General features: G+C 41.1%; 4 protein-coding genes and 2 long non-coding RNA genes across 7 annotated transcripts; 2 read left to right on the top strand and 4 right to left on the bottom strand.

Annotated features, from left to right (window-relative positions):
* Positions 1 to 2,130: 2,130 nt before the first annotated feature.
* LOC122002025 (hydroxyphenylpyruvate reductase-like) lies at positions 2,131 to 3,971 on the top strand. Its single transcript, XM_042557051.1, has 3 exons — positions 2,131 to 2,589; positions 3,162 to 3,671; positions 3,810 to 3,971. Exons 1-3 carry the CDS (start codon positions 2,158 to 2,160, stop codon positions 3,864 to 3,866), a joined length of 999 nt encoding a protein of 332 aa, XP_042412985.1. The 5' UTR covers positions 2,131 to 2,157; the 3' UTR covers positions 3,867 to 3,971.
* A 43-nt stretch (positions 3,972 to 4,014) lies between these two features.
* LOC122002024 (shaggy-related protein kinase eta-like) lies at positions 4,015 to 8,649 on the bottom strand. The gene is made up of 12 exons (XM_042557050.1): positions 8,433 to 8,649; positions 7,658 to 7,747; positions 7,439 to 7,498; positions 7,084 to 7,356; positions 6,934 to 7,008; positions 6,793 to 6,849; positions 5,988 to 6,128; positions 5,824 to 5,874; positions 5,640 to 5,735; positions 4,932 to 5,015; positions 4,632 to 4,733; positions 4,015 to 4,449 (listed from the first exon to the last, which is right to left on the bottom strand). Exons 1-12 carry the CDS (start codon positions 8,529 to 8,531, stop codon positions 4,354 to 4,356), a joined length of 1,224 nt encoding a protein of 407 aa, XP_042412984.1. The 5' UTR covers positions 8,532 to 8,649; the 3' UTR covers positions 4,015 to 4,353.
* A 1,424-nt stretch (positions 8,650 to 10,073) lies between these two features.
* LOC122002026 lies at positions 10,074 to 12,575 on the top strand. Its single transcript, XR_006117558.1, has 4 exons — positions 10,074 to 10,512; positions 10,627 to 10,776; positions 10,943 to 10,986; positions 11,751 to 12,575. It is a non-coding gene; the product is annotated as an uncharacterized LOC122002026 (long non-coding RNA).
* Positions 12,576 to 12,741: 166 nt separating this feature from the next.
* On the bottom strand, positions 12,742 to 13,846 carry LOC122000381 (transmembrane protein 53-A-like). Of its 2 annotated transcripts, none has more exons than XR_006117115.1 (2): positions 13,357 to 13,846; positions 12,742 to 13,275 (listed from the first exon to the last, which is right to left on the bottom strand). XR_006117115.1 is itself a non-coding variant. In XM_042554791.1 (2 exons), the coding sequence occupies exons 1-2, from the start codon at positions 13,531 to 13,533 to the stop codon at positions 12,954 to 12,956; spliced, it is 471 nt and encodes a 156-aa protein (XP_042410725.1). In that variant the 5' UTR covers positions 13,534 to 13,846; the 3' UTR covers positions 12,742 to 12,953. The 2 variants fall into 2 exon arrangements, 1 of the variants encoding a protein (XP_042410725.1); XM_042554791.1 differs by having other exon boundaries at positions 13,385 to 13,846.
* A 14,132-nt stretch (positions 13,847 to 27,978) lies between these two features.
* On the bottom strand, positions 27,979 to 32,430 carry LOC122002027 (nucleobase-ascorbate transporter 2-like). The gene is made up of 14 exons (XM_042557052.1): positions 31,208 to 32,430; positions 31,049 to 31,146; positions 30,673 to 30,849; positions 30,476 to 30,576; positions 30,250 to 30,325; positions 29,879 to 29,938; positions 29,591 to 29,775; positions 29,422 to 29,518; positions 29,255 to 29,341; positions 29,122 to 29,180; positions 28,941 to 29,032; positions 28,773 to 28,850; positions 28,526 to 28,686; positions 27,979 to 28,347 (listed from the first exon to the last, which is right to left on the bottom strand). The coding sequence occupies exons 1-14, from the start codon at positions 31,299 to 31,301 to the stop codon at positions 28,135 to 28,137; spliced, it is 1,578 nt and encodes a 525-aa protein (XP_042412986.1). The 5' UTR covers positions 31,302 to 32,430; the 3' UTR covers positions 27,979 to 28,134.
* Positions 32,431 to 35,684: 3,254 nt separating this feature from the next.
* Positions 35,685 to 37,124, bottom strand: LOC122002028. The gene is made up of 3 exons (XR_006117559.1): positions 37,032 to 37,124; positions 36,864 to 36,924; positions 35,685 to 35,737 (listed from the first exon to the last, which is right to left on the bottom strand). It is a non-coding gene; the product is annotated as an uncharacterized LOC122002028 (long non-coding RNA).
* Between the last annotated feature and the right edge of the window lie 33,800 nt (positions 37,125 to 70,924).

Consider the following 70,924-nt stretch of genomic DNA (forward strand, 5'->3'; position numbering starts at 1 on the left):
CATGTATATGCATGCATTATAATTGAAAGATAGAGATTTCTAGCTGTTCAGATTCTGGTCAACAAGATTTACTGAAATTATGGGTAATGCTAAATGGCCAGAATTTGGCCAGCCAGAATACATGCATGCATGCATGTACAAAGGTATTTTATTAATATCATATTTGTATATTAATTACATGCATGTATTATAATTGGAAGATAGAGATTTATAGCTGGTCAGATTCTGGCCAATAAGATTTACTAAAATTATGGGTAATGCTAAATGGCCAAAATCTGACCAGCCAAAATACATGCATGCATGTACAAAGGTATTTTAGTAATATCACATTTGTATATTAATTACATGCATGTACATGTACGCATTATAATTGGAAGATAAAAATTTCTAGCTAGGCAGATTCTGACCAACAAGATTTATTGAAATGATGGGTAATGCTAAATGGCAAGAATATGGCCAGCCAGAATACATGCATACATGCATGTACAAGGGTATTTTAGTAATATCATATTTGTATATTAATTACATGCATGTATATACATGCATTATAATTGGAAGATAGAGATTTCTAGCTGGCCAGATTCTGAACAACAAGATTTACTTAAATTATGAGTAATGCTAAATGGTCAGAATTTGGTCAGCCAGAATACATACATGCATGCATGTACAAAGGTATTTTAGTAATATCATATTTGTATATTAATTATATGCATGTACATTCATGTATTATAATTGGAAAATAGAGATTTATAGCTGGCCATATTCTAGCCAATAAGATTTACTAAAATTATGGATAATGCTAAATGGTTAGAATCTGACCAATCAAAATATATGCATGAATGCATGTACAAAGGTATTTTAGTAATATCATATTTGTATATTAATTATATGCATGTACATGCATGCATTATAATTGAAAAATAGAGATTTATAGCTGGTCATATTTTGGCCAACAAGATTTATTAAAATTATGAGTAATGCTAAATGGTCAGAATTTGACCAGCCAGAATACATGCATGTATGCATGTACAAAGTCCCCTCGGAGCGGTGCAATGGTTAAGACATGGGGTATTGCCACATGAGGTATTGAGGTCGAAACTCGGCGTGACCGAGCATAACCTCCCCCATGTCTTGGGCATTTGCACTAATGGCTAGTAGCCACTCGTGATTTACCTCCTCCGTGTTGGCCTAGGGACGGGTTGGCGGGGGCACTGAGGGCGAGCGAATCGCCTTTTGCCACATGTATGCATGTACAAAGGTATTTTAGTAATATCATATTTATATATTAATTACATGTATGTATATGCTTACATTATAATTAGAAGATAGAGATTTCTAACTGGCTAGATTCTAATCCACGACATTATCTCAATTCATCACATCCATCCACGTGGCATATAATAAAAATTCATGAGGAAATAATAATCTCTATTTTTCAAATGAAATGTCAAATGTCAATGACCTAAACTCACTTCATCCCAATTCGAAAAAAAAATGATTAATCAGGCTGGGTAATGTCGAACCTGAGGCGATCGACCCGGCTTCACAGAAGTTTCCCACCGCCCACCAGGGTAAATCGGGAAGCGCTCGCAGCGGACAGCTCAGGTGCCCAGCATCCTTTAGTTGCATACCCCATTTAGAGGAAAAATTCCTACAAATTCACCATAGTTGGGGCTCGAATCACGAATATCTGAATGATAATCCAGATGCCCTACCGTTACACCATAGTCCGGGGGGCCACTTCATCCGAATTCGAAAAAAAAAATGATAATCCCAGTTAGTCTCATTGACTATCTCTGGGGGTGACCGGTCCGGTCCCACGGAAGTTTCCCACCGGCCACCAGGGTAAATCGGGAAGCGCACGCAGTGGCCAACCCAGAAGCCCAATATCCTTTGATTACGCCCCCCATTTGAAAGAAAAATTCTTGTAAATACGTCGTAGTTGGTGTTCGAACCGTAAGTACCTGGGAGACAAACTGAATATCCTATCGTGGCACTATGACCCTGGGACATTTGACATTTGACATTTCATTTGAAAAATAGAGATTATTATTTCCTCATGAATTTTTATTGTATGCCACGTGGATGGATGTTATGCCACTACGAACCAACATCAATATAACCCAAAACCTCATCGGTAAGCAGGCGGCGGCGGCGATGGCATCCCTCGGCGTTCTCCTAGTCGTCTCTGTAGACTCCTACCTCGAGGCGGAGCTCGACCGCCGCTTTAATCTCTTCCGCCTGTGGGAATCACCGCCCTCCCGGCGGAGGGAGTTCCTCCAGGCCAACGCGCCGTGGATCCGGGCGGTGGTGGGAAGCCCCAACGGGTGCGCGGACGCGGAGCTCATCGACCAACTTCCAAATCTCGAGATCGTCGCGAACTGCGGCGTCGGCATCGACAAGGTCGACCTTCCGCTGTGCCGCGAGCGGGGTATTCGGGTCGTGTACACCCCCGACGTCGTCACGGACGACACCGCCGACCTAGGAATCGGCCTCACCATCGCTGCCCTGCGGAGGATCTGCGACGCCGACCGCTACACGAGGGACGGTTCATGGAAGGATAAAGGGAATTACAAGCTCACTTCTAAGGTTCACAATGAGCACACTTCCTTGCATCTGGTTTCTCAATTGCAGCTTTATTTTTCTATAGCGGAGTTCATGAAATCTGCATTATATTACTGCTGCTGCATCTTGTTCTCTGTTCATAATGAGCACACTTCCATGCATCTTGTTTATATTATGGATAGAAAAAAATTGCAATTTTGGTTTTCTACTATGGAGCTTATGAAATCTGCATTAAACTACTGCCGATGCATCTTGTTCTTCATAAATTTGGTAGAGAATTCTACGATGTTGGATATGAAAGTTTTTTGTTCTTCAGCGTTCTTCAAGTGTCGCTGTTTGTTGCCTTTATCCACTGGCTGATCTCATTACTTCGCTTCTGTGCGTGTTTATATTTCACTAAAACTTCTTTTTCACGAATACATTTTTTAATGCCATTGCATCTATTTTTTAGAATTTTTTCTCGACAGGTTTATGCAATGTGCATTATATTACTACTGACGCATCTTGTTTGATTACATGAAGCAACAAAATCTGAAAGAGCTTTATAGATTTCATTTGGATGCTAACGTACTATGATAGATCTTCCTCCCTTGCAGTTCAGTGGAAAAGCCGTTGGTATCTTGGGTCTTGGCAGGATTGGACTTGCAGTTGCCAAAAGAGCACAAGGATTTGGCTGCCCTATCTGCTACTGCTCGAGATCTGAGAAGCCAAACACAAACTATAAGTACTATCCCAGTGTTCTTGACTTGGCTTACAATTGCCACGTGCTCGTCGCCGCATGCCCGCTTACAGACGAAACACACCACATCATCAATCGAGAGGTGATCGAGGCATTGGGTCCGAAGGGTGTGCTCGTCAACATTGGACGCGGTTCCCTTGTCGATGAGAAAGAACTTGTTTCGGCACTGCTTGATGGTCGGCTAGGAGCAGCTGGGCTTGATGTGTTCGAACATGAACCTCATGTGCCAGAGCAGTTGTTTGGTCTGGAGAATGTAGTTCTGGTACCTCATATTGGAACCGACACGGTAGAGACTACCAAAGCGATGTCAGATCTAATTCTCGATAACTTGGCGGCCTACATGCTGAATAAGCCTCTACTAACACCGGTATTCTGATCTGCCCTTTTCTCTACTAGAATCTGTGCACTATTTTGAATATTTATTCAACGCTGACTCTTTTTAAACGAATCATTTGTTTGGTAGAAAACATCATATGATCTTCAGTTATGATTATTCCTGTTCTAGGATATCGACAAAGAGTATCGAAGGGCTAGATTACTAGCAGGCTGGCTATCTTGTTAAAATTGACACCATCAGGAGTGCAAATGAAGCGAGCTGCCAAAAAAAATCAATGACCAGTCAACTACTGTCACATTCATATAATTCAAATCAAAGGGAATTTTACAACTATATTCAACATCTCATAGGCTTTCCTTTGTCAGTTCAAACATTCAAAAACCTGGATTGCATGCATTTACAGGAGAAAAACAAAAGATACATGAGTAACATACATGAGTTAGATGAACCCAACTGAGCAAGGACATTACCCAGTAAAATTGAAGAGGCACAACCAAAATGCACACTTAGCGACCGGTTATCCTATTTTATAATGTACAAATATCGAGGTAGGAGATGTGGACGGACCCGTAAAACCAACAACAGTTTGAGTCCCATCTTTTGTCGTCCACCAAACAAACACTGTTACCCGTCAGTCTTTCTCAATGACAATAGAACTTCAGTTCCTTGCTCGCTTTTGATCAGAACATGCGTGTAACAAGTGTTAACGATGTCATACACTGGGTGTTTGCATGGAACACAGACTAGATTGCCGCTTCACATGTTCTGGAATCAGCTTGTCAATGAGCTCAGGCAACACACCTACCAGCTGCAAAAATGGTAGCCGAGATTAATCCATGTTCCATAACATTTTTAAACTTTCAAGCTTCGATGTCCTTCAAAGAATCCAAACTGGCTGGTTCTATATCTAGTAGTTGCCTATGTTCTAATTCAAAGAGGAAATCAAACGATGAAGGAAAATAAGAGTCTTTTTCAGCTTATTTTGCTTACTTCTTGCTTGAAGTTAAGTAGAGACGGCAGTGGACGACCATTTGGCAACCTTGCATTTGGAACTCTTAGTTCATCGAAAAAGGAATGAGCGCATGCTTCCAACTGAATTAAGAAGTATAGAGTCAACCAAAATGGAACTATTGCATATGACTGATTGACTTAATGCACAAACAACAGAACCTTGACAACTCAATTAAAAACCGTACTCTACAATCAATTCCATAAAATTTTTCAAACCTGATATATGAAAATAAGCCATCACAAATTTACTGTATGATCTTGTGAAATGGGACGACTTACAGCACTGCACCGAAAACTTGGAGAGTATTGGAGAAGCCGTGAAGTAAGATCTATTGCTTCTGGAGGCATTCTTTTATGGAATATCTGAATCGTCATAGCAAAGTATAAGACATCTCATTTTCAACTAGAAAAAAATCCTCAATACTATTTATATCATTCACATTAAGAATATGAATGAACACTGACAGTTCTGACCCTCAAATACTCAATTTTTGTTACATATCGATGGACGGCTAGTGTAATTATTATTCTTTCACAAGTTATGGTCTTCACAGATCAAGTCATATAAGTGATTTTTATGGTAGGTTCTGCAAATCTGGCACCAAAGATGACTATCTGAAAACAAAAAAGAATCGTGGAGCAAAATATGAAACTGTAAGTTGCCAACGGCAAGATACATGAGGAAGTAAAACATAAACACAATCAGGTAACAATTGAATGCTAGGAATCTCTCTCCAAAATGTAACACCTAAATAAAGTTTCTTTGATGTTACAATATAGATAACCTCAACTGTTTGCTTATGTCAGATAATAAAACTACACTAGAACACAACAGGAGCTGGGCATCAAACTATAAATGAGGTAAATAATGAACACTGCAATGTAGCTTTTAGGTTCACAAAAACTTTTTGGTCTAACATAACGAAAAGAAAGAGAAAAAAGACCAGGATAAACAAAGTACAGACAACTAGAATTCACTCAACAAACCTTGTGCCATGGATGTGCTTTTATCTGTGGAAACCTGAACTCTGTGTAGTTAGGATTCATGCACCGAATTTCCTCACGTGTCGGAGTTCCAAGGACCTAAAGGGAAAAAAAAAGAAAAAGAGTATCATTACCTTCCGACATCATATTATCACCACAATATGAACAGTGGGTAGCAGAATCATACTTTTATTATCTCAACAAGCTGATCAACAGCACTTTCTCCCGGAAATAATGGCTGAAAATATTGTAAAAGGAATGATAAGTGTTTAATTCATATGATGATACAACTTGTGGCGCCACTGTAGGAGGTTATGAAGGCCAAGGATGAATAGTTGAAATTGAGTAAACCTGGCCAAGTAGTAACTCAGCAAGTACACAACCTGCTGACCATATATCAATTGATGTGGTATACTCTGTTGCACCAAAAATAAGCTCCGGAGCACGGTAATAACGAGAGCAAATGTAAGAAATGTTTGGTTCACCCTTAACCTGATGATGACAAATAATTACCAGACTATGAGACTCACTGACAAACCAAGAAGATAAATGATATAACAACAACTAAACATTATCCCACAAGGTAGTAAGAATGATAAAGAAAACATAATTCTTGTTTCCAATACCCTTTCAGAAAATCAACTTTGCATTAAATATTATGATTTCCTAGAAAATGGTAACCATTTTCGTCAAAGCATGTAAATGAAATGCAAGTAACTTAAGCAAGATAGTACGTCAATTATAACAACTTTGCAAATAGTAGGTTCTCATCTCACTAGATTCCCCCTTTGTCCTAGGTACTAGTCCATTAGTACTTGAGTATGCACTTCTTCTCATTCAAGAATAAATTTTTCTTAATGCCTACTGACTGGGAATAACATATCTTGGTCCATGTTTGAAGACAGAACTCTCCGCATGTCAAAACTCTCAAACTCACTAATTATCATTCATCTAATGATTCATTCTAGCTAACCAGTTTAACAACATTGCATCGACAGACATTGTTGTGTGACAATATTATTGACAGAAAAAAACATATCCTGTCTTGTCACAGACAAATAACCAATTGCAACAGGAGCAGTATATTACTTCTCTGTCTAAATTGTAAATCGTAGTTAAACTATCAAATCTTCAAAATATTTTTTTGCAAGCATACCAACACTTTCGCACTTCCAAAATCACATAGCTTGACTTGGTGAGTGAGAGGGTCTACCTACAAGAGAGTGATTCATTGTAATTAATAGATTTTAGCTGATAAACCTAGACAAAAAATGGCAACTGCAGCCAGGAAAATTACCAAAACATTCTGTGGCTTAACATCTCTATGGCAAACACCAGGAACTGTATGAATATAAGCCAAACCTCTGAACAACTGAAGAAAATCCAAGTAAACTCTCATGTTGCACGGTTGCCTAAAATACCCACAGAAGAGATAAAATAAACTTACCTGGTAGGTATAAAGCTTCACATAGATCAGTGGCATTCGCTGATTCACACTACTGTAATGACTTAGAACACGATATAGCGTTTCAGGCACATACTCCATGACCAGGTTAAGAAAAAGCTCATCTCTGCTAGTGGTGGAGAAGAAGCAATGCTTTAGAGAAATCACATTTGGATGATCCATTGAGCGCATCAACTGTAGCTCACGGTTTTTGTACTTCCGATCCTGCAAAACCTTCTTTATAGCAACAGTCTCCCCTGTTTCCAAACATTTTGCCTGCCAGAACAGGAATGCCTATAAAACACAAATAATAAATGGAATGACGATTTTACAGAGATCCATAGAGCTTGAAAATAACCTGGAATACAATACCAAAGGAACCAGTTCCAACAACACGCTCGGCCATGTAGCTAATGGTCTGTAAAACAAGCAAAAGGATTCACTAAATTAAATAATTGTGATACAATAGAAGTCTGCAAAACAAAATAAAAGGAGCCAGTAACACCCCATAAAGTGACACCCCAACAACTATTTTGCTTCATTACAAACACTAGTTTTGGTGCTCCTCAGTCCTAACCTGTTTGGGTTCACCATTCTTGCCTCCTATTGTGGTAGAGATGATATGACCATTTACTGCATCGCTCCCCACCATAAAAGATGCTTGCTGCTATAGTTAGATGATAAAAAATAAATAAATAAAAAAGAGGGAGGTTTAGATTGACTAAAAAAGAGAGAAAAAAGCAGAACAAATTGAAGTTAAACAGACAGAAACATTATTAGAAAAATGCAAGTAAACCAAAAGAAAAAAAAATATGGAAACAACAAAATTAAGCTATGCCAAAGTTTAATCCGAAAGAACTCCCTTAAAAACATCAAATTTTTTTTTTTTTTTGATAATTCCTGAATACGCCCAACGATGTCAATTAATATCAACTAGGAACAGACTTCAAGAGGGACGAACATAACAACTTCACACTCTAAAAGGAAACTAATAAACGGCTAGACAAACAAAGATGACTGATCAGAATATCAAACAGGTGAATCCATCCTTATGCCTCTAGGTTTTTTGGCGTATGCAGCAAAAAGTACTCAGATCCACCAGCCCAACTCAAGAAAAAAATGATTCAACGCCATTTATCGACCTCAACGAGCAGCCGCAAAAAGTAGGTGACATTTTCTAGAGAAATTGGTGGTGGTAACAAGTAAATCTCTCCGAAACAAGATAAATCCAGCCATTATCACCCTGAAAATGCCTCTTTTATCCACCCACGAAGGTAGAATGGGACAATGAACGCAGTGAAACAGACAGTGGAAAAGGAGGACCAAACAAAGTCAGCCAAGGAGGAACTGACTACCACGTCTCCAGACGTCCGGCAAGCAGGGGCAGTGGAGTCAAGGAGGTCTTGCTCCGGCGGAGGCGGGCGATGCGGTCCCTGCGACAGCGAAGCCATGACGATGTAGTGGAGGGATGAGGACGACGGCACTTGAGACGGTGACGATGATATAAAGTAATACCGCCCGTTATCTTGAACCGGACATCTGATACTGGCGCCGCCGTTACGATACGAAAATAACAGAAGTGTCTTAATCTGGTTGAGATTGATTCGAGCCGTCTCAATGATGCTATCGTTATTCTGAATAAAATATTTTAAAATATTTTCTTTATTTTACATTATAAAATTCATGATTAAGAAAAACTAATAATTAATTGGGGTACAAAATATATTATTTTTTAAAAAAATAATACTTGCTGAACCATGAAGTCATTTTTTCCATGTGCATAGGAAAGTCATTCGCCATCAACACCATGTGAGCTTGTCCTTTCTTTGTCCCTTCTCTTTTTGGGTTAATCAATATCTATCGTCACCTTTCATTCTCCTTAGTTAGGGCATATATTTTTTTATATAATATTTAAAATGTCATATTAAAAATATAAAAATTTATTATACTTTCCCAATAAAAAAAAAACTCTCTACTATATTAATTAATTACTAACCTCACTCACATAATTAATTTTGAGAGAAAAAGCATATACTACTATTTTTTTTTTCAATTTTTTGATTTTATAAACCTTTTAAAAAATTTTACATCACTTAATTTATGTAATTGCATTTTTTTTCTACCACTTCCCTCCTCATCCTTTCTAACTTTTGGTAGAGTTTTAAATGAAGGTTAGATATAAGTTGATCCTATTATTTATCTTCTTTCATATATCCTAAGGATGAGTCATGAGAAATAATTAAAATGACTGTAATCATTTTTTACTATAATAATAAAATTTCACAAAAACAAAAGTGATGAAGTAACTATAAAAATACTTTCTGCGGGTGGAAAGGAAGATAAAATATTTTCAATATATATTAAGCGAAATGACTTAAGATAACCTATATTTATTATAAAAAATATAATAGTTTTATTTGGCCCATTTAACACATATATATCCAGTTCATTTAACTCCTTCGTTTGTTAAATTTGTTTGTGGTGTTTAAATCATCCAACTAGTATAGTTCTATACCTACCTTGTCCAGCTAGTAGTATGGTTACCTTCCCATCTACAATTAATCTAATCTTAATAATCTTGCCTATTTTAACACTTTTAGTGAGAATACTCACCTGTTAAAGAATTACATAAAGTATAGATTAATTAACCAAGAAAACAACAGGCATCCCTGCCTACCTATCTCCTCTTCTTCTTTTTCATCAACAGTTACTCCATTAATGTCCTCTGACGAGCTTCCCCAAACCCTTCAATGGCCTCTTTATTCCGCGTCAAAGTTTCAACGCATTTTAATCTGCCCACCCTTCAATTTTTTTTTTGTCTATCACATCGCATAGCCACGATTAGGCCTTGAACACCTATCTTCTTTCTCACTGCATCGCCATTTTTTTAACTCTCTTCAGTGCAACGAAGACTGACTGGCTCGACGGGGGGCGGATCTTCTGGTCCCAAAATCCCTGGTCCGCCCCTGGTCCGCATAATTGGTATAAAACTCCCTCACGTGTCAAACACGTGCCACATTCCAACGCCCAAAGCCAAACGTCCTAGTCTCGCGATTTCCTTCTCCAGCGTCGAAGCGTCGAAGCCCTAGCCTCCTCCGCAGCCAAAGCCCTCGTCGCCTGCGGCCTCCCTCCGAAGCCGTCTCCCTCCCGCTACCTCCCTCCAGCGCCGCCTCCCTTCCTCCGACCTCTAGCGCCGCCTCCCTCCCTCCCACCTCCAGCGCCGCCTCCTCCCAGCGTCGGGGACCTCCAGCGCCGCCCTCGCGATTTCTTGCGGCCTCCCGTCCTCCACCTCCTGCCGACCTCCAGCGCCGCCTCCTGTTTTGTTTCCAGCAAACCTATTTTGGTATTCTCCAGCGACCTCCATCCTTGCCTCTCTCAACGTGAAAAAGCCCTAGCCTCCCTCCAGCTACCTCCACCGTCTCCACTCTGAAGGTTTTGTATTTTTTTTTCTCGGGCTGCTTTCGCTACTTTTTTTTTTGTTTCCTTCTTGGATTTCATCTTCTATCTTCGCTTACTGACCCTTGTTCTTGTTATTGAATCGAGAAGGCGCGGGCTCTCGCGCCCTATCAGCCGCTGAAATCAATGTTCGTTTGCAACCTGTGGATCCTTCTTTGAATTGTTCTGCAGCAGATGTCGAAGAAGAGGAGTGGGCTAGGATTTACCTTTGTTTTCTTTGCTAAAGATTTGTTTTTGACGGTAGATTAATTACTCTTTCTTGGTAAAGTCTTTAGAAGTCTTATGAGATTCGATATCCTTGTAAAATATTAAAAATATTGTTATTTAGTTTGTTTGTACGAGTAGATGTTTCCGATTTAATTACTACAAATTACGACATTTCCATAATACTTGTATCGATTTGCAGGTGATTAGAGGTTGAAGGAGACACACTCTGTACTATGTCATGCGGTATTGCATTTGTTGTGCTTTTTAGTTAAATGTCTGAAAGAGTCAGTTCTTTCCTTCAATAATTTCAGTGGCATAATAATTTAGACTATATTTACTCTTGTATCAGTGCTGAATTCAATGAGGCTATGCCATAGAATAAGGATTTGAAACATGCCTTTGATGAAGTTCAAATAAAAGATTTCTTTTTTTAGTACTAACTGTTGTTAACTTGTCATCTAGATTATTCGTAGATGCATATTTTCATGAAATGTCTGATCTAAGCATCATAAGTTTGACAAAAACATCCAGTTTGGGAAGTAGTATTAGTAATTTTCATGAACATGAATTTCTACTACATTTTGTCTAATAATAACCGTAGCTTTCTTGGTACTAAATTTACATGAATAACCATCGGCTAAATCATAGTTTGATTGTTCCATCCTATTTCTTTTGGTTGTCCTGAACAGTACAGTGCATATATTGTCTGGAACATCCTCTGATCAACTTTTATAAGCATTATTATCGCAAATTGTCCTTTATATGTGTTTGTATTTTATACCTTATCTTATACATTTGGTTTACATACGGTAACTTCCTGATCATCTGTAATTCATGTTTTAATGGCATCCTGCTAGTTCAATGAAATTTCTAAAAAAAACTAGTTAGACTCTCGAGCAAATCATATTATATGAAAAGTTTTATGCGTTCTAAATTGTCATTAAAAAACCCCTGTAATTTGTATCTTACGTGATCATGCACTGGTCAATGTTTTTGGTCCCTTGCAGATTATTACATACACATGAGAAGGCAATACAATTGAAGGACATTGTTCCTGCAGCAACCAACACTGTCAACACAATTTATATGGCTGGAGAAAGGAATCATTGCTCAGGATGGGAAAGATATGACTTGCTGCACTAGTAGCCGACGCGAGTGCATCAGTTCACTTCTAGATGTGGGGAAGTGAGTGCGAAACCTTCGAGCCCGGCAACATCATTCACCTCGCTGATAGAATATTCTCTTACCACAAGAACAATCTGGTGCTTAGGGCTGGCAAGAGAGGCAAAGCTGAGAAGGTTGGTGAATTCACCATGCTGTTTGTGGAGACCCCTAACATAAGCGAGATCTGATGGGCACGTGATCCTAACAATCCGAAGAAGTTTGTGAAGGAAGCTACTGTGTTGCCACACTCCAGGATCTTTACTCCCTCAAGATAATACCCCTGTAGATGTTCTTGCTCAAGAATTCGGATTGGATATTTTGTGCGTTCTTCCAAAGTAGTGTTAAGAATGGTGGTGGATTAGGGCAAACAAGAAATCTATAGGCCTCAAAATATTATTTAACTTGTGGTGGCTTTGTTACACAATGAAAAAAAAAACTTTAGCAACTAGTGGAGAAGTTCCCTTCAAAACGATAATTCTTGCTAACAGTATTGAAAAGACTGCTAGGCCATTTGGAAAGTGTCAGCTTCTCATATATTTCTCACATTATGCTTTCTTATTTTTATTTTATTTTTTGAAAAAAAAATATATGAATTCCGGTCGCAAAAACAAGTTTATCCAAAATGTAAACTAAGACATTGCTCATAATTTAATATATCTTATTGCTTATTGCAACATTTTTGTAATTAAACTAACCAAGACATTGACATTCCACCTTTTATCTGATTTGAACGTTTGCAAATGATATGTGTAGCATTAATTTTCTTACTTCATGAGCTCTGTAAATCTAGAATGTCTTTCAAGTATCAATTCCAAAGATATATCATAAGACAGAATTTATGGATTGCTAGAGAATTTAGTAGCTTAAAAATACAGAAGTGATACAAACTATCAGTTATTTGTTTTCTGGTGAAATTGAACGAATTGTCCAACCAAACAGCTAAAAAAAAAAACCAGCCACAGGGAATTTGCCAGCTGAGTACAAATTCAGAATTGGACAAATCCAGTATTCCAAATGATATATGTAGCATTAATTTTCTTACTTCATTAGCTCTGTAAAGCAAAGTGTGGCAGGTCTCGAAGCAAATTCATGAAGTGTCTTTGCAACATGAGTTTTTGTTGCAAAGAACAGTCATCCAGAAAGCTAGCAAGTTGAGTATCGTAAAGAGCTCGGTGGTTTCTGAAGTGATCCACGTGAGGTGATGACAAGAAATCACATGCTCTGACCTCATGACCAGCTCTCCTTTGTCTTTCTATGAACGACTCGACTGACTTAGCCGGAATAACTTGGTCAGCCGAGCTGTATATGTACAGTTGAGGGCACTTCGGTTGCTCTGAAGTCAGTAGCTCCAAGACATCAGCCAGCCTCCTACAAGAGGTTTTCACAAGATAGATTTCAGTTATAACTGTCTGGGGAAAAACAGTCGATGAATGAGGTTTTCAAGACGACTTTGAAGAACTTCTCCAAGACAACTAACAAGGCGCCCTCGGTGACTGCCGGTTTGGGACCGGCACATAGATTTTCAGAGTCCACCAAGTTTAGCCCCGGTCTTGCATTGCCCTTTGTTGCTTTTTGAGAAGAGCAGCAGAAAAACCTGAAGCCCAAACCTGCAACATACGAAATCATAGGAATCGGCAGGAGGTGGAGGACGGGAGGCCACAGGAAATCGCGAGGGCGGCGCTGGAGGTCCCCGACGCTAGGAGGAGGCGGCGCTGGAGGTCGGAGGAAGGGAGGCGGCGCTGGAGGTGGGAGGGAGGGAGGCGGCGCTAGAGGTCGGAGGAAGGGAGGCGGCGCTGGAGGGAGGTAGCGGGAGGGAGACGGCTTCGGAGGGAGGCCGCAGGCGACGAGGGCTTTGGCTGCGGAGGAGGCTAGGGCTTCGACACTTCGACGCTGGAGAAGGAAATCGCGAGACTAGGACGTTTGGCTTTGGGCGTTGGAATGTGGCACGTGTTTGACACGTGAGGGAGTTTTATACCAATTATGCGGACCAGGGGCGGACCAGGGATTTTGGGACCAGAAGATCCGCCCCCGGCTCGACGTGAACTAGTTTGCCTGCATGGCTACAGCCTACGATCCACAGCCACTGTAAAAGCTGTCAAAATATAATAGAGAACATTAATATCAACTATATATGAATACATAAACAGGGACAAAAAAATATCTGGTCAAAACTGGCTGCTGCATTGGAATCTGAATCTGAATCTGTTTCCCAAACAGTAGCAGTATGCCAATGCAGAGCCCATCGGGATGGATGACAAGAGACAAGTTTGAAGTTTTACCCCGTAAAGGAAGGCGATGGACGATGTGGGCAAGTGCGGTAGGTTGAGCAGAGCTCGAAGGACCAATTACGATCGACAAGTGTGCCTGTACCGAAACGGCTGTGTCTTGTACGTATATATTATTAGCATGTACATTTATTCCAGTCAAACACATGACTCGAGGAGCCGATTCCCGGCAGCAGCAGCAGAAGCTTTGTTTTTTTTTCCCCTTAACTTTATCCTGATTCGTCCTTTGAGAGTGTAATTTTTCACGGCAAAATTTTATGAGGACGCGTGTAATTTATGAAGATCCAAGGCGACGATCAAAGTTACAGTGGAAGAACGACACTCTGAACTTTGACTCTCACTCTGCTTTACTTCTGACTGTTAAGCTTCGCTTGAATACTGATAGTCAAAATCGGCTTCATCCTCTCACTCGGAATGAACTTCTCGTTCGTTATATTGACTGAACTAATTATCGGTTATATCTATCATATTAAAATTATCCTGAAATACTTATAATTTCTTCCTTTTAAACGTCTATCAATCTAACTTAAAATTAGAATAAACTAAACAAATAAATAATAAAAGTAATTATTATATCAAATATTGTATTCAGGTACACTTATAAAACAATCAAAACATATTGCAATTGAATAAAAAAATATTAAAACAATCAAAACATATTGTAATTGAACGTAAAAAAGTATTTTAAATTGTAATTAAATGCTCCCCTAAATTTAACACCTAATTACTCTATCCTTTTAATTACATTAAAAATATGAGAAAAATGAAAAATTACAGTAAAATATTTGAGAAATTTATCTAGGGGTGGTTCATAGATTATCTAATATTTTATATTTTTACCAATATTTATTTTTAAAATTAAATAAATTTAAAATTTTGAACAACAGAATAGAAAAAAAATAATTTAAAAATTATTTTTAGTTTTTGAAAAATGCTGAAGCTTTTTTCAATGTCACACGGAATAATTTGGATCATATTTTAAATTTTCACATAAAAACTATATTTCTTAGAAACACAAATAAATATTTTGTACAGAATTAGTTCTTTTAAGTTTTAAATGCTTGAAAATATATTTTGACTTCTAAAAATCTTATCAATTTTTTTAACATAGAAAACATAATGATTGTTTATAAAAAAATAAAGTTTTTCAAGAATTAATCTTCAAAATATTTTTAATTTTAAAACTTTGAATTTCGTTAATGAATTCATAAAAAATTGATAACAGTCAAAAATTTTTGACAATTTTTGTATTAATAGATAATAATTTTTATCTACTAGAGGAAACAAATTTAAACACAAAATTTAAGAACATTTAATTTATCTAATGCCAAAAAACATTAACTAAAATAAATTCAAGCATACAAATAAAATTAAATCAATAGACTAGAACAAATCTTGAGATCCAAATAAATTTCTATCTACTTAATTAATTATATATTTTATAAGGATATTATTTTGTGATATTTTTATAATTTGACCCCTATAATTTTTAAATATCAATTTAATCCTCTATTATTTCTAAAATTTGAAACTCATAAAAGATTTGAATTTGTGCATCCAAAATTATTTTCTAATAATTTTATTTTATCTTTTAATTTTATATTTTCAGTTTGGATTTTATCAAATTGTTCTAATAAGTATGTATTTTGTTTCTTTGAATCAATATATTTATTTCTCATTTTGCATAAAGTTCTACTTAACATTTTTATAGCATCGTAAAGTTGATCGGTAGATAAGAGACGTACCTCGCTTACCATGTCGGACTCGTAGGTAGATGATTCCCCCTTCATCGTTGCTCTCTTCTGAAGTGACTTCGTCATCTTATTTTTGGTGACTAGCCATTAATGTTAGTCTGATGTATTATTTTGTCTTAAAGTCTTCTGATGATAACTCATCTCATGATGCTTTTGGGTTATTATGTTTGAACCTTCTTGTTACTTTATCTTTTTCTTTTTTTCTTTACTCTTTAATCCAGGACAATTGTCCTTGATATGCCATTCTTCTTGGCCCATTGTACCATCTTACTTTCCTTCTACATCATAAAAGCTTTTTGGTCTGTATCTCATTAAATTTGTTAGCTTTAAAAAAATTATTGAATTTTCTTACCATGAATGCTTCTTCTTTTTTATTGAGCGATGATTATGAATCCGGCTCAATCTTCTTGGTTTGCAGTGCTAAACCCTGATTCGACTCCTTTCTTTATTTTTAGGTCTTTTGAGATGTAGTAGGCTATTGATGTCCACTCTTGGGTTCTCGAAAAAGCATTGAGGTCGTATCTGCGTGAGTCTCGATTCATTATTGTTTCTTCATGGTTGTCAAGTCCAATTATCAGCTCTTTTAGTTTTGTGTGTAGTTGAGTCATCTTCTCACTCTTTTCCATCCGAAGATTCATTAGTTGATTTGGAGAATGTCCAGTCTTGTTAGCTTGGCTTCTCATGTTCTTTCATGAAGCTCTAGGAACTTCTCCCAAAGTTCTTTGGCAGAGTCACATGCCCCAATCCGATTGATTTCTTGGGGCAGTAGTGTTGGTGTAATTGATCTCTAGGGTTTAAATGTTTGATAATATATCAATGTCGGATTAGGTTGACTAAGGGTTAATCCAAGCATGACTTGATGTTTGAAAGAGAGAATTATAGTTAAGACAAGATAACTAACAAGGGGAAGTCCTAACTTAAGGTTAAGCATGTGAGAAGTCTACTGAGTGAGTAGTCCTGATGAGTGAAGTCATGCCTGTTGGTGCAATATCCCTCAGGCCAAGGCTGACCTGGTTGACCAAGCTTGAGTCTTGGTTTGAGTTTCGATGTTTGACAATGCAGTTGTGCATTTGGGGAGATTGTCTGGTGCAATTCCCCTCTGATCAGGGTCTGATCAGGTTGGATGAAAAAGAGTCAAGTAGGTCAAGGTTGACCGGATACTTGACTGGGAAGTCCTAACTGGGATGTTAGGCAGTAAGGAAATCCTGGTGAGTGAAGCCAGGTGAAAGTCCTGGTGAGTGAAGCCAGGCAGAAGGAAGTCCTGGTGAGTGAAGCCAGGCAGAAGAAAGTCCTAGTGAGTGAAGCTAGGCAGAAGGGAAAATCCTGGTGAGTGAAGCCAGGTGAAAGACCTAGTGAGTGAAGCTAGGCAATTGGGAAGTCCTAGTGAGTGAAACTAGGCAGGAGGAAAATCCTGGTGAGTGAAGTCAGGTGAAAGACCTAGTGAGTGAAGCTAGGCAATTGGGAAAGTCCTGGTGAGTGAAGCCAGGCAGGAGAAATCCAGAGGGGTCAAGGTTGACCAGACATCTGGTGAGAGTCCAAGTAGGTCAAAGGGATTGACCAGTTACTTGGCAAGAGGAAGAAAAGTCCAAGTAGGTCAGAGGGATTGACCGGATACTTGGCAAGAAGAGAAAAGTCCAAGTGGGTCAAAGGGATTGACCAGACACTTGGTGAGAGAGTCCTAGCTGGTCAAGGGTGACCGGATGCTAGGTCTTATGTACCAACAAGTCATGGTTGACTAGATGTTGGTTTAGGGGGCTTTGGACTTGGTTTTGGGCAAAAACCAAGATCTGGATTGATCAGCCGATTGATCCAGCAGATTTGGATTGATCAGCTGATTGATCCAGCAGATCTGGATCTATCGGCCGATCGATCCGGTGAGTCCCTGCGAACAGAACCCCTCTGGATCGATCGGTGGATCGATCCAGAGGTCCCAATCGATCAGTGGATCGATTGAGAGCTGCTGTTTATGCGCGATAAGCCCTGGATCGATCCACCGATCGATCCAAGCTATTCCAGAGAGCACAGAGGCGCTCTAGATCGATCCATGGATCGATCCAAAGCCTCCCCGATCGATTAGGAGCAATCCAATCGATCGGGATCCTACCGTTGGCGTCGATTTAAGCCGCAGGCGTTCATTTCCTTCGGCAAAACTTCACCGATTCACTCCAGATACTCCCTAGCACCTCCATAGCTCTCTCCAAGCTCCAGATCGCCAGTTCTTGAAGATTCTTGGTGGCTTTTCCAAGTCAAGAGGCGGATCAAAAACAAGAAGAAGAAGTTAGGGTTAGGGTTTTTATTGTACATCTTGTAAGCTTTTGCTTATCTTGTATTTCCCTTTCTTCTTCTTGTATTGAGAGTGTTGTAGGGCTTCTCCGCCTTTGATAGTTACCATAAAGGAGTGTTATTCATAGTGGAGGGTGCGTGAGTAGGTGTGGATCCTTGGACTAGTCACCTCTTGTGAGGTGGATACCAAGTAAACCATCATTGTTAGCGTTGTATGCTTTTGTTTCTTATGTTTCTACTGCATACCATCAAAGAAACGAGCAACGCCAACGACGAGCACGCGAAGAGCTATTCACCTCCCCCCTCTAGCTGCTTTTCGGTCCTAACAAGTGGTATCAGAGCGAGGTTGCTCTTCACCGGAATCATCGCCGGAAGGGGCAAACAAAACAAGCAAAGCTAGAGGGTGAAGAAGTTGGAGCAAATTCATCAAAGTCAAAGAATTCAAGAAGCTCAACTTCAAGATGCAATTCCAAGATGGACTTGGATTTGACACAAGGGTGGCTCCACCGTACACATCCACAAGCTTCGATTCTTGGAAATCAAGAATCGAAAATTTTCTTATGATGCAGATAGAGCAATGGCTTGCTCTAATGGAAGGCTTCAAAGCTCCAACAAACTCCAAGGGCAAGCTTCTCAAGAAAAGCAAATGGAGCTTGGAGCAAATTCAAAGGAGCGAGACAAATGATAAAGTGACCAAGCTTTTGGTCAACTTATTGTCTAGCCACATTTTGGCTCAAATCGGAGAATTCAACGATGTCAAGGAGCAAATTGACAACAATCCATGAAGAACCCTCCACTGTACCGAATCAAGAGGAATCCAAAGAGGGCGACTCATTGGAGCAAGATCAAGAGGAGGACTCCGAAGTTGAGAGATGCTCAACTTCCGAAGAAGAGGAAGTCCAAGAAGCTTCATCCTCAAAGGAGTGCAATCAAAAGAGCAAAGAAGGAGCATATTCCTTGTTTCATGTACAAGAGAATGAAGAAGAAAGTGAAGCCTCCACCTCTAGGATTGAGGGGGAGCAATCTTCATTGACACCGGATCAAGAGCAAGAAGAATCCTCCACATCCAGGTCAAGAGAAGATGAGGATGAGGAAGCTTCTACCTCCGAATCAAAAGGAGAAGATGCCACCCCTACAAGCAAAGGTATAAACATTTCAATTAATGATAAAAATCATATCATATGCTTTGAATGTAGGGAACATGGGCATTACAAAAGTAAATACCCTAAATTGGCCAAGAAGAAGGGCCAAGTGGCACAAAAGGGCAAGGTGAAGCCCAAGGAGACCATCCCCAATACAAAGAAGAGCAAGGAGCATATTATATGCTTCTCTTGCAATCAAAAGGGGCATTACCGAAGTCAATGCCCCAAGGGGAAGAAGATGGTCAAGGTTCAAGGAGGAAGCTCAATTCAAGGGGGAGCCTCTAAGGTAAAAAGAAAGGTAACTTTCATTGAGCCTATTCGCTTGCATAATGGTAAAAAACATGCTAATTCACGTTTATATCATTTTAATGCTATTTACCATGAAAATAGGAGGCATGATAAAATTAAAGAAAATCATGTAGCTTATCATGCTAAGACTACCATACCTAGGATTAGGAAGATAGATAAAAATCTAGGCAATCACACTAAAGACCATAGTTATAAGTCTAGAAACAAAAATGCTCATGGGTGTAATGAAAAATCAAAATCCAAGGATTTAATGATAGAAAATCAAGTCTTGAGGTCAAGGCTTGATAAAATGGAAAAGACCCTAAAAAGGATGGAAAATATCCTAAAAGGGCAAAATGAGCATAGCCTAGGTCTAGGAGCACAAAGGTCATCTAATGGCCGTAGAGGTTTGGGATACAAACCCAAGGCTAAGAAGGATGTGCCCTCTTACCATAGGGTTCCATATAGTTATGGAACCAACCCTAGGTCTAGTCGTCAAGTCAAAAATACTAGAAAGGTTATTCCTAAGAGTATTTTTGCAATAAATGTGACTAAGATTTCTAAGAAGTCTAAAAAAGTCACTAACAAGGTCACAAGGGAAGCAATCCCTAGGGTTGATCTAGAAAAAGTGATTAAGGCTTCTAAGAAGCCAAATAAGGTCACTAGGAAGGTATCTAGGAAAGTTATCCCTAGTGAATACCTAGAGCATCCAAGGAGCACCAATAGATTTTGGGTTCCTAGGAGCATCTTCTCTACCCCATAGATGGGTTAGAGAGTGTCAACTCTAAGAAAAAGGGTAGTTAACCTAACTTTGAAGAAATTGACACTCAAGGAGCATTTTCAAAGTTATTATAAACTTTTGAAAATGAAATGGATTTATGATTTACTCCTTGAAAGAGTAAAATGTGCCAAATTTGAGAAGTTTTGGTTTTATTTTAAAATGGCACATATTGGAAAATCATAAGACCTACCAAGTTGGGATTTTGGTATGTTCTTAGGAAATTAAAGGTAATTTGAGCCTTAATTTAAAGTGCTATTCTTGTGGAAAAATGAAATATGCCAACATTTGTGGAATAAGCTTAATTTCAATTGGCATAAATTAATCAAGAGAATTAGAAATGCCCATTTAGGTTTTGGCACTCTCTTGAAGCACTTTGGGCAATCTAGGGTTTAAGTTTTAGGATTAGCTAAGATTAACGATACTTAGATAGGTAATCTAGGTATTTTATTTATGCTAGACTTTACCATGATTGTTTGCTCATTATATGCCATGACATCATATTTTTTTTTTTTTGCACTCATGCCTTATTATGAAAAATACAAAAATACCATGTCATGTCATACATACATCATGTAGTTATAGGAATCTTTCTTTTGAACGTTATTTTTTTTTGATGTATGTCATAACATTATCATGCATTATTTTATTTTCTTTAAATTAAGAACAAATGACATTAGTTCAACAAGTGGCATTTGTTTAACAAGTGGAATAAACAAGTGGCAGTTGTTTAACAAGTGAATCAACAAGTAACATCTGTGGTGGATGTTTATCACTCAAAATGCCCAGATAGATATGCATGATCCCTAGATTAGGGCAAAACTAAATTTTACATCTCACAAAGACACATAAAATGACTTGTATGTGTTTTAGTGCACATTAGATACAAGTGAGATGTTAGGAAGATGAATAAAACTCAAGATGTTGATTTAGTGCATTCTTTTGAGTTTTAGGTTCATCAAAACACATAGTTATGTGTGTTTTCCATCATTGGGAAAGCTAATGTACAAGTCATGTGCATTAAGCCCAAGGAATGTGATGGGATATTGGTTTTGAAAATTATTTTAAAAGACTTTTAGAAAACCTTGGTGAAGGCTATCTTTTGATAGTAATCACCATTGAATAGTTAGACACAAACTTGAAGAAAACGCTAAAGTTTTAGAAAGTTTTCAAGTTTATGTCAATCTTTGAAAATATGATGTATTTTCATAGAAAACTATTTTTCATTAATAATATATACCCTAAATAATGTCTACACAAATTTTCACGATTTTTGGAATTTTATAGAATTTTCTAGGGGTTTCTGAAGTTGACTGAAATGAAATTTCAGCAACTATCAGAGCTCCGATCGATCCATGGATCAATTGGAGTGTCTGAATCGATCCACTGATCAGCGAGCAGAAGCTCGCTGGATCGATCAGCCGATCGATCCAAGAAGACTGAATCGATCAGTGGATCAATTCAGCAGGGTTCAATCGATTGGACCCCAACTCCAATCGATCGAAGATGCTGATTTTGACTGGGAAAGCTTGTTTTCAGCATTTTGAACCTATTTTAGTCTAGGTAACCATTCCTAACCCCTCAAAATATATTTGTATACATAAAAGGGTGTTTTCATGTTGAAAACAAGGATGGATTGGTTAAGGGAGACTAAGTTGAAGTTTAGGTTGAGGTTTGCTTCAAATTTTTGAACATTTGAACCTCAAAACTTCGTAATTTGGGTTTCCTAAAGGTTTAGGGATTCCAAGTCATTGTTGGTGCAATGACAAAAGTAACTACCATGTCTTTAGGGGGAGGGACTCTTTAAAGACATGAAAATTATTTTTCATGAACCTTAGAAGGTGGTTAACCTTCTTTTCAGAACATGCTCAAGGTTGAGCGTTTGAACTTTAATGGGGAGTGGATATCCTCATTGTTCAAGGTTGAGCGTTTGTACTTTAATGGGGAGTGGATATCCTCATTGTTCAAGTGGTTTAAGTTAAAAATGCTCAAGGATAGACATTTGACTACATTAATGGGAGAAGCTAGGGTTAAGGATAATGAAGGGTATGAGACTTTCATTATCGTGTTGTTCACAACGAGTGAAGTTGTGAACAACGATGAGCAACTCTTCAAGGGGAGAGTTTTCAACAAATGAACTTGTTGATATGTGCCCAAAGATGGGACATTTGTTGATGTGTGTCAATAGGGGGAGAATGAAGGGTTTAAGTTAGGACTTTATTACCTAGAGGGAGTTTGCCCTCTTAGGAGGAGAATGAAGGGTTTAACTTATGTCTTCATTACCTAGTGGCATGAAGGAGGTTGAGGCTATGGGATTAGCCTAACTTAAATGTGTTATTGTCAAACATCAAAAAAGGGGGAGATTGTTGGTGCAATATCTCTCAGGCCAAGGCTGACCTGGTTGACCAAGCTTGAGTCTTGGTTTGAGTTTCGATGTTTGACAATGCAGTTGTGCATTTGGGGAGATTGTCTGGTGCAATTCCCCTCTGATCAGGGTCTGATCAAGTTGGATGAAAAAGAGTCAAGTAGGTCAAGGTTGACCGGATACTTGACTGGGAAGTCCTAACTGGGATGTTAGGCAGTAAGGAAATCCTGGTGAGTGAAGCCAGGCAGAAGGAAGTCCTGGTGAGTGAAGCCAGGCAGAAGGAAGTCCTGGTGAGTGAAGCCAGGCAGAAGAAAGTCCTAGTGAGTGAAGCTAGGCAGAAGGGAAAATCCTGGTGAGTGAAGCCAGGTGAAAGACCTAGTGAGTGAAGTTAGGCAATTGGGAAGTCCTAGTGAGTGAAGCTAGGCAAGAGGAAAATCCTAGTGAGTGAAGCCAGGTGAAAGACCTAGTGAGTGAAGCTAGGCAATTGGGAAAGTCCTGGTGAGTGAAGCCAGGCAGGAGAAATCCAGAGGGGTCAAGGTTGACCAGACATCTGGTGAGAGTCCAAGTAGGTCAAAGGGATTGACCGGTTACTTGGCACGAGGAAGAAAAGTCCAAGTAGGTCAGAGGGATTGACCGGATACTTGGCAAGAAAAGAAAAGTCCAAGTGGGTCAAAGGGATTGACCAGACACTTGGTGAGAGAGTCCTAGCTGGTTAAGGGTGACCGGATGCTAGGTCTTATGTACCAACAAGTCATGGTTGACTAGATGTTGGTTTAGGGGGCTTTGGACTTGGTTTTGGGCAAAAATCAAGATCTGGATTGATCAGCCGATTGATCCAGCAGATTTGAATTGATCAGTCGATTGATCCAGCAGATCTGGATCGATCAGTGGATCGATCCAGAAGATCTGGATCAATCGGCCGATCGATCCGGTGAGTCCCCGTGAACAGAACCCTCTGGATCGATCGGTGGATCGATCCAGAGGTCCCAATCGATCAGTGGATCGATTGGGAGCTGCTGTTTATGCGCAATAAGCCCTGGATCGATCCACCGATCGATCCAGGCTATTCCAGAGAGCACAGAAGCGCTCTGGATCGATCCGTGGATCGATCCAAAGCCTCCCCGATTGATTGGAAGCAATCCAATCGATTGGGATCCGACCGTTGGCGTCGATTTAAGTCGCAGGCGTTCATTTCCTTCGGTAGAACTTCACCGATTCACTCCAGATACTCCCTAGCACCTCCATAGCTCTCTCCAAGCTCCAGATCGCCAGTTCTTGAAGATTCTTGGTGGCTTTTCCAAGTCAAGAGGTGGATCAAAAATAAGAAGAAGAAGTTAGAGTTAGGGTTTTTATTGTACATCTTGTAAGCTTTTGCTTATCTTGTATTTCCCTTTCTTCTTCTTGTATTGAGAGTGTTGTAGGGCTTCTCCGCCTTTGGTAGTTACCATAAAGGAGTGTTATTCATAGTGGAGGGTGCGTGAGTAGGTGTAGATCCTTGGACTAGTCACCTCTTGTGAGGTGGATACCAAGTAAACCATCCTTGTTAGCGTTGTATGCTTTTGTTTCTTATATTTCCGCTGCATACCATCAAAGAAATGAGCAACGCCAACGACGAGCACGCGAAGAGCTATTCACCCCCCCTCTAGCTACTTTTCGGTCCTAACAATGCCCTAGTGAGTGAAGCTACATGGTGGAAGCTTGATGAGTGGAGCCAGACAATGAAAGTCCTAGTGAGTGAAGTTAGGTGGTGGAAATCTTGGTGAGTAAAGCTAGGCAATGGAAGTCCTAATGAGTGAAGTTAGATCCTAGTGAGTGAAGGTAGGTGGTGGAAGTTCTGGTGAGTGAAGTCAGAAAATGAAAGTCCTAGTGAGTGAAGTTAGACAATCATAGGGGGAGGTAACCCTAGGTAATGAGAAGTTTTGGAAGAGTAAAACTCCAAGCATGTGTAACTAACTAGTTTCCGATCAACAGGACCAACGAATTCTTAATATTGCTAATAGTATTTTACTTTAATATTTTATATCTATTGTGCTAACTCAGTATTGTAAATAAATTTTAGTAGATCAGATTGATCAGACACTAAGCAAGACTAAAGAAAAGTCCAAACAAGTCTGGATAACCAGATGTTTGATAGTTGAGTGGAGATAAGTCACTGGAGGAGAGTAATCCAATGAGGACAAGTCCTAGTGGAACTATAGGTGATGGTTCAGCTTAGAGTCATTTTGGAAGTCTAAGCTGATACCATAACTAGATTCTGGTCTTGAGAATATAAGATCTAATTAATAATAATGTCAAATTTTATTATGCTAACTTTGTTTTACAAGGTATATTTGTTATTTGGACTAACGAACTTTTGTAGGAGTTAAGTGCAAAAATCATCTTTGGATAAACAATATCCGAGACACCTCAGGGTTGATGAAGGTGTCTCAGAGCAATAAGAGCTGATGACTTTAGATCAGATAAGCACCATTGGAGGCTCCTTGAACCATTGGAGGTGGCTTTAATGGTGTATAAAACAAGGTTTTTGACCAACATAAAGATATAACTTTTGTACGCTTGCTTTCGATCATTTTGTCGCTTGTTCTCCAGCTGTCGCGACTCTACTACACCCGACTGTTGCTGGCATATCGACACCAACACACAAGCTCGATCAAATTCCATTCTTCTAAGTGTTGGTAATGATTCCTTTTTATTGTGCATCTTTAATACTTGCAAAAAAAAAAGTATAGAATTGTTATACTTTTCTTATTTACTATTTATACTCGATTACTCTACTAGGAGTTTATCGGTAGAGAATTTAGTCGATTACCCATTGATAGACTTGAGAGGCCTGGGTTTTGGAGTAGGAGTTGCCAAAAGTTTTGAACCAAGTAACGACCATGCTTTGGGTTTTCTCATGTTTTATTTTCTTTTATTTCGATGCGTATTTATTTTTAAAAGAGATGAAAAAGAACGAGTTTTAAAATCACATGATTCACCCCCTCTCATGTAACCAACGATCCTACAAGTAGTACACTAAGCAGATGAAACTCTGTTTTATCATTGGTCATAAAGTTAGATTACTAATTCTTGTTCCAATGGAGCTCTTTATTTTCCTCTTCATTTTCATCTCAGGGTGTTTCAAAATCATATTTTATTATTAAAAGTATATCGAAATCAATTTTAAAGAATACCTACATACAACGCTTCAATAATACAAACTCCCCTTCAAACTTTGGTGGATGAATACTCGATTCAGACATTGTCTTGTTGCTTTAGTCAACAGTTAGTCCTTTTAAGGCGTCCAGACTCTAATACCACTTGTTAATCCATCGTGGACCTGATAAAGGGGGTGAATAACCTGCCAAACAAGTTAGAACAATTCTCTTGCTTTCTATTATAGCAAGGACACACAATTTAATTAATTAAAATAAATGATATAAAAAATAGGGACTTCAGAAATTACTTAATTACAATATAAGTGGTCGTTAATCTAAGGTAAAAAAGTTCACTGTGAAAATCTCCATCTTCGATCAAAATCGGAGGCGAAGAAGCCCCTTACAGCGATTAGAAGTTCAAGAAAAGAAATATATTTTGTCTTATTGAACTCTTAACTCCAAGGTACTATTTATAACATTCTGGATGAAGTTACCGTTAAGCCAACGTGGCTTAGAGGTGCCTCCAATGTCATCCAGGGCGCCCTCAATGGATAGTTTTATGCACGTAGGCAATGTCTCTTCAACAGTTTTGCCGCGTTGGAAGCACTTTTAATGTGATTTAAGGCGTCTCAACTACTATTCATCTAAGGCACCTTCAGTCACAACTGAGGCACCTTCAATATTGTTCATCTGAGATGTCTCAAGTACTATTCATCCAAATAATCAATTTCATCATTGACCATTATTCGTTTCACTCGCTTGGGTGATGTCCTAGTTGTCCAGAGTTGAGCTCACCCAAACTTAACTCCGGTATTCTCCTCGAGCATGCTTCCTCCTTAACTTCTCATCCCTAGGACGCTCCACCCGTGCCCTTCTCACTCTACCGGTGTACTTTTCCACAACTTCTCGTCTCTCGAATACACCGAGTTCGTCAACTCACTTTCTGTGTCATCCTTCTCGCTCGTTGCGTCTTCCGTTCAACTTTTTGTATTCCTAAATCCCTGCACACTTAGACACAAGACATTTGACACACACATGACCTAACTTAACTTGGTTGACCACATCAAAACTATTCTGAGGTACTTAAACAAGAATCAATCACCTTCATTTACACTCAAATTCTAATTAACATCATCAACTGCTAATCATGGATTTACCCTGTTAATTGAAACTAACAAGATTTAATCAACCTTTTAATTCAATTGAACTCATCAACGAAATGGTTAATCCCTTACTAAACAGCTAACAGATATATCTTCATGTACTACTCTAGATTTTCATAACATTTGAATGAACCTAGCTTAGGGAGCTAGTAAGGGGACAACAGTGACAAATGACGATTCAGTTCCTTCCCCGACAGCTACTCCTTGCGGCCAAACAACTAGCGACTATGGAAATCACTACTGTGCATGGTAGGTAGTTGGGGTGGGACAGTGTGGCAATCGGTGGTGACGCTAAGCATCAAAGCAGTGGTGGAGGAGCGCTTCATCGTGGCCAGGTCAATAGGCGACAAGCGGCAGCTGTAGGGAGCTAGGGCATGAAATATGGGAGAGAGGCAGCGATGTCTGTGTCGTCGTGCTGGCCTCTCTCGACATGACAACCATGGCTATAAATCATGAGCAAGAGGGCTGCTGAAGGGTTGTCAACGCTCAACTAAAAACAGTGGACGACATGCGACGACAATGACATTAAGCAGAGACGCAAGAGGGAGAGGAGTCAGGAGAAATGATTTGGCTAAAAAAACACAACCTAAGTTTCTATTTATACTTTAGGTTAATTAATCACAACCTTAAGTTAATGAAATCAATTAACTCTTAATTTAATTGTTATTCTAAAAATTATTCTCTAAATCTAATAGATTCATCCTCTTAAAAATCTCATACGAATTTAATTTAAATTCTAATTTTTTTAAAAAAAATTTCAAAAATTCTATTAGATTATTTCTTAATTAACACTTATTATTTTATATTATTTATTTCTCATATCTTACCCTAGTTATTGAACTTTAAGTAAGTTTACCGAACTGAGCAACTATCAAATTGTTACTGATCACTACTACAACGGTCTCAATTAGTACTAATTAAAAGGATGTATAATTAAGTGCCCTATGAATTTGGCTAAACTTGCAGATTCTGTACTCCTTGCATCTCTTTACATCTATCTCAACAATCCGGCAAAGTTCTTCCGTACGTGCATCACGAGGGAGGAAAGAAGTGATTGAGGTTGAAAGGAAGAGTGTAAAACTCCTCATTCCGGCTATCGCCTTTGAATTTTCTGAACCGGTCCCACCACCCCATGCCTCGGTCGGCAGCGGTGCCCTGGAAATCAAGGGTGTTGTCAACGAAGACGGCGACTATCAATGCCACCGTAGGTGGAGAGGAGAAGATCGTGTTGATGTAGTCATTGAACTGCAAGAACAAAATGGAGGCATATAATTAGTTCAATTAATACACGAATCTACATATATGCATCCTAGCTCTAACCTTCTTAGCATCATAAAGTCTTGAAACGTTCAGAAATTAAACCGCTATTAACTTTGATGCAAAGTTATGAATCAAAAGAATGCCAAGAGCAAGTGATGCTAACCCATTCGGCCTTGGTGTGAGCAGGACCACGTTGAGCACTCGAAGTGTAGCGGAAGAAGTACTGAGGAACAGATAGGCCGAGAAAGATGGATACGCCGGTGATGAAGAGGTTCCGCATCGAATTCATGTTGGTGAACTGCAACAAGGAGAGACCCACAGCAGCTGGGACACGGAAAAGGAAACTAGTATAAGGAAATGTCCAGTTCATGTTATGTAGTTCGCTACGTATCAGATGAAAGAAAAAGTACCAACAATCCCAAAGAGAACACAGTAAACAGCGGCAAAAATGGTGAAAGGAATGGAGGCAAATAAAGCTCCAAATTTTCCTAAATGACAAGGCAAAGAAAGTTGCTTTAGTATGATCATCTCCTTGTCTCATAATGCAAGAAATCGGTTAGCTCATATGAACTGATCACCCATGATCGAGAAGAACATCATGAAACCAGCTGAGATTTGAATGACCCTGCGACTCCCAACTCTCGTCAATCCGAGAAGCCCCACATTCTCACTTCCATATCCAAAAATGCACAAATTTAGCTAAATTAGTACCAGTGGCCAGTACATAAGTTAAACAATGCACGAATTTTATGAACTTACACGGAGACGGTTGAGCCAGTTAGAGTGCCAAATAGCCCGTCAACGAGTATTCCTACTCCCTGTTAGAATCTGAAATCTTGATTCAGATGCTCAAGTCAAGTGGAATGATCCTCCTACAAGGTAGAAAATTTACCTGCCATCCGATGCCTCGACTTAGAACATAAGCTGGAGGCGGCGTTGCACTAGCAAGCCGTGCTGCGGCTTTGTAAGCTCCCGTAGACTGCGTCGAAACAATTGACTATCAGCTTGACGACACCAACCGATGGTGATGAAAATTAACATTGAAAGACAACTATTTGCCTCAATCATGGATACAAGAACAGCAGTCATCATCCCAAACGAATGGCCGGCATCGAAGGTTGGGGCGCCCCATTGCAATGGATAAGGAACCTTTATCCTGAAAAAGTTCATGTGAGATGCAAGACAAACAGAGGAAGACTGAAATTAACAAGATAAGCGGGACAAGTACCAGGGAGCAGAGGAGATTAAGTTGGCGCGATCTGTGCGGCAATTGAGTTGGGTGCGCTCGGGATGGTGTTTGTATGCACCGCTAACCGTAAGCAAATGCGCGTAAACCCACACGATGGTGATCGTTATTAGAAGAGAGAATCTCTCTAGTATGGGAAGCCGTCGAACATATATATGCTTCAGATACTGACCGAGTTGTCGCGTTTGGAATAGAGAGGGAAAAATGGAGAAAGATTCTGAAGTCAGATTCAATCTGTGTTTCTTAGACTCAAATTGCTAGATCATATACCTGAGAAGATGCGACGAAAAGGATGAGAGTTGGAATGCCAATCTCCACACATCTCCCAACCTAGCAGGCGATACGATTGGAATATTAAACATACTGTTGAAGAAGTATTACACATTACTGACACTTTTGAAGGATTGAAATGCACCACTGTCTAATATGACTTTTAGCAAACTGAAATACAAAAGACTAACACAAAGCTTGTTTCAAAAACCATCATCTGTTTCTCAATAGTTCTGTCGGAGACAAATTGAATAAAAGTGGTTTAAACGATTGAAGAATGCCATGCAAAATAGAGGAAGGAACTCATGAACGGCTTCATCTTCCCCAATATTCATAAAATAGCAGAGAAAGGCAAGGCAGCAGAAGAATACCACTGGGAATCCTCTGTCGAACAAACCAAATCCTACCAGCGAAACCACTGGAACCATTCCCAGAGGGCTGAAAAATCTGAACCAGAAATTGCATTATTTGCTACATTCTAGTGCAAAACAATCTGGTTGATTTAAACAGACATGGAGTGAAATTTGAGCCGAAAGCCAGCACGCATACGACTGAACGAGCGAGTAGCAGCATATTGTCTAAAATAATTCGCTGTACCTAGAGCAAATGCCCCACAACTGGCTGTAACCCAGAATAATCTGAATACACGACGAGACGATCGAAGCTCCTTGTATAGCTCTCATTGTTTGCAGGAACCTCTGCATGCATCCAAACAAAAGCAGTCGAATCCGAGCAGAACGGATGAACAAGTGAAGCATAAAGGGAATGAAGCTCGTCTCAACTTGATGACTTACTTCATGGTCATCGGATATCCGACTCAGGGAAGAATCGTGAATTATGGATATAGCTGGAATCACAAACGCATAAGAGCCTCCAAGAACGGTCGGAAGGCGAGTCCCGAATAAGGTTTGGATCAACGTGTTTATTCCCGACACGAATAGCAATGTCTGAACCACCCTAACCTTGTCGCCCTGCACCAACAGACTTCACGATCAACTTCTATTTTGTTGCCGAGTTAAATTTGCAAGTGAAAGGTCATGTCACTGAGCAAGTAGGATTCTTAAAATTTGATTAATTGTTATGAGTGGAAAACAAGATAAAGCGGCGGTCGGTCAAATCGCAAAGCTGAAAATAAATGGAAGGGGTTTTCATAGAGCGTGTCGTTCTTACATCGCTCCCGCCCATCAATGGCACGAGTAGGGTTGGAATCATCACCGCGGTGCCCAGAGAGAGTATGTAATGCTGAAACCCCAATGCAATCGCCTCGCCTGTAATCTCAATCGTCAGGTCACGAATCGGAAATCGCAAGTGAAGATTGATCGGACGTACCCCAATTTGGATTGGAGTCGATGCAGTACTCGAAACCCTGGAGCTGATCCATGGGCGGGTGAGCGATCATCTCCTCCGGTTTCACCTCCGCCATGTCTGTCCACGGCCTCCCCAAAACGCTGTCTTTCCCAGCTGTTTCGCCAAGATGGGATTTTTCCGACTGCTAAGCGGCTGTGGAATCCGGCGGGGACAGAAAAAAGTGATCTTGAGAGGAAAAGACGGCGAATTATTGGTGGGAAAAGGAAGCGCAGTGAGGCTGAGACAAGAACCTCCTCCTGTTCTGACTTTTATGCTCTCTCTCACCTTCTCTCCTATATTAATGCTGTTGTCTGCAATTGCATGCAGTGTTTTTCCAAACTTGTAAGATTATGAACAAGAATTTCTTGAAAAGAAAAAGCGATTTCTTTCTTTAAGAATCCAAGAAATTAAAAGTAGAAGATGAGACTTCTCTCCATTAAGAGCTCTTGGGCTTCAATTTTCAACAAGAGGATTGCTTCTGCTTTCATCAGCAGTGCATTACTTACATATTTGTGTGACAGAGAAACAAAATTTAAAGGGAAGCGCAGAGAAAGCGCTGCTTGTGCACCATTAATTGTTGGGAATTGTTCAAGAGCAGCTTTTGAGCAGCGATTTGAATTGTTTAAATGGAATTGTTGTCGTTTTTGAGTCAGCGTCGGCGTAGTGGCGCTGGCGAATCTGATAAACCCTATAAGAAATTAACTGGATATGAAATTATCATCATCACCATATACTTCTAACTCCAAACAAAGGCAAAATTCTAAACTGAAAGGAAAATTATACAAAACACCAAAGAGCATTTTGAAAGCAAAGGACACCATGAAATTTTTTTCTAATTAATTGATTTGCGGGGACAAAAGGATATGTATAACTTTCCAAAAGGGGTGAACGCAATCCAACGTAAACAAAGTAGATTCCAAATGGTGCAAAAGCAACTTGACATAGAAAATTAAAGATAAGGAGAGTTGCTTTTCAATTCCTTTCGGTAGGAGAATCTCAAAATGTTGGAAAGCTTTAAGTTTGATTCTCTCATTAAATTTTAGGAAGAAAAACCTTTGACTTCATCATCCAAAAAAATAAATAAATAAATAAAGATTCATAGATCAAAAGGAGGACGAGGCGGCAATGAAATTCATAGATCAAAAGAAGGTGAATCAGTTGTGAATTTACTGAGGAATCAACATTGTAAGCTCCAAGTCAGTCATCAAACATATCTTCATTCACATTATGCATTCCACAAGCCACCAAGAGACATGTGACATGTCCCAAAAGCATGAATATGGAATCCATATATAGTGCTCTCTGTACACCTAAAAAAATAGAACGAAATTATTGTTTCCTAAACTTCATCGTCCATGTGCACGACACGCTGGGCCATTAAATCCACCACAAACAAGTGTAGATGTTTGGCGATGGATCATGGACATTAGTGGATTCAATGGTGAAGGACCCTCAATCCTTTGAAGTTTGATCCATGTGGGGAAAGATTAATGGTTGTTCACATCAAAATCTAATGAAGAGATCTTCTAGGGGTACTTCATATTGATTTTGTCATAAATAGATTATTTCTAGATCAAATTTTATATCAATTAATCATAGTCTCATTGTGCCATGCAAATTGTTAATTAACTCTAATAGTTTTCTAAAATATCAATAGCCGAGACATACTTTAAGCTCTCTATATTAACTTTCTAAAAACGTAATGCTTTTACCCATACCCCACATATGTGATATATATATATAGACACACACGAGAGTATTAAATATATATAGTGATACGTTGCATAAAGGAGAGATCTAATAAGATCAGCAAGTCAAAAAAATTAAGAGGACGTGATAGTCAATAGTCAAGAGAGTCAATAGTCAAGAGGACGTGACAGTCAATAATTAAGAAGACGTGACAGTCAATAGTCAAGGAAAGATGGGAATCGGGGCCGCTTCGCATCACCAGCCGCATAATTACTAGTCAGTCACAGGCAAGGCAGGTCCCCGGGTTTAAACCTTGGAATAAGACAATCCCTGATCGGCTCTGCAGCAGTCAGATCATGATGGTTGGATCCTTGGCCATCGTCTTCGATAAGCCCTGGTCGGGTCGACACAGCTCAACCTCTTCATCAATGCTCAATCGTTGTAGCATATCTGAGCAGTCACCTTGACTTGTCTACAACTAAACCTGTGCGGGACGGATAATACTAAATGACAACAGTGTTAGGGAATCATAACATCCTATTAGAAAAAACTACCATCAGTTAGAAAATATTATAGTGGTTTGCCACCCACTGAAGATGGAACTTTCCTTCGGCCAATGGGAGGCCGCCAGACGTCAAACGCCCTCCCTCCCCCGACATACCTTGACACCCGACATCCTCTGGCAGCGATCAAGCTCAAAAGGCAGGTAAAGTCTTATAAAAAGGGAGATCCTCTTCATTAGCCAGGTACACGCACATTTGCACGCATCTTCAATATGTCTTTTTTCCTTCCTTCGTTCGTACACTACTTTTCTGGGGAAAAGGGACCTAACTTGATCATCAGAGGATCTGTGTCAGGGACTTTTTTCCTGATTTCTGGTCTTTAACGCTCCTTGTGCTTGTCTGAGTATGCGCAGGGCTCAAGTATCACTGGTTTCGTTACTATAGACCTTTAGTACCACATGGGGATTCACTTTTCCGATGCACATACATAGGGTGCATTAAAATCGTCTTTCCGTCAACACCGATGCCACCTTCACCATCCTTCGTCTGACTTTGATTCCGGACAGGATCAATTTGGCACAATCTGTGGAAATCTTCTCCACCTGTTCCAGAACATGAACATCGAGGATACTAGTAAGATCAACGTGACCATGACAACGGGAGAGTATGAGCTATTCAAGGAAGCCAAGAGGCGAGCAGCCTCCGAGAGGCATATTGCAGACTCACAATCATCGAACAGATCAGCGGCCTCGAAGGACCAGACCCACACTTCCGACAGAGGGTCTAAAAGGAAATAGCTAGAAGACTTCTCCTGAGCTTTCTATCGCGACCCCGGCTGGGATTGCAACAATAAGAAGGAACAATACCAGGCCTCCATGGTCGAAAGCTCTCCACCGAGAGATTCAAAAAAGGGGGAAGGCTATAGTCCTCTAGGAGGAACCTATGGAGGTACCCGAGGAACTGCAGGTACCCTTCTCTCCAAGGGTGCTCGAGGAAAAGCTATCGAAGCGATATAAGCCCCTAGCTGTTGGGGAGTATGAAGGCAGTAAAGACCCGGAGGATCATCTCTGCAAGTGTAATTTCAAAATGCTACGCTGCTTCATCAATATAGCGACGTCATTAAGTGTCGAGTGTACTTAAACACCCTATCAGACTCGACACAAAGGTGGTTCGACAGACTGTTTGTCGGATCCATCACTTACTTTCGAGATTTCAAGAACTACTTTCTGCACCAATTTGCAGCAACAGGATGTACCAAAAGACGGATCATTGCTTATTTGCTCTCAAACAGGGGTCCACAAAACCCCTGAGGGCATACATAAAACGTTTCAACTAAGTAGCTCTGGATGTCTCGTTCGCTACCTTTGATATCTTGATGAGCGTCTTCTCCCAAGGTCTAGTGGAGGGAGATTTCTTCCGAATGCTCATTCGAGAGCCTATGAAGAATTTTGATGAGATGCTTGAGAAGATCGCAAGCTACATCAATGTAGAGAAAGCTCAAGCTGCTCGGAGGAAAGAAGCCAAACCGCCTGCTCCTATAAACAAGGCAAAAAGAAGACTGCCCCAACCTCCCACTCGATCCTTTACCCGTATTAGGAATGCCCAACCTGGTTTCCCGCCCGTCCAAGAAACCAGAGAGGCACAACGAGTTGCGGCTGCCCAAGCTCCTAAACCCGGCTGGTGGGGCCTCGTTACTGCACCTACTATAGGTCCCATACGTACTATACAGGAGATTACATTTAGTTTGCTCGAGATTCTCGGCGGGCCGCCGAGCTCAGCCTGCCTCCACCTGAGATCACGTCCAAACTCCAAAGGCAGCTGAATAATCCGCCTACTACCACAGGACAATCAAGTAAACCCCTGTCCGAGAAAGGAGGTCAGGGAAGTCAGCAGGCAAGATGAGGCAAGGAGCAGATGGAATCCCCTGAGGAAGAAAATAGGAGAAATATTGTCACGCCCCAGAGGAGTCCCTGCCAGACAAAAATCCGACAGCATCTCCCCTGTACCGGTGACAATATAAAGCATACATACATACATCACCATATATAAACATAAACAACATATTCATCAGCCCACACGGCTGGAACATACATAAAATAGAAACAACATAACCACGAAATGTATCAATTATATATATATCTATCCATAGACTACAATTACTATACAGATAAACGACATCTGTCACAAAAGTGCAAAATGTAAATACAGCGAAACCAAAAGTAAAACAAACCAGAAAATCAGCACGTCGAGATCTCTGAGCAACTCTATATGAAAGTCCAAAATCAACAGTAATATCAAAAGGATCCCTGTGTCTGCAAAACTAGAGACCACGGAATGTAGCAAATTAGCCAAATGGCTAAGTGGATACTCAAGAAAGATGTGCATGAATTTAATCTTATTGAAGAAGTCAAGGAAGTAGAATAAATCATCATCTTTTGTTACAACTTTAGGATTATTCTTAAAGTTCTACCTTTATACATATATATGTATAATCATCTTCTCATTATCTATAATCAGGTAAAATTTTTAGATAGAGTTTGGGATCTTCACCTTATCATCACTTGTCATCATTAATAAAATCAATTTTTCAATCTTATTATTTAATCACTCAATTATAAGTTATCATGGTAAGATCAACATGTATATCAATAGTCTGAATCTGATAAATCAACTAAAAAGTGAATTACTGGAGCCAATATCATCAGAGTGAAATATCATATGGATAGGCTAAAAGCCTCCTAAGAGTATAAAACTGTCGCATACGTCATCTGACGTACGGGCTATCAGCCCTCACCGGTGGAAGACATAATAAACTGACCGAGGGCTACATCACGCCAACACGCCTCGGGTGTACGGTCAGGACTCTGGACCGCGGCCGCCGCGCTACCACAATAACATGTGGGCGGTCCAGTACTCTAGTATAGAGCTCTGGTATAAAGCTAGGCTCATAGTCTTCACTTTTTAATTCTTCATTTACTATCTTTATTATTTCACCTTTATGATTATATTCATCCATTTATCATGTTTATTCTCTTTTCATATTGAATGGTCAATCAAGGTAATATTTTCGTATCAAGTCTATTAATTTATCATTATAGGGTCCACAGATAAAAAGCTACAAGTATCAACAGATAGAGTATCAAAAGCATGAAGTATGAAAGGTCAAGCAAGTCAAAAGAGACAAGGTATCAACAGAAGAGAAATTCAGAATATTTCTTTAATTTAAAAAAAAACAACCCTTCCCATATCAATCCCTATATGAACCCACATGTGAACAAGAAATAATATTAATTATTTACCCTCCAATAATTTTAATATTTTAACCCATTTCGCTATTTATAATATCAGTTTAATCCCCATTTTTAAAACAATAATATAACCTATACATATTCCAATTTATATATTTATTCATGCACAAGGAAATAGACAAGAGTAGATGTATCCACCTTATATACAGCAAAAATCTCCGAGTATCGGCAGGTCACCGTGCTCCACTCGAGCTCGGATCTACAAATACAATATCAAACATAACTTAAATAATCAAAATACTATCTAATAATAATAATGACCTAAAATCTACACATTAACTTAACCCAAAGCAACCTAAAATATACCTTCTAAGGGTTTTGTGTGGCTGCTGGAAATGAGGACAGCAACTAGGGTTATTTTCCCTTCGTCGTTGGCCGCCTCAGCTAGCTCCGGCGAGCTCCGGCGAGCTCCGGCAGTGCTGCCAAGAAAAGGGCAGCAGCTAGGGCTGCTGTTGGAGGAAACAAAAGGCAGCAAGGTGCTGCTGTTGGAGGGGAAAAGGAGAGAGCAACTAGGGCTTTGTTTTTCCCCCCTTTCCTAGTGGTCCGGCGAGCTCCGGCACACTCCGAGGAGCTCCGACGATGTTGCCGAGAAGCAGGACAGCAGCAAGGAAGAGGAAGCTTGTTGCCGTCGGAGAAGAGAAAAAGAGAGAAGGGGGTCGCAAATCTGGAGAAGAAGAAAGGGAAGGGATCTACCCTTCGTCACCACCGGAGAAGAGAAAGGAGCTGCTGCGACTTCTCCTTTTCTGCTGTTGACGAGAAGCAAGGAAAAGAGAAGAAGGAGGGGTTGCAAGGTTCGGTGGGGGAAGGGAAGAAAAAAGGAAAAGAAGGGGGAAGGGCACGTGGACAGGTATGGCTTGTTGAATTTTTTTTTTTTTTTTTTTTTTTTTAATACCTAACATTCTTCCCCACTAAAAGAAATTTGGTCCCCAAATTTAAGTAATTGAGGAGAATTGATACCTGAGGTAAATAAATGAGGATATCCGATACGCATATCCTCCTCACGCTCCCAAGTTGCTTCTTGATCAGAGTGGTGCTGCCACCCAACTTTTACGAGACGAAGGCATTTGTTCCTCAACCGATGTTCCTTGCGATCTAGAATACGAACAGGGAATTCTTCGTATGTCGCATCAGACTGTAGGGGAACTACAAGATCCTTCAAGACACGTGTCGGATCCGGAACATACTTCCGCAGCATAGAAACATGAAAGACATTATGTACTCCTGCTAAAGCTGGGGGTAAAGCAAGTTGATATGCAACAGCACCAATCCGGTCAAGAATCTGGAAAGGTCCGATAAATCTGGGTGCTAACTTCCCTTTTAACCCAAATCTCTTAACTCCCTTTATGGGTGAAACACGAAGAAATACGTGATCACCTACTGTGAATTCTAACATTCTTCGTCTTTTGTCTGCGTAACTCTTTTGGCGACTCTGAGCAGTCAATAGTCTCTGTCTAATAGTTCGTATAAGCTCAGCATCATGCTGAACACTCTGAGGGCCCAAGAGTTGACGTTCACCGACCTCATCCCATAAGATAGGAGATCTACATGCTCTGCCATAAAGTGCCTCAAACGGTGCCATTTGAATAGCAGAGTGGTAACTGTTATTATAAGCAAACTCTACCAAATGTAGGTGGTCCTCCCAACTACCCCCAAAATCTAGCACACAAGCACGCAACAGATCCTCTAGAGTCTGGATAGTGCGCTCTGACTGTCCATCAGTCTGAGGATGAAAAGCGGTGCTAAAGCGCAGCTCGGTTCCCAACGCCTTTTGGAAACTTTGCCAGAATCTCGAAGTAAAACGTGGATCTCTATCAGAAATAATACTGAGGGGAATACCATGGAGTTTAATAATTTCTCTGCAATATAACTCTGCTAGACGATCTAGAGATTCTGTCTTACGAATCGGTAAGAAATGTGAGGATTTAGTTAACCGATCGACAATCACCCAGATTGAATCATGTCTCCTCTGGGTCCTTGGTAACCCCGTGACAAAATCCATAGTGACATGCTCCCACTTCCATTCCGGTACTACAATCTTCTGAAGTAACCCGGCCGGTCTCTGGTGTTCTGCCTTAACTTGCTGGCAAACTAGACACCGAGCTACAAAGTCTGCAATATCTCTTTTCATACCTTTCCACCAATATGATCGCTTCAAGTCTCGATACATCCGTGTACCACCAGGATGAACTGCAAATCTCGATCGGTGGGCTTCTCGAAGAAGATCCTCCTTAACAGGATGTACCTCTGGGACACATAATCTGTTTCGGAACCGAAGAGATTCATCCATATCACGTGTGAATTCTGGCTTGGGGCCTAATTCCAACTCACTAGCTATAGATCTGAGATACTGGTCTTCCATTTGACTTTCCTTAATCCGCTCCACCAATGGGGACTGTGCGATCAAGGAGACCAGTATACCACGCTGTGTTTGCCCTACTTCAGTTAAATCTAACTCTGAAAACTGTCTGACTAGATCTGTAACTGCCACCCTGTGAGTTGCCAATACTCCTCTAGACTTCCTGCTCAATGCATCTGCGACTACATTAGCTTTTCCAGGATGGTAGTTGATAGTGCAGTCATAGTCTTTCAGAAACTCCATCCACCTTCTCTGTCGAAGGTTTAACTCTTTCTGAGTGAAAAGATATTTCAGACTCTTGTGATCGGTGAATATCTCAAAGGTAATACCGTAGAGATAATGTCTCCAAATTTTAAGGGCAAAAATGATGGCTGCTAATTCTAAATCATGCACGGGATAATTCTTCTCATGATCTTTTAGCTGACGAGAAGCATAAGCTACTACTCTATCATACTGCATCAAAACTGCCCCTAATCCTTGAATAGATGCATCCGTGTAAAGAATGAATCCATCATCTCCAGAGGGAATAACTAATACTGGAGCACTCACCAATCTCTGCTTGAGCTCTTGGAAGCTTGCTTCACAAGCCTCAGACCAAGTAAACTTGACTCCTTTTCTAGTTAATCGAGTCAAAGGTGCAGCAATACTAGAAAATCCTTCCACAAATCTCCGATAGTACCCAGCTAATCCGAGAAAACTACGAATTTCCTGCACTGACTTTGGTTGTTCCCATCGGTCAACTGCTTCAATCTTCTGGGGGTCTACTGAAATCCCTTTACTAGAGATTACATGCCCTAGAAATCCCACAGAAGTAAGCCAAAAAGCACATTTACTAAACTTTGCATATAAACGTTCATTCCGTAAAGTTTCTAGAACTATTCTGAGATGTTGTTCGTGTTCCTCTTCTGATCGCGAATATACCAGAATGTCATCAATAAAGACAATAACAAACCGGTCTAAATATTCTAAGAATACCCGGTTCATCATATCCATAAAAGCTGCAGGAGCATTGGTAAGCCCAAACGGCATTACCAAAAACTCATAATGTCCATACCGAGTACGGAAGGCAGTCTTCTGAATATCTGTATCTCTAACCCGTAACTGGTGATAGCCTGATCTTAAATCAATCCTTGAGTACACACAGGTACCTTTAAGCTGATCAAATAAATCATCTATTCTAGGTAGAGGATACTTGTTCTTGATAGTTGCTGAGTTTAACTGCCTATAATCAATGCAGAGCCTTAAGAATCCATCCTTTTTCTTAACAAAGAGCACCGGAGCACCCCAAGGAGAAACACTAGGACGGATAAAACCCTTGTCTAGCAACTCCTGAAGCTGGATCTTTAGTTCCTCTAGTTCTCTTGGCGCCATCCGATATGGAGCTTTCGATATTGAAGCTGTGCCAGGAAACAACTCAATGGCAAACTCTACCTGTCGCCGAGGTGGCAAGCCAGGAAGTTCTTCAGGAAATACGTCGGGATATTCACGTATTATGTGGACATCAGAAAGCTGGACAAAACTATCCACATTGGAACTTACTAAAGACAAGAGATACCCCTTGCATTCCCGAGCCAACAACTGCTGAGCCTGGAGAGCTGAGATAATAGATACCCCTCGATCATTGATCCCAATAAATTCCCATGATGATTGATCTAAGGGTTGAAAAGTCACCACTTTGGCTCGACAATCGACAGTGGCATGATGCTCTGACAACCAATCCATACCCAAAATAATATTGAATTCAGTCATCTCTAGCACTTGTAGATCCCCAGTAAGGATATGACTATCAAAAGTTAAAGGGCAACTCTTGATCTCCTGATCTGACATCAATACTCCACCTGATGGTGTCACTACTGATAATCCATAAGGTCGAAGAGTTGGGACCCTCCTAATCTTGCATACAAACTCAGGAGAAATAAAGGAATGCGAGCTACCCGTATCTATCAATATATCCGCAGGAATATTATAAACAGAAATAATACCTCGGATAACAGATCCTCCAGCTCGCTGTGCCTCCTCACGAGTCAAAGCATAAACATGACCCGGCTCAAGACCTGATGGCTGACCCCTCTGGATAGAAGAAGAGGGCTGACTCTGATCCTGCGAAGGTTGGTATGACTGGGTCGAAGGCTGATAAGAGAATGGTGGTTGATACTGCTTGGGTGGAGGTAATAAGTACTGCTGGGGTGGAGGTAGCAGGTACTGCTGGGGTGGAGCCACCAAATACTGCTGAGATGGAGCTGGCAAGTACTGAGATGGAGCTGGCAGATACTGCTGAAGTGGAGGTACTGAGTGATACTCACTCTCCACCTGGGACTGCAAATGATAGAGTTGTGGCTGGTGAGCAGACTGTGTAGGTGGGGGATTTCGTGGCTGAGACTGCTGGGATCTCTGCGGGCCTTTCTGCTGCCGAGACTGTGGAGGTCGTGAGGTAGGTCGAGCCTGCTGAGACTGTGATCCTCCTGCTTGATGTTGTGCCTTCAAAGTGCAATCTTTCTGCATATGTCCTGGCAGTTTACAATAAAAACATATACTCTTATCCAGTGGACATTCTGATGCCAGGTGATTTGGTGCACCACATTGAAAACACTTCACCGATATCTGGCCCCGCTGTGATGGAACTGGGCGACTAGATCCCTGTGATACTTTGGCCACCTTTCGTGACCGTGAAGATTCTCTAGTCGTATCCTGACCACGAGATCGACGACCTCGACTCTGCTGTCTAGAGTGTGAGCTCTGCGAGGTCTGTCGGCTGGCTTCTCTTTCTTGAGAGACTTGCTGCTGAGTCATCTCAATAAATATGGCTCGATCAAGTGCCTCTCGATAAGTAGTAACAGGAAATCCAGACATCCTGATCCGAATATATGCTGTCAGTCCCTGTGTAAAGTGAAACATACGGTCTGAGTCCTGAGCAACCATATGTGGGCAAAACTCAGCAAGTCTGCTAAATTCTGCACTATAGTCTAGCACGCTTCGGTCACCCTGCTTGAGACTCATGAATTCCTGGCGTCGAGCAACACAAAATGCTGCAGGAAAATACTGTCTCTCGAACGCCTCTCGAAAAGACTGCCAAGAGATAATCTGATCCCCAAAGACTGTCTTTTGCATCTTCCACCATGTGGATGCTTGCCCTCGAAAATGATAAGCGGCTAGCTCTACCTTCTCTGTGTTTGAACAGGACATGTATCCAAAAGTGGCCTCAATATCCTCCAACCATGTACGCGCCACCCAAGGATCGGTGCCTCCATGGAACAGCGTAAAACGATCCTTTGCTGAACTAGCAAGCAAAGGAATACGGGCCTTTTCCATAATAAACGATGCTGTAGGAATGGCTGGCACGGCTACCTGAGCTGCAACAAGATGAGGTTGTCCCTCAGTCTGACCACCGACTCCAATACTGGGACCAACCTGAGCTCCCGGTACCAACTCAGATGGGGAGATAGGAGCCTCATCCAAACCAAGATCAGTAGTAGTGGCACGCTGACATGCACGACCACGACCGCGACCACTACCACTGTCGTAACCACGCCTGCGACTACGGGCACGACTACTGCCCCAACCGCGACCACGGGCTCGTGGCATTGCCTATAAAATCAGATGAAAATTTTCAATAATCATTTATAATCAAGATAATTAAAACAAAGAATGACCCGTAAATCCTATAGCTCAGAGATACAACTCGACTTGTATAAAAATGTCTTTGATCGAGAACTACATAAACCGAAAAAATCTTGAAATAAAACCAAAACCCACGAACAAAAAATGAAAAACTGAGCTCTGATACCAATAAAATTGTCACGCCCCAGAGGAGTCCCTGCCAGACAAAAATCCGACAGCATCTCCCCTGTACCGGTGACAATATAAAGCATACATACATACATCACCATATATAAACATAAACAACATATTCATCAGCCCACACGGCTGGAACATACATAAAATAGAAACAACATAACCACGAAATGTATCAATTATATATATATATCTATCCATAGACTACAATTACTATACAGATAAACGACATCTGTAACAAAAGTGCAAAATGTAAATACAGCGAAACCAAAAGTAAAACAAACCAGAAAATCAGCACGTCGAGATCTCTGAGCAACTCTATATGAAAGTCCAAAATCAACAGTAATATCAAAAGGATCTCTGTGTCTGCAAAACTAGAGACCACGGAATGTAGCAAATTAGCCAAATGGCTAAGTGGATACTCAAGAAAGATGTGCATGAATTTAATCTTATTGAAGAAGTCAAGGAAGTAGAATAAATCATCATCTTTTGTTACAACTTTAGGATTATTCTTAAAGTTCTACATTTATACATATATATGTATAATCATCTTCTCATTATCTATAATCAGGTAAAATTTTTAGATAGAGTTTGGGATCTTCACCTTATCATCACTTGTCATCATTAATAAAATCAATTTTTCAATCTTATTATTTAATCACTCAATTATAAGTTATCATGGTAAGATCAACATGTATATCAATAGTCCGAATCGATAAATCAACTAAAAAGTGAATTACTGGAGCCAATATCATCGAGTGAAATATCATATGGATAGGCTAAAAGCCTCCTAAGAGTATAAATTGTCGCATACGTCATCTGACGTACGGGCTATAGCCCTCACCGGTGGAAGACATAATAAACACGACTGAGGGCTACATCACGCCAACACGCCTGTGTACGGTCACTCTGGACCGTAGCTACCACAATAACATGTGGGCGGTCCAAGACTCTAGTATAGAGCTCGTATAAAGCTAGGCTCATAGTCTTCACTTTTAATTCTTCATTTACTATCTTTATTATTTCACCTTTATGATTATATTCATCCATTTATCATGTTTATTCTCTTTTCATATTGAATGGTCAATCAAGGTAATATTTTCGTATCAAGTCTATTAATTTATCATTATAGGGTCCACAGATAAAAAGCTACAAGTATCAACAGATAGAGTATCAAAAGCATGAAGTATGAAAGGTCAAGCAAGTCAAAAGAGACAAGGTATCAACAGAAGAGAAATTCAGAATATTTCTTTAATTTAAAAAAAAACAACCCTTCCCATATCAATCCCTATATGAACCCACATGTGAACAAGAAATAATATTAATTATTTACCCTCCAATAATTTTAATATTTTAACCCATTTCGCTATTTATAATATCAGTTTAATCCCCATTTTTAAAACAATAATATAACCTATACATATTCCAATTTATATATTTATTCATGCACAAGGAAATAGACAAGAGTAGATGTATCCACCTTATATACAGCAAAAATCTCCGAGTATCGGCAGGTCACCGTGCTCCACTCGAGCTCGGATCTACAAACACAATATCAAACATAACTTAAATAATCAAAATACTATCTAATAATAATAATGACCTAAAATCTACACATTAACTTAACCCAAAGCAACCTAAAATATACCTTCTAAGGGTTTTGTATGGCTGCTGGAAATGAGGACAGCAACTAGGGTTATTTTCCTTTCGTCGTTGGCCGCCTCAGCTAGCTCCGGCGAGCTCCGGCGAGCTCCGGCAGTGCTGCCAAGAAAAGGGCAGCAGCTAGGGCTGCTGTTGGAGGAAACAAAAGGCAGCAAGGTGCTGCTGTTGGAGGGGAAAAGGAGAGAGCAACTAGGGCTTTGTTTTTCCCCCCTTTCCTAGTGGTCCGGCGAGCTCCGGCACACTCCGAGGAGCTCCGACGATGTTGCCAAGAAGCAGGACAGCAGCAAGGAAGAGGAAGCTTGTTGCCGTCGGAGAAGAGAAAAAGAGAGAAGGGGGTCGCAAATCTGGAGAAGAAGAAAGGGAAGGGATCTACCCTTCGTCACCACCGGAGAAGAGAAAGGAGCTGCTGCGACTTCTCCTTTTCTGCTGTTGACGAGAAGCAAGGAAAAGAGAAGAAGGAGGGGTTGCAAGGTTCGGTGGGGGAAGGGAAGAAAAAAGGAAAAGAAGGGGGAAGGGCACGTGGACAGGTATGGCTTGTTGAATTTTTTTTTTTTTTTTTTAATACCTAACAAATATCGCCATTCAGGAGATCAGCATGATCTCTGGAGGACCGGCGGATAGAGATTCCACTAGAGCCAGGAAGTCTCATGAACGTTGCTTAGAGATACACGTGGTAGGTTGCAGCCAGGAACAAACTGCTGGGCCCTTGATCAGTTTTGGGCCACAAGACCTGGAGGGAGTAGAGCTCCCTCATGACGATGCCATCATCGCCAACAGTCGCGTGGCTAGAGTTTTCGTTGACATCGGAAGCTCTGTTAATGTGCTGCTCAAAAGTGCATTTGAAGGGATGCAGATTGATGCCAATGAACTTCAACCCGTAGCCACCTCTTTGTACGAGTTCATAGGTAATAAAGTACGACCAATGGGTCAGATTAAGCTAACTATATCTTTGGGTAGTGAACCATTAGTGAGAACTCAGAGGATCACATTTATTGTGGTGGATTCCCCATCCTCTTACAATGTCATCTTGGGGAGACCTTCCCTACATGAATTCCGAGTGATAGTCTTCACCTTTCATCAGAAGATAAAATTCCCGGTGGGAGACCAGGTCAGGGAGGTTAGAGGTGAACAGCTGGTCTCACGCAGGTGTTATGTAGGCATAGTAAAGGTCGAGCTCCACAAGGCTCAGAAAACCCAAGACAGGGGAGTCCACGCTATTCAAGAGCAGTCTTTGCCTATGGCGGAGGAACCCATTATCTGGGAAGAGATTCAGCTTCATCCTGATCGGTTTGAAAGCATTAGTCGCATATCAAGTGACCTGTCGCCATAAATCAAGTCAGACCTAGTCGAGTATCTGGTGCGCAATAGGGACGTCTTCACCTGGTCCCCTAATGAGCTGTCGGGAGTCAGGCCTGAGGTAGCTGAGCATAAGCTTCATCTCCTGCTCGATTCCTAGCCAATCAAGTAGAAGAAGTGACATTTCTTGGCTAAGCAAAATAAGATCATCTGAGCTGAAGTGGACCAGCTCTTAAAAGCAGGGCATGTTAGAGAGGTACAATTCCCGCCTTGGCTTTCTAATGTGGTTCCAGTGTCCAAGCCTAACAATAAGTGGAGGGTCTGCATCGACTTTTGGGACCTCAACCGGGCCAGCCCCAAAGATTGTTACCCTCTACCGAGGATAGATCAGATGGTGGATTTGACCTCGGGTTACGAAAGGATTTGTATGCTCGATTCTTACCAAAGATACCACCAGATCCCTCTTGTCCAAGAAGACCAGGAGAAGGTTATTTTCATCACGGCAGATGGTACTTTCTGTTATACAGTTATGTCATTTAGGATACGAAATGTAGGGGCTACTTACCAAAGGATAATGGACAAAATCTTCCGAGAATAAATAGGGCGGAACGTGGAGGTCTATGTGGACACCATCCTTATCAAGTCCACCGTGGCGATAAACCTAATTTCTAATGTGGAGGAGACCTGTTGTACGCTGCGGCAGTATGAGCTTAAGCTAAATCACCTGAAATGCCTATTTGGAGCTCAAGGATGGAAGTTCTTGGGATATCTCATCACCGAGCGGGGAATCAAAACCAACTCGGAGAAGGTCCAAGCACTCCGAGACATACAGGCTCCTCGAAATCTAAAGGAAGCCCAGAAGCTGGTGGGTAGAATCATGACACTCTCCAAGTTTATATCCTGATCTGCAGATCTAGCGCTCCCCTTCTTTAAAATGCTTCAAAAAACTGCAAAGTTCTAGTGGGATGAAGATTGTAACAAAGCTTTTAAGTAACTGAAACAACACTTGGAGACCCTGCCCTCATTATTCAAGCCTACCGTTCGGGAGCCGCTCTGGGTGTATTTGTCAGCTACTCCTGAGACTGTGGGGCTAGTTTTGGTGAAAAAGCAGGATAATGCTCAACGACCAATGTACTTCTTCAGTCATCTATTAAAAGGGGTCAAGTCCCGGTATACGACTCTCGAAAAGTTGGCCTACAGGTTGGTCCTCATGGCTCGCCGCCTAAGGTCTTACTTTCTGGCACATCCAATTAATGTGCTGACCAATAGCACCATGGGAAAAGTCCTTACCAACATAGAAATAGCTGGTTGTCTCATCAAATGGGCAACCGAGCTGGGAGAGTATGATATGCGGTACCAACACCGAGCAACAATTAAGGCATAAGTCGTGGCCAACTTTATAACGGAGATCCATCAACGTGATTTTGAGGAAACATGAAAGATATATGTAGATGAGTTATCCACTCAACAAGGAAGCGAAGTGGGGATACTCCTTATATCCCCTTAAGAAGATATCATGCAACTAGCCGTTTGACTGAATTTTCGAGCTACCAACAATAAGGCAGAATATGAAGCGTTACTGGCTGGATTGCAAGCAACTCGGCACGTAGGGGCTACACGGGTAATCATTCACTCAGATTCATAGTTGGTGGTTCAGTAAGTGGCCAACAACTTTGAGGTTAATAATGAGAAGCTACAACTTTATAGAGAAGCATAAGAGAAAATAAAGGAAGGATTCGAGGAAGTCACAGTAAACAAAATTCCTCAGGCAAATAATCAAAGGGCAGATGAATTAGCCAGGATGACCAGCTCTTTGACTACTTGGATTTTGGATAAGTCGATAGCCCAGAGTTTCCTAATAGCCCAAATCGACTTGCAGAATAACTTGGAAGAACCAATTGACTAGAGAGCCCCGATGATCCTGTATCTTCAGCGAGGTGTCCTACCGATCGATGTTGACGCAGCAAGATTAACTAAGAGGAGAGCTCATGCCTATACTATAATCGGGGATCAGTTATATAAGCGGACATTCTCTCGCCAGTTACTCAAGTGCCTAGGCCCAGACGAGGCGGAATATGCCCTGCAAGAAATTCATCAAGGATACTGTGGCAATCATGTGGAAGGAATGACGCTAGCTCGTAAAGTATTGTTGGTCGGATATTTCTAGCCCTTGGCAGTTAGTGGCCACTTATCTCTCTTGTCAGAAGCATCAAAATCTGTCCCATCGACTAACCGAGGTGTTAAAGACCTTGGTAGTCTCTTGTCTCTTTGATTAATGGGGCATGGGCATCGTGGGGCCGTTCCTCATGGGCCCGGCTCAAAAGCGTTTCATGCTCATAGCGGTAGACTACTTTTCTAAGTGAGTGGAGGCAGAAGCCCTGGTGTAACGACCCGCCTCCTACTGTCTAGACTGTAAGGCCGGGGGTTACATTATTCTAACTATTCTTGTGCGGAAAAGAGCTGAACTAATTTAAAACTCTATATGTGTGCCATAAAATCTGAATTTTATATTCGGGATACATTTATGCAATTACACACATGCTAAAGAAGGAAGCTTAACTTTCTATTTGGTCAAAATTTGAAATTAGGCACCTCTGGCTGAAATCAAACATTCCAATCGATCGGCTGATCGATTGGAGTTGTCTGATCGATCCACTGATCGACTCAACTCGCTACTGTGCACGGGGACAAGTCTGGATCGATCGGCTGATCGATCCAGCCTGGCCAATCAATCTGATGATCGATCCAGAGGCTCTATGTTCGCGGGAATTAAACTCCCGATCGATCGGTTGATCGACCCATCACCGATCGATCAGCTGATCGATTCATCAGCTTTCTGTACGCGGAAGTTCTCTTCCCAGTCGATCGGCTGATCGATCGAGGACTTCTCAATTGATCAGCTGAGCGACTCAACTGCTCACTGTTCACGGGAATTCACCTCCCAATCGATCGACTGATCGATTGAGGACTTCTCAATCGATCAGTTGATCGATTGGGTTTCTGATTTCATTGAAATTAGCCACAAACTCATACAGAATTGTCAGAACTCAACTAAACATAAAATAATATCACTAGACAGGTCATCACTTATACTTCGCTAGCTAATATCAATATAATAAGCAGTCTAAGCATGACACAATATCTAGTTTCACAATTTATGATACTTAGCATCCTAAAAGTGCAGAGAAGTAACAACATAAGGGAATACTAAGTTTCTAAGTTTGCTAGTCTCTCTAAAGATCTTCATTCCAAGTTCCTGTTCACACACATCTTCATAGCATTGCCTCCAGCCTCCGCTATTCCATCTTTCCTTTACCTTTATCTGCAGTATAAGGAAAATGCAACTATAAGCTTGGGAGCTTAGTAAGAAACCATCTATCTCACGAAAACATGCATTTGTAGAAGTCATATTTTTTTTTAAAAGATGCTATGCTGATATGCAAGCCGAGAATCATACTAGAAATGCTAAAACATGACACATGAGCACGTAAATCATGGCAATCAAGAACTAAACATAAAGCTATTTGCTATGTAAATAGAAAACTGAACTGAAGCTAAGCTGAATCCACTTATCTGTTTTGTGAAGTTTGAAAACTATTTTCGTAAATAGATAAAAATACTAAACATGCTGCTGATGGGCCCAACAACTGTACTTGCTGTGTGCGCATCCCTAACTAGGCCCGAGGTAGCAAATCCCGAATCTAGTAGGGTTACTAGGTTATCTAAACCTAGGGACGAATATGGGAGCCCAACCCAAGGACAACTGAAGTCTCGTACAGTGCCACTGATAAAGTAAAATACTGTTTATAAACTAATTTATCATATCTTGCTTTTACTAGGTTATCTGAACCTAGAGTTAGGTTATCTGAACCTAGAGGCGACTATGAGAGCCCACCCATTGGACCGTAGTCCTATATCACTGAAGCAAGGCTATATTTGCTAATTAAAATACATCTAGGGCATTTAACTGAGCTATTAAAAAGCTTACTGTAGCATTTAACTATTCTAGGCATTTTATCGAGCACTTGGTGTGCTCTAATTCTGCATATGGCTAAACTAAGAACATAAATGCGAACTAAGACATGAAAAACCTAGGATTAGCTACTTATACTACATGTGAGGGGTTACTTACATCCTGCGCTAGATCTCTTACAATTCCGATCGCTAAGTTTCCGGAGGAGAAGATCTTTTCGACGGTCTTCTCACGTCTATGTGTTCTTCTCGCGGAGAGGAACGTTCTCGTGCTGGAGTTGTCGCCGGAGGGTGCTCCTACGACCCTAGGGATTGAACCTTAGGCTTCTTGGGCTTGGGCGCCGAGAGAGTTGAGGAGGAGGAAGGGTTTCGGCGGTGAGGGTGAGGGAAGAGAGTTTTCGATCCCAAAAATAATAACTCTCCACTTAATTCCCCTATTTATATTAAGTGGTAAATTCGCCCCAATCAAACCTTAAATATAATTGTTCCCCTCTTCTTTCAGCACACCCCTGCTGGGTCCCCTTGGTTACTAGAGTCATCTATAAGGCGTAGAGTCTAATAGGTCTCAGGTTTGATTCCCGCTTAGGCTATTTTACGTTTTTATTGAATTTTGCTACTTCGGCTATTCTAAAATTCCAGAAAAATATTCTAAAATTCCAGAAAAATTAATAGAATATTTCTAAAATTAATTCAAGAATTTTCGGACGTTACAATCCCCCATACCTTATAAAAAGTTCGTCCTTGAACTTAGAATAACTCTGGGTACTTCTGCCTCATACTAGCTTCTGTCTCCCAAGTTGCCTCTTCTGTTGTGTGATTTTACCAAATAACTTTTACTAACGGTACCTCCTTATTCCGCAATTTTTTAACTGCTCGATCTATTATCTGAATAGGCCGACTGTCATAGCTGAGGTCTTCGTGGACTTGTACCGACTGGGGCTCAATCACCTGGGTGGCATCTGGAATATGCTTCTTCAGCATAGAAACATGAAATACATTATGGATAGCTGACATCTCCTGGGGTAGCTCTAGCTCATATGCTACCTTGCCAACTCTTCTAGTGATAAGGTATGGTCCCACATATCTAGGACTCAATTTGCCCTTCTTCCCAAAATGCATTACTCCCTTCATGGGAGCCACTCGGAGAAATACTGTATCCCCAACTGAAAACTCTAAGGGTCGACGTCGTGTATCAGCATAGCTTTTCTGGCGGCTCTGAGCTATCTCTATCCTCTGGCGGATCTGTTGTATAGCTGTTGTGGTATCTGCTACTAGATCTGTCGGAAGTTCTAGTTCTTTCTGTTCACCACTCTCATACTAGTAGATTGGAGATCTACACCTCTGCCCATAGAGAGCCTTGTAGGGTGCCATACCGATAGTGGCCTGATAGCTATTGTTGTATGCAAATTCTGCTAAACACAAATATCTGCACCAACTTCCCTTGAAGTCTAAGGCACATGCTCGGAGTATATCTTCGAGTACCTGATTTACTCGCTCCTTCTGACCATCTGTCTGAGGATGGAAAGCTGTGCTAAACTTTAACTTGGTGCCCAGTGCTGACTGTACACACTCCCAGAAGTGTGATGTGAATCTACTGTCCCTGTCTGAAATGATGGTTCGTGGAACTCCATGCAGTCTGACAATCTCCTTGAGATACAACTGAGCTAGCTGCTCCATGGAGTAGGATATCCTGATAGCTAAGAAGTGGGCTGACTTAGTCAATCTGTCGACTATTACCCAGATGACATCAAAACCATTCGTGGTTCTGGGTAGTCCCACTATGAAATCCATGGAGATATCCTCCCACTTCCATTCTAGGATTTGAATAGGCTGCAGAACTCCTCCTGGTCTCTGGTGCTCTGCCTTGACCCTTTGACAGGTCAGACAGGTACTGACATATCTAGCGATGTCTCTTTTCATCCTAGGCCACCAAAAACGTCTCTTTAAGTCTTGGTACATCTTGGTGGAACCAGGATGCATCGTATAAGGAGTCATGTGAGCCTCATCTAGGATCTTCCTCCGTAGTTCCTCCTGATCCGAAACGCATAGTCTGTCACCAAAACATAATACCCCACTATCGGATACTCTGAACTCTCCACTTTCTGATTCTGCTAACCCTTGTTTGATTTTCTGAATTTCAGGGTCCTGATCTTGAGTTGTCTGGATATCACCAAGTAGGGTAGATGCTAATGTCATAGTGGAGAGTTGCCCAAATATTAATTCGAGACCGAAATCTGCAATCTCCTTTTGTAGGGGCGGTGACATGGCTGCTAGGGATAGTAAGGTAGCACTGGACTTTCTGCTCAGTGCGTCTGCCACTTTATTGGCTTTTCCTGGGTGGTAGAGGATGTCTATATTGTAGTCTTTGGCCAGCTCGAGCCATCTGAGTTGTCGCATATTCAGATCCTTCTGAGTGAAGAAGTACTTCAGACTCTGATGATCTGTATACACTCTGCACTGAGCTCCGTATAAGTAATGTCTCTAAATTTTGAGGGCGATACAACTGCTGCAAGCTCAAGGTCATGAGTAGGGTAATTCCTCTCATAGTCCTTGAGTTGTCTGGAGGCATAGGTGATCACCTTACCTTCTTGCATCAGTACTGCTCCTAATCCCAATTTAGAGGCGTCACTGTAAATATCAAAGCTGTCTGTGTTTTCTGGCAGGGTCAGAATAGGAGCACTGGTCAATCTTCTTTTGAGCTCCATGAAACTGTTCTCACAATCCTCTGTCCACTGAAATTTTCTGTTCTTCTTGGTGAGAGCTATCAGTGGGGAGGCTATCCTGGAGAAATCCTCTACAAACTTTCTGTAGTAACTTGCTAGTCCCAAAAAGCTTCTGATTTCGCTGGCATTCTTAGGTCTTTTCCAGTTGCTCACAGCTTCTATCTTACTGGGGTCTACCATGATACCATCCTTGGAGATGATGTGACCCAGAAAGGATACCTGATCGAGCTAGAATTCATATTTCGTGAACTTGGCATATAGCTGGTTCTGCTGAAGGGTCTGTAGTACTATCTTCAGGTGCTCTGCATGTTCTTCCTAAGTTTTGGAATAAATAAGGATGTCATCGATGAACACGATGACAAACTTATCTAAGTATTCTCTGAATATTCTGTTCATGAGGTCCATGAAGGTAGCTGGAGCATTCGTCACGCCAAAGGGCATGACTACAAACTCATATTGTCCGTATCTGGTCCTGAAAGCCGTCTTGGGTATATCACCCTCTTTAACTCTCACTTGGTGGTATCCCGATCTGAGATCTATTTTAGAGAATACTGCTGCTCCCTTTAACTGATCGAATAAGTCATCTATCCTGGGAAGAGGATACCTGTTCTTAATCGTGACTTGGTTTAGTGCTCGGTAGTCTATACACAGGCGCATGCTCCCGTCATTCTTCTTCACGAACAAAATACAGGCGCTCCCCATGGTGAGTGACTAGAGCGTATGAAGCCCTTGTCGAGCAGCTCTTGTAGTTGCTCCTGAAGTTCCTTCAGTTCTGCTGGAGCCATGCGGTAGGGTGCTTTGGAGATGAGATTTGTACCGGGAATAAGTTCTATCTCAAATTCAATCTCTCTGTCTAGTGCTAGGCCTGGTAACTCTTCAGGGAAAACTGCTGGGTAGTCACATACAACTCGGACCTCTTCTAGCTTTTGGTCCTTGTCCTGACTGGTGTTGACTACATGCGCTAAGAATCCTGTACATCCTGAATCCAATAGTTTCTGTGTTTTCAAAGTTGAGAGAAACTTCTTAGCCTTTCTCTTTGGTTCTCCGATGTACCCAAACTGTACTCCTGCTTCAGGTTGAAATACAACTTTCTGTTTACGGCACTCTATGGAGGCACCGTACTTAATCAGAAAGTCCATCCCCAAGATGACATCGTAGTCAGTCATATCTAGCACTATCAGATCACTAAAAAGTTCTCTGTCTGCTATAATGACTGGCACTGCTCGGAGCCAGTGCGTGGATGCCATGATTTCTTCTGACGGTAGTGTTGTCAGAAATTGGCCACTGAGTACATCTGGAGGTATTGTCAACTTTTCGACAAATCCCCTGGATATATAAGAATGGGTTGCCCCAGTATCGAATAAGACAGTTGCACTTTGCTGTAAAATACTAATCTGACCTGTAACAACTGTTGAGGCATTCGCTACGTCCTCTCTGGTGAGTGAGTAGATCCTCGCATTCGTCGTGGCTGAGGGGGCTTCTAGTCGGCCCTAACTAATGTGTGGACCATCTATAGCAGCCTGCATCTGATGTAACTGTGCTGGGTTACCTCCGTACTGGATCGACTGTGGTGGAGGGAGACTGGTCTTGTTCGGGCATTGCTTAGCCATATGCCCTTCCTGGCCACATTCGAAGTATCCTCGTGTGTCCTTGTGACAAACTCCTGGGTGGAATTTCTCACAAGTAGAGCACTTGGGATAACTAGGCTGTTTACTAGCTGGTTCTCCTTTTGGGTAACTCCCTAGTTTACGTTTGTGGCCGGAGTTCCCTTTCTAGTTAGAGCTGTGGCCCTGGTGTTTCTGAGTACCTGAGCCTCCTTGACTCTTAGACTCTGAAACGGCTTGCTTCTGTTGTTTGATGCTGTTCTGGTAATGCTCGGTGGTAAGAGCACTACTTACTAGTTCTTCTGTAGCTTGCGGCCTATGAACGCCGCTGGCCACATTCATTGCTATTTCCGGCCTTAGCATTTTAAGCATCAACCGGACTCTTTCCCTTTCAGTGCTGACTAATTCAGGGCATAGACGAGCCAGTCTGTTGAATTTCTTCACGGCTTCCTCAACTGAAAGGTTGCCCTGACGAAATTCAGTGAACTCATCATAGTGGCGGTTTGTGACCCGCATGTGAAAGAACTTCTCGAAGAATTCTCTTTCGAAGTCAGCCCATGTCATCTGGTTCACTGGGCACTTCACTTTAATCCTCTCCCACCACATACGTGCATCTCCTGTCAGGCAGAATGAGGTGCATTTCACCTTTTCATACTCCGGCCAGTCCAGAAGCTCCATCGTACTCTCCAGTATTTTGAACCAGGCTTGGGCATCCCATGGTTCACTGGTGCCTGAGAAATTCTCTGGCTTGATTTTCTGCCACTAGATCAGGTAAGCTTCTCTCCTTGCCCCTGCTGCTGGGGCTACTGGTGCTGCAGGCTGGACTGGTGGAACCTCTATCACTACTGGGGTTGCTAAGTTAGGCTCTGGGGTGACAGTGGGAGTGTTCTGTGTTGGATCGAGATGCGTTAGGGGGGGGGGGGTGAATAGCGCTCGCGGCTATTTCGTTCGTATCGGAAACGTAAAAAGCGTAAGAGTTAATGTAGCGGAATAAAAACAAACACACAAAGACGCAAAAGATTTTTACTTCGTTCGGAGCCTAAGGCGACTCCTACTCGAAGGCCCGCGATCCTTGATCGCTTCCGGTGGGCAATTATTACAAACTAAGTATTACAAGAAATACGATAAAAGAAATCTATACCGACGACGAAACGAGAAATCTTGGAGCTCTGGGTCGTCGGAGACTTGTAGCAGCACTTCCGGGAGTCTTTTGGAGCAGCACGTTGAAGAAAGAAGACTTGGAATTCATTGTGCAAAGCTGCTGGTCGAACCCCCTTATAAATAGTGTTCAAGGCGCCTTGAATAGGCCGAGTCAGCCGCGGAGATAAGGAGCGAACTGGTCGAATCTTATCACAGATTCAAGGCGCCTTCCACTGTTCAGAGGGCGCCTTCATCTGTTCAAGGCGCCTTCCACTGTTCATCAAGGCGCCTTGAACAGCTTCTCGCATCCAACTCCAGCCTTGCACCCGAGGCGCCTCCAAGCTCCATGAAGGAGCCTCGGACACTGTTCATCCGAGGCTTTAGGTTGCTTCTTTGCACCTGCAAGATACGTTAGTCCCAAACACTATCCTGCAACACAAAGTTAGCACATAATACAATAAATATGACAAATGAAGTATTGACAGTCTCCGGACTGTCCGAGTCTGACTTCGAGTTTCCAACCGGAAACCCTAGGTCGACCCGACGCCTATTGTTCCCTCTACGGGGAACGCGTCCTCACCTACTCCACTCAGGAGATTTACCTGTTGCCAGTGCGATCCTCCAGATCGACTGGACTTTTGCTCAACACTCGACGCTTCCGGACTTTCTGCTGGACATTCGCTTCCCGGCTAGTCCAGTCTTTCACCTGGTTCGCGACACCAGGACTTTCCACCTAGGGTTACCACCCCCTAGGACTTTTTGCCTGAAGTCATCGACTTGCCAAGACTTTCCGCATAGGGTTACCAACCTCTATGACCTAGGGTTACCACCCCCTAGGGGTTTTCCCTTTGCCTAACCGCAGCTAGGAATTTCCTGAAATCCTCAAGTAGACTTGTTAGAATACAAAACACCTTAACTTTGAATCCTTTGCCATTATCAAAACACGAGTTCGATCGTTGGATGCTTCCCGCACCAACAATCTCCCCCTTTTTGATTATGGCAACTCAAATTCAAAGTTAAGTAATCAACTGAATAGATAACCATTTTTAACACAGGCAAATTTGCTAAGTATTGATGAACACATTAACCAAAGCAAATTTGCTAAAATAAACTATATGCTCCCCCCTTAACTATTGCTAAAATAAACTATATGCTCCCCCTTTTTTGTTAATTTAAATTTGAATTTTACATTTACATTTTGCTACTCTCCCCCTTTGCCATATATCAAAAAAATAAGCAATAATAGACTTTTGAATAACTAGATACTTAACATTCATTATTTATAGCTAAGAGAAAAGATGTATCTTTTTGACAGATTTTAAAGGCTAGGAGAAAAGTTGTTTTTTTTTTTAAATATTTGAAGGTAATAACTTAAGTTTTAAAAAAAAACTCTGCAGGAATTTACAATGTTAGATTTTAAAGTTAGCTAGGCTCAACAAGGATTTGAACATTAAGATCGTAGCCTAGCTTAGCTCTTTAAAAGTATTGAATTTGAGAACTTAGGTTACTAGTAAACTTAAGTTTGAACAATATTTAAATTTGGTTTTGGTTATTCATTCAGATTCAGTTGGTCCTTAAGTCCAAGCATGAGTCATATTCAATAAACTTACTAGGTATCAGAGCCCTAATGATCAAAACATGCTTAATCAGAAAACTGAGTGTCTTTTTACCAACTGTCTAACCTTTAGCTACTTGCTGACTGCCTATGGGGCAACAACTTTCACATGGTTAATCAAGTCAAGTTGATTTGGTCCAGTTAGATTTGACTAGAGCTGGAAGACTCAACTTGATTAATGTATATTGCGTATTTAACGCCCAGACTCATATCGATGCACAGATATAAGCATTCTTGAGTCCAGGCTGTACCCTATGCATCTCACCTCGTTCTATGTTTTTCAAACACAATCAAGGTAAGCCTAGGTGATTGTGAGATGCTCTGGCTTAATTCTAGGGGAACATGATTTCTAGGGGAAATGCTTAGGCTAATTCCAGAATTTTGAAAAATCTAGGAAATTGGGAATTTTGAAAATTATTTTTCCTAGATTTAAAAAATGATACTAAAAACAAGATAATACACCTACTCTACCCAACACATTCCTATTTGCCTTCTAAGTGCACTGAATTCAAGTTCAGGTAAGGGTTTTGTAAAGATGTCAGCTAGGTTTGATTTGGACTTAACATGGTTGAGTGCAATTTCACCTTTAGCTACGTGATCCCTTACAAAATGGTGTTTTACCTCTATGTGTTTAGTCCTAGAATGGTGAATAGGATTTTTGGTTAGATTAATTGAGCTGATATTATCAATAAAATTTTTTGTATTTTTATATTCTAGTTGATAGTCTTTTAATGTATGCATCATCCATAATAATTGAGATGCACATTCTCCTAGGGCTATGTATTCAGCTTCTGTAGTGGATAGAGCAACACAATGTTGCTTTCTGCTTGACCAACTTACTAGGCACTGACCTAGAATCTGGCAGCTACCACTTGTACTTTTCCTATCTAATTTGCACCCAACATAGTCTGAATCAGAATAGCCATAAAGGTCAAAGGTGCAAGTTCTTGGATACCAGAGTCCTATATTTAAAGTTCCTTTAATATACCTAAGTATTCTTTTAACATATGTTAGGTGTGACTCTTTTGCACAGGATTGGTATCTTGCGCACATACCTACTGCAAACAATATATCGGGTCGACTTGCAGTTAGATAAAGTAAACTACCTATGACACTCCTATAGTTTTTTGGGTCAACTGGTTTTCCTTCAGGGCCAGAGTCAATGTTTATGTTGGTTGCCATTGGAGTATTTATAATTTTTGAATTTTCCATACAGAATTTTTTAATTAACTCAGCATATTTAGTTTGATAAATGTAGATTCCATCTTTGGTTTGTTTTATTTGTAAGCCTAAGAAAAAGTTGAGTTCCCCAACCATACTCATTTCAAATTCACTTTCCATTAATTTGACAAATTCTTTTAATTTTAGTATCTTTTTCATTTTCCGTTAATTTGCAAAAATTACTAAATATTTCATAGGTTTCATCTTTTGTTTTTAGAAATTTTACCCATGTGTACCTAGAGTAGTCATCAATTATTACTAAGCAATATTGGTTCTTGCTTAGTGATTTGGCTCCATGTGAATCAAATAAGTCAAGGTGAAGGAGCTCAAGTATGGTGTTAGTTCTTTCTAGGTTGGTTGACTTGGTTTGTTTTCCTTTTTGACACGCATCACAGATTGAGTTTTCAATAAATTTTAATTTGGGCAAACCTCTAACTAGACCATTTTGACTCATTTTTGATATGAGTCTTGTGTGCGTATGACCCAGTCTTCTGTGCCATAGTTGGGTTTCCTCTTGTTGTGTCAAGAAACACTTTATTGAGGATACAGATAAGTCAATTGTATAGATGTTATTCTTCCTAAGTCCCTTAAGTCTAACCTCAGGGTTTTTGATGTTTTTAACTAGACATCCAGATTTATCAAAATTAACTAGATATCCGCTGTCACATAATTGACTTATACTTAGTAAATTAAAGTTAAAATTCTCAACCAATAGAACATTTCGAATAATGAAATCGGAACTAAGTTCAATATTACCTTTTCCGATTACTTTAAGTTTACCGTCGTTGCCGAATGCAACTGATCCTAACTTCTTGTACTTGAGTTTAGTAAACTTCAACTTATCTCCAGTCATATGTTTGGAGCATCCACTATCCAACATCCATTAATCCAATTCCTACACATGAAGTAGTTTGAATTGGTTTTTAATGGATTAAAGATAGCTTTAATTGAAGTAGACTCCTTAGATTTTCTATCTTACTCAATTGTATTTGAAGTAATTTAGCAAACACTCAATCCTATGGTTATTAATGATTTGAGTTTTTTTTTTGAAATTTAAGTTTTTAAAATAATTTTGAAATTTAAGTTCTTAAAACAATTTTGAAATTAAGTTTTTTAAAACAATTTTGAAATTTAAGTTTTTAAAATAATTTTGAAATTTAAGTTTTTAAAACAATTTTGAAATTTAAGTTTTTAAAAATAATTTTGAAATTTAAGTTTTTAAAAACAATTTTGAAATTTAAGTTTTTTTTAAAAATAATTTTGAAATTTAAGTTTTTAAAACAATTTTGAAATTTAAGTTTTTTTAAAAATAATTTTGAAATTTAAGTTTAGGTTTTCCAAATAGTCTTACCCATTGAACTTAATACTAAACTTTGGTCTAACTAGTTGGGATCCATTTAAGGGTAGCTTCGGTCAGTTCCACTTGGCCAAATGCACCAGGTCGAAGCCATATCTTCCTAGACATGCGATGCCCAAGTTTCTTTAACGTACTATCATCCAAAAATTTCACCGGTACTGTGGTTCAAGTTAAACTTAGCCCGTTTTTAAACTAGCCTTAATTACCCTGCCGGGTAATCTACCCTTGTTTTACCCATTCTGGGTAAATTAGGTTCAGTTACCCTGTCGGGTAGTTCAGTTGGGGGTGCCAGCTAGTCTGGATCCTCCATCTATTTTTTGAATTTAGAATTTAGAATTTAATTTTAATTTCGAATTTTGAATTTATAATTTAATTTCAAATTTTTAATTTGATTTTGAATTTTAAATTTAGAATTTATATTTTAATTTCGAATTTTGAATTTATAATTTATAATTTAACTTCAAATTCTTAATTTGATTTTGAATTTTGAATTTGCTTTTGAATTTTGAATTTATATTTTAATTTCGAATTTTGAATTTTGAATTTATAACTTAATTTCAAATTCTTAATTTGATTTTGAATTTTAAATTTAGAATTTATATTTTAATTTTAATTTAGAATTTATAATTTGATTTTGAATTTTAAATTTTTAAGATCGTTTTCCTTTTAGCTTTCCCTGGATCATAGCCTCGATATGGTCTATCGAGATAGTGTATTTGATCCTTCGGAATCCAGTATTGGCCAAGTCCAACTTGATTGATCAATTTGGACTTGGGGACCTATGCTTGGACTGATTTACTGCTTTGTTTGTTTATTAAGGATAAATAAGATCTATATTTCTTTTTACTTTTATATCCCAGTCCAGTTTTGTTGTAGACGACTCTTTGTGTCCCGAGAATTAGGTCCAAATTCTTGGATCCCAGAGAAAACCGTTCTAAAGTATTTTTAAAATCTTTTACCTGATTTTTCAAACTAGAATTTTCTTCCTCAAGTTTTTGAGCTTGAGTTGAATTTCCAGTTTGAACTTGATCAGGTAGGGAATTAGTGTTTCTCACTTCTTTAAGGACAACTACTTCCTTTAGAAGTGATTTAATCCTAAGGTTTGACTTAGCTAGTTTGCGAAGTAAGTAATTAACTAAATTATTAAGTCTTGGAATACTTACAGTGGAGTCTGGCCCTTCTGAAACAGATATGGATCCATGGCTTTGCTCGGACTCGGCTTCTGACTCACTCTTGCTCTCGATGATCTGGTCCCGGGCCATCAGTGCGAGTAGACTTGTTTGATCAAGTTCATCGTCGTCGTCCTCCGAAGAAGATTCGTCCCAGGTTGCCTTCAGGGCCTTCTTTCTTCTTTGCTTTTTGGCCTCCTTTTGGTTGGGACAGTTGGCTTTGATATGCCCTTCCGTTGCACCTGAACAAGTGACTTGAACTTTACCTTTGAGTTCAGGGCCTCCTGGATTGAATCGCTTCTTCAGATCTTTCTTGTCGAAGCCCTTCTTCTTCTTGTAGAGCTTCTTCACAAGATTCACGAGTTCACTGGTCAGTTCATCTTCTGAATCTTCTGAGTCGGGTTCGTCTTCTGATTTCGATTCAATTTTTTTACCGTACTCTTGATTCCCGTGTTCGACTCGTACCTGCAACTAAAGCAATACCCTTCTCGGATGGCTGTGCATTAGTTTGTTCATGAAGTTCAAATTCAGAAAATAACTCGTCTAACTTTAAGGAAGATAAATCTTTGGAGACCTTGTAGGCATCTACCATTGATGCCCACAATGTACTCCTTGGAAACGAATTTAATGCATACCTTATGACGTCCCGATTTTCGACTCTCTGTCTAATCGCATGAAGAGAGTTGAGAATGTCCTGGATGCGCGCATGAAGCTGGCTCGCCGTCTCACCTTCTTGCATTCTTAAATTATACAATTTGTTAAATAATAAATCCCTTTTACTTACTTTTGTGTCGGTGGTGCCCTCGTGGAGTTCGATCAGCTTCTCCCAGAGTTCCTTTGCGGAAGAGAACGGACCGACTCTGTTGAGCTCTTCTTTGGTAAGACCGCACTGAATGGTGCAGGTAGCTTTGGCGTCGGCTTCCACCTTTTTGATAAAGGCTGGCTCCCAGTTCTCACAGGATGTAGGTTTACCGTCTGTCTCAGTTGGTAGTTGTAGTCCTGTCTTGACTATCATCCAGGTGTCGAACTGGATCTTCAGATATATCTCCATTCGCCCCTTCCAATATCCGAAGTCTTCTCCGGAAAATAGTGGGGGACGAACAGTGCTATATCATTCTTGTTGAGTCATTTTAGATCTAAAAAAACAAAAATAAAAAGATCTATTCCAAGACTGAGTCTTGGATTAGTAATGCGGGAGGAAGAAGAAAAAATAATGAGCTCAAGTGGTATTGACCAATTTTGAGCAACACTGATTAGAAAAGAATTAGAATTTTAGCTAATTAGCTAATTTCTAATTGACTCCGAAACAAAATACCACGAAAAAAACTATTTTGAATGGTGGTTGCACCAATTCAAAATAACCCCGATCTGATACCAATTGTTGGATCGAGATGCGCTAGAGGGGGGGGTGAATAGCGCTCGCGGCTATTTCGTTCGTATCGGAAACGTAAAAAGCGTAAGAGTTAATGCAGCGGAATAAAACAAACACACAAAGATGCAAGAGATTTTTACTTCGTTCGGAGCCTAAGGCGACTCCTACTCGAAGGCCCGCGATCCTTGATCGCTTCCGGTGGGCAACAACTATAAACTCGATTATTACAAACTAAGTATTACAAGAAATGCGATAAAAGAAATCTATACCGACGACGAAACGAGAAATCTTGGAGCTTTGGGTCGTCGGAGACTTGTAGCAGCACTTCCGGGAGTCTTTCGGAGCAGCAAGTTGAAGAAAGAAGACTTGGAATTCGTTGTGCAAAGCTGCTGGTCGAACCCCCTTATAAATAGTGTTCAAGGCGCCTTGAATGCTACCCAAGGCGCCTTGAATAGGCCGAGTCAGCTGCGGAGATGAGGAGCGAACTGGTCGAATCTTATCACAGATTCAAGGCGCCTTCCACTATTCACAGGGCGCCTTCATCTGTTCAAGGCGCCTTCCACTGTTCATCAAGGCGCCTTGAACAGCTTCTCGCAGCCAGCTCCAGCCTTGCACACGAGGCGCCTCCAAGCTCCATGAAGGGGCCTCGGACACTGTTCATCCGAGGCTTTAGGTTGCTTCTTTGCACCTGCAAGATACGTTAGTCCCAAACACTATCCTGCAGCACATAGTTAGCACATAATACAATAAATATGACAAATGAAGTATTGACAGTCTCCGGACTGTCCGAGTCTGACTTTGAGTTTCCAATCGGAAACCCTAGGTCGACCCGACGCCTACTGTTTCCTCTACAGGGAACGCGTCCTCACCTACTCCACTCAGGAGATTTACCTGTTGCCAGTGCGATCCTCCAGATCGACTGGACTTTTGCTCAGCACTCGACGCTTCCGGACTTTCTGCTGGACATCCGCTTCTCGGCTAGTCCAGTCTTTCACTTGGTTCGCGACATCAGGACTTTTCACCTAGGGTTACCACCCCCTAGGACTTTTTGCCTGAAGTCATCGACCTGCCAAGACTTTCCGCATAGGGTTACCACCCCCTATGACCTAGGGTTACCACCCCCTAGGGTTTTTCCCTTTGCCTAACCGCAGCTAGGACTTTCCTGAAATCCTCAAGTAGACTTGTTAGAATACAAAACACCTTAACTTTGAATCCTTTGCCATTATCAAAACACGAGTTCGATCGTCGGATGCTTCCCGCACCAACATTCTGCTGATTAGCCCTTAGGGTGGCTATCTCCTGTTGATGTTCAGCTAGTTGCTTTTGTAACTGAGCCACTACTGCTGCAAGGTCTGGGGGAGGCATTGATCTGCCTGCCTCTTGCTGGGGCTCAGTAGCTTGTGTCTTTCTAGCTGGACGTCTGCGTACCATTTTCTAGAGAAATAGAAGACATACATAACTAATACTATCATATTTGTATAACTATCATTATCATGTTAAATGCCACCATATATAAACATGCTTTAGTTATCTATGAACATGCAAGCAAGAAACATAACTAAAGTGAGAGGTATTCTTACTTGGAAGTTGTAGGTTCAATGCTGATGTGTGTGTGAGAAAGTATGGAACTTGCTCTGATACCACTCTGTAACGACCCGTCTCCTACTATTTAAACTGTAAGGTCGGGGGTTACATTATTCTAACTATTCTTGTGCGGAAAAGAGCTGAACTAATTTAAAACTCTATACTGTGTGCCATAAAATCTGAATTTTATATTTGGGATACATTTATGCAATTACACACATGCTAAAGAAGGAAGCTTAACTTTCTATTTGGTCAAAATTTGAAATTAGGCACCTCTGGCTGAAATCAAATATTCCAATCGATTGGCTGATCGATTGGAGTTGTCTGATCGATCCACTGATCGACTCAACTCGCTACTATGCACGGGGACAAGTCTGGATCGATCGGCTGATTGATCCAGCCTGGCCAATCAATCTGATGATCGATCCAGAGGCTCTATGTTCGCGGGAATTAAACTCTCGATCGATCGGTTGATCAACCCATCACCGATCGATCAACTGATCAATTCATCAGCTTTTTGTACGCGGAAGTTCTCTTCCCAGTGGATCGGCTGATCGATCGAGGACTTCTCAATCGATCAGCTGAGCGACTCAGCTGCTCACTGTTCGCGGGAATTCACCTCCCAATCGATCGGCTGATCGATTGAGGACTTCTCAAACAATTAGTTGATCGATTGAGTTTCTAATTTCATTGAAATCAGACACGAACTCATACAGAATTGTCAGAACTCAACTAAACATAAAACAATATCACTAGACAGGTCATCACTTATACTTCGCTAGCTAATATCAAGATAATAAGCAGTCTAAGCATGGCATAATATCTAGTTTCACAATTTATGATACTTAGCATCCTAAAAGTGCAGAGAAGTAACAACATAAGGGAATACTAAGTTTCTAAGTTTGCTAGTCTCTCCAAAGATCTTCATTCCAAGTTTCTGCTCACACACATCTTTATAGCATTGCCTCCAGCCTCCGCTATTCCATCTTTCCTTTACCTTTATCTGCAGTATAAGGAAAATGCAACTATAAGCTTGGGAGCTTAGTAAGAAAGCATCTACCTCACGAAAACATGCATTTGCAGAAATCATATTTTTTTTTTTTAAAAAAAAAGATGCTATGCTGATATACAAGCTGAGAATCATACTAGAAATACTAAAACATGGCACATGAGCACGTAAATCATGGCAATCAAGAACTAAACATAAAGTTATCTGCTATGTAAATAGAAAACTGAACTGAAGCTAAGCTGAATCCACTTATCTGTTTTGTGAAGTTTGAAAATTATTTTCGTAAATAGATAAAAATACTAAACATGCTGCTGATGGGCCCAACAACTGTACTTGCTGTGTGCGCATCCCTAACTAGGTCCGAGGTAGCAAATCCCGAATCTAGTAGGGTTACTAGGTTATCTAAACCTAGGGATGACTATGGGAGCCCAACCTAAGTACAACTGAAGTCCTGTACAGTGCCACTGATAAAGTAAAATACTGTTTATAAACTGATTTATCGTATCTTGCTTTTACTAGGTTATCTGAACCTAGAGCTAGGTTATCTGAACCTAGAGGCGACTATGAGAGCCCACCCATTGGACCATAGTCCTATATCACTGAAGCAAGGCTATATTTGCTAATTAAAATGCATCTAGGGCATTTAACTGAGCTATTAAAAAGCTTACTGTAGCATTTAACTATTCTAGGCATTTTATCGAGCACTTGGTGTGCTCTAATTCTGCATATATCTAAGCTGAGAACATAAATGCGAACTAAGGCATGAAAAACCTACGATTAGTTACTTATACTGCAGGTGAGGGGTTACTTCTTGCGCTAGATCTTTTACAATTCCGATCGCTAAGTTTCCAGAGGAGAAGATCTTTTCGACGGTCTTCTCACGTCTATGTGTTCTTCTCGCGGAGAGGAACGTTCTCGTGCCGGAGTTATCGTCGGAGGGTGCTCCTACGGCCCTAGGGATTGAACCCTAGGCTTCTTGGGCTTGGGCGCTGAGAGAGTTGAGGAGGAGGAAGGGTTTCGGCGGTGAGGGTGAGGGAAGAGAGTTTTCGATCCCAAAAATAATAACTCTCCAATTAATTCCCCTATTTATATTAAGTGGTAAATTCGCCCCAACCAAACCTTAAATATAATTGTTCTCCTCTTCTTTCAGCACACCCCTGCTGGGGCCCCTTGGTTACTAGAGTCATCTATAAGGCGTAGAGTCTAATAGGTCTCGGGTTCGATTCCCGCTTAGGCTATTTTACGTTTTTATTGAATTTTGCTACTTCGGTTATTCTAAAATTCCATAAAAATTAATAGAATATTTCTAAAATTAATTCGAGAATTTTCAGGCGTTACACTTGGCTAGGATTACGGAAAGAGCTATTATCCAGTTCTCATGGACAAACATCCTATGCCGATTCAGAATCACATACAAACTGCTCTCCGACAATAGGTGGTAGTTCCAAGGGCACAAGATTCAGGAATGGTGTCAAGGTTTTAGTATAACCCAGACCTTTACTTTCGTGGTATATCCTCAAAGCAATAGACAGATCGAGGTCATTAATAGAGAGGTAGTCAGGGAGCTCAAGGTCAAGTTGGACCACATAGGCGGCAATTGGGTTGAAGAGCTCTCCAGCATCCTTTGGGCATACCGAATGACTCCACGAGAAAGCACGGGACTCACTCTATTTCACCTCTTCTATGGTAGTGAAGCAGTTGTGCCGGTTGAGGTCAGGGTCGCATTCGCTCGTCTATGACTATACGACTTTGGTAATATCGAGCGACGACTTTTAGAGCTAGATCTTATCAGTGAGACTAGAGAAAGAATGACCGCTCAATTAACTACGTATATACAATGAATATAGTAAAACTATTATAGGAGAGTGATCCCCTGCTTCTTCGGAGAAGAAGACTTGGTATGAAAAAGGATAAAGCCGGTAAGAGAGGTAACTAAGCTAGCATCTCAGTGGGGCAACCCATATAATATCATTAGAAAGCTCGCGTCAGGTGTCTATTACCTGTAAGATGCTTAGGGTAGAAGGTTGGACCACCCATGGAGTGCTAATTATCTTCAACCTTATCATGCCTGAATGTGTTATTCTTTGTACTAACATTTGTTTGATAGAAAGATTTAAGGTCGGGGAGTAAGCACTACTGGCATATGCACAAGGTGCCTAGTCAGGAGAACTTGGCCATGATTATTCTTAAGCCTTCCGAAGAGTCTCGAAATCGTGACGCTCTTGAAGTCCTCAATTCACATGACCTGGTTGGATCCTAATACTCCTCTCCTCGTGCAAGCCGCAAGTAGAACTCCTCTAGACCTCGATTAAGGGCTCGGGCCTAGTTAGGCAAGGATCTAAAAATCTCATTCATAGTTAGCCTGGGCAGCTCTTAGCATAACAAGTTTCACCCTACTCATGCTCACTCAACAACCCGAGCTAGGAAGCATTCCCATGATGGGACCTAGCCTATGGAAAAGTCATGAGGTATAAGCAAAAAATAGGGCGTAGGAGTTAGAAATAAGCTTTTATAAATAGTAGAGGTAAAGAAACAATAGACGTACTAGATAGATATTTATTTGAACACCAAAAAAATATCATCAGACATTTCTTTAATGATTCGATGGTGGTCTAGGAAGTCCTCCAGAGGATCAGACGACAGGTACCCTCTTTCTCTAAGTTATCGGATCACGCCCACTACTCTATAAGCCAGTGACCAGACTAAGTGATCTCCTACTTGGGAACCAAACTCCGAAGAGTGTAGGTACTCTTCTTGACCTGTCTGAATGTGATCGCTCTCCCCAGCCTTATAAACTTCTAGGGCAATGATTGAGTTGGACAGGGAAGAGCAGGCTTGAGCTAGCTCCATTTGTAAGGAACCCAGCTCGGTGGTCTGAGATTCCAAATATTTTTGGCAGTCCATAAGGAGCATGTCTTTAGAATTGAGTTCGTTAGCCCACTGGCCCCTCTCCTGCTTATGCATAAGTTTATAGTTGTCCAGGGTGGTGGTTTGTCGGGCCAGCTCTAACAAGCCTTCTCCTTAAGGGCAAGCTTCTCCCAATATTTGGCATCAATTGTTTGGTGAAAGACTCCAAGTTTCTTCTTGTCCTCCTATAGAAGATTGGCCGTCCATAGAGCCTCACTGGAGGTTTGTTCCTGGTCTATGTTCAACTTTTTCAAAGGCTCCACCTTCTCCTTCAGTTGGCCTATTGTTGGAATGGAGTTAGAGGGATAAGATTCTAGGTCAGCAACGCGATCTTTCAAGATTTTGTTCTGTTGATACGTGTCCATGGCCAACTAGCTTAAACATAACCCCGCGCTAAAGAACTTGCCAAAGAGGAGTCAGTCAAGATTGGACGAGAAGAGAAACAAAAGAAGTTGACGGCTTACCACAACAACGTCTTCAGAGAATACATCTGTTTGGGTGGGAAGTATACTAACGTCTATCTGCTCCATAGACTCCATCCAATTATCTGCTAGCAGCCCTCGCAACACGACTGACCCAGCATGAAGAAGGGGGGGGGTCATGATGCAACCCCACTGTGAAGGCACAGTGGCATGAAAGTAGAACAGTCTCGACCTAGAGAATCTCGGAGCAGTCCCGCTGGGAGCAGGTCGAGTAGAAGGTCGGGGGGATGAGGGCCCGGCCGGGGCAGCTGGCAGAGATCACCTCTCCGGAGCATCTTCCTCCCTCTTGACCGAGGCTTTTGAGGACTTGGCCGGAGAGACTAACGGAGATCGCCTCTCCGGAGTGTTTTCTTCCCTCTCGACCCGGGCTTTCCCTCGGCCAGACTTCGTTTGAATCCTTGAGGGAATAGTAGAGCTTCCTGAGGGTATCTGGGCCGCAGAGGATGCCCCAGTCACAGAGGATGTCCCAGCAGATCTGGACCTCTTTTGATGTGTAAGTAACTGCTCATTGGAATCTGACGCCTCTTCTGGATTCGTGGAGTAGCAAGCAGGAGAAGCCAACAGAGTTCTCCGAGTTGGATTAAAAAAAGATACCAACTGGTCAAGGCGCTTGATGGGCCAAAGGATGAGAGGTCGAAGTAGCCACAACCGTCAGGGAACCAGTCGGAGAGGGGGGCAAGCGGCCTTGCTCACTTAAGATTATTCATCCCTAGCAATTTATTTCCAAGACATTCAATGGAAGATGCTTAGTCAAACACGCCTGGGCGAGAGTGTCTGCTGCAGTAAAATAAGGGTCAGATTGAGCAGGCTAGCACAGTAGTGTCACTTACCCAAAGAGTGTGGCAGCTTTGAAGGAATGAAGCTTAACCCAAATAAATACAAAAGGTTCTCCGGCAGTAACAGGTGCAGGTTAAAGCGCCAGCCTGTTAGTTGTATCGATGCCTCTATAAATGCTGAGTCTGAGCGAAAGTCTCCCAGAAAGGGCGTAGAGGGAAGGGTTGATTGGCGACTAGTAGGCCATGCTACCACCGAAGGGAATCTAAGGAAGAAATACTTCCCTTTCCATTCAGGCTCTGGAGGAGGCGTGGGAGCAAAAAGGTTTGTCTTAGTGCGAGCATGGAAACGAAAGAGACCCTCACCATGACGTCGAGGGGTGAAAAAGCAGTGAAATAAGTGAGGAGTCAAGCGAATGCCACATAATCAACAAATAATGATGACCCCGCATAAAATATGGAAGGAATTAGGGACAAGTTGACAAAGGGAGAGGCGGAAGTAGCGACTCACATCAGAGAAAAAAGGGTGAATGGAAAAACAAAGACTCGCTATAATCTGTTCCTTGAAGAAAGTGACATAACCCTGAGGAGGCTGGTGGAGACGATGGATCTCAGAAGGTATGATAATGTGCATATTGGTGGGCACCTCGTACGTGAAGCAAAGATCATCTAGATCTATACCACTAAAGGTCGATACCCTAGGAGCATACCCTAACTTTGAAGAATCCATGGAGGGATTAAGGAAGGAAAGAAGACAAGAAGACGGGATTACAAAAGAAAAAAGAGAAGAAAGTCCAAGGTAGAGGCCGATAATGGTTTTTATAGCCAAGGGAGGGGCGTGAGGTGTAGCATCTCGGTACAAGCACCAATCATGCAAATTGTAGAAAAATTAGATGACATCAGCGAGGAGTGAGAAGGGTGCACTAGCTGTTGGATCATCATATAATATCATGTATAAGTGGTCTCGTCTGGAAAAGGTGGATGACAGAGGCACGTGGTGTCAAGGGATTGGAAGCCTTTATGACATGGGAAATAAGCGAAGCTATAGCAACCCTCACCCAAGCAAAGGGGTGGCTCTAGAATCACTATAGCTCTCGACCAAGTGGTCGACTGACATTGATACAAAGAAACTCAGTCGAGAAAATTGAGTAACCGACATTCATAGTAAGTCACGCCTAGGGGGAGCGATCCTCCCCGGCAATGATACCTGCTCGGGTGGGTAGATCGGCCAGTCATCCAGCCAGTGACTAGGCACTTAGCCTATCACTTAGATATAAAAAAGGAAATATCTAAGGGCCCTGGATAAGCCTAATAGCTATTCAAGTAACGTAGCTTGCTGATAGTAGGTCCACTCACACAACATCTACAATAACTACAGTTCCAAAGTTCATAAGAGGGTTTAGGACATTATGTCATAGTTTAAACAAGGGAAGAAGCTATAGGACGCTCCCAGTTACTCAAAAATAGGAAAAGCTTCTTCAGGGAGCTTATTGAGTAGGCGGGCATGATCTAAGAAATCTTCCAGAGGAGTTGATCGTAATAGGCATTTCCCTTGCAATTGCACCAAAGCCCCTTCACCTTCATAGCCGAGCATCTAGTTGATGAGGTGACCTACGTTAGCCCCGAAATCCTTGGAGGCTTAAAAGGAAGTCTTGTTAGCTGTAAGACGAGAGTCTTTCCCCACCCGGTACTCCTGCAACTCTTCCTGGACCTTGTTCAGATCAGTTCGCGCCCTAGTTAATTTCTGGTGTGTAGTCGTTGCCTTGGTCTTGGCCGCCGAAAGTTCCAACCGCAGAGACTCGATAGTGGACTGAGCTACATCCATTTGTTTATGAAGGGCAACTTCCCGATCGACACTGACAGACAAGTCAACCATTCTAGCAACCAAGTATGTCTGTAAGGAGGCGCGGACCACTTGAAGGTCCTGTAGTTACGAGGAGAGGTTCGCAGCCTCTGTGCCTTTCGCCTCCAACTCAGTTAGGATTTGACGCGCCTTAGGCCCTCAGACTTAAGCTTAGCGGCATTGGTTTTTAAGGCGGCCTCCAAGGACTTCACCTTGTCAGACTCGAAATGGGCCAAGTCCCGGGGGTTGCGAGTTTGATCCTCCACCGTTTGCAAGTGGGACTATAGTAAGCTGTCTGGGGTCGTTAGATCAAAAATCTGAC

The sequence above is a fragment of the Zingiber officinale genome, chromosome 7A, assembly GCF_018446385.1.
Source record: "Zingiber officinale cultivar Zhangliang chromosome 7A, Zo_v1.1, whole genome shotgun sequence".
Classification (NCBI taxonomy): domain Eukaryota; kingdom Viridiplantae; phylum Streptophyta; class Magnoliopsida; order Zingiberales; family Zingiberaceae; genus Zingiber; species Zingiber officinale.

Excerpts from the sequence above, each read along its gene's own strand:
- LOC122002025 (XM_042557051.1), top strand. The coding sequence starts at position 2,158 with ATGGCATCCCTCGGCGTTCTCCTAGTCGTCTCTGTAGACTCCTACCTC. Across the intron at positions 2,590-3,161 it reads ATTACAAGCTCACTTCTAAG|TTCAGTGGAAAAGCCGTTGG; the intron begins GTTCACAATGAG and ends CCTCCCTTGCAG. Across the intron at positions 3,672-3,809 it reads ATAAGCCTCTACTAACACCG|GATATCGACAAAGAGTATCG; the intron begins GTATTCTGATCT and ends TTCCTGTTCTAG.
- LOC122002024 (XM_042557050.1), bottom strand. The coding sequence starts at position 8,531 with ATGGCTTCGCTGTCGCAGGGACCGCATCGCCCGCCTCCGCCGGAGCAA. Across the intron at positions 7,748-8,432 it reads GGACGTCTGGAGACGTGGTA|CAGCAAGCATCTTTTATGGT; the intron begins GTCAGTTCCTCC and ends ATCTAACTATAG. Across the intron at positions 6,129-6,792 it reads TTGGAAGTGCGAAAGTGTTG|GTTAAGGGTGAACCAAACAT; the intron begins GTATGCTTGCAA and ends TGTCATCATCAG.
- LOC122000381 (XM_042554791.1), bottom strand. The coding sequence starts at position 13,533 with ATGATTTCGTATGTTGCAGGTTTGGGCTTCAGGTTTTTCTGCTGCTCT. Across the intron at positions 13,276-13,384 it reads GCAGTCACCGAGGGCGCCTT|GAGGCTGGCTGATGTCTTGG; the intron begins GTTAGTTGTCTT and ends AACCTCTTGTAG.
- LOC122002027 (XM_042557052.1), bottom strand. The coding sequence starts at position 31,301 with ATGGCGGAGGTGAAACCGGAGGAGATGATCGCTCACCCGCCCATGGAT. Across the intron at positions 31,147-31,207 it reads CGACTCCAATCCAAATTGGG|GCGAGGCGATTGCATTGGGG; the intron begins GTACGTCCGATC and ends TTGAGATTACAG. Across the intron at positions 29,181-29,254 it reads GTCGAGGCATCGGATGGCAG|GGAGTAGGAATACTCGTTGA; the intron begins GTAAATTTTCTA and ends AGATTCTAACAG.